This window comes from Leiobunum rupestre, chromosome 3 (genome assembly GCF_980474605.1).
Source record: "Leiobunum rupestre chromosome 3, qqLeiRupe1.1.hap1, whole genome shotgun sequence".
In the NCBI taxonomy this organism is placed as follows: Eukaryota; Metazoa; Arthropoda; class Arachnida; order Opiliones; family Sclerosomatidae; genus Leiobunum; species Leiobunum rupestre.
In genome coordinates, this window is record NC_143386.1 from 65,019,731 (window position 1) to 65,091,819 (window position 72,089).

General features: G+C 37.8%; 7 protein-coding genes across 9 annotated transcripts in view; 2 read left to right on the top strand and 5 right to left on the bottom strand.

Annotated features, from left to right (window-relative positions):
* Positions 1–1,187, bottom strand: part of LOC149954285 (leukocyte elastase inhibitor-like) — a 6,099-nt gene extending 4,912 nt beyond the window's left edge. The window contains exon 1 of one of the 2 annotated variants that reach the window (XM_090169035.1): positions 962–1,187. The gene's annotated coding sequence lies outside the window, so the exon portion shown is untranslated. The other variant, XM_090169034.1, reaches the window with a different exon arrangement.
* A 17,715-nt stretch (positions 1,188–18,902) lies between these two features.
* On the bottom strand, positions 18,903–21,206 carry LOC149954286 (uncharacterized). Its single transcript, XM_090169871.1, has one exon. It carries the CDS (start codon positions 21,204–21,206, stop codon positions 18,903–18,905), a length of 2,304 nt encoding a protein of 767 aa, XP_090025997.1.
* A 111-nt stretch (positions 21,207–21,317) lies between these two features.
* Positions 21,318–24,341, bottom strand: LOC149954287 (uncharacterized). Its single transcript, XM_090169872.1, has one exon. The coding sequence runs from the start codon at positions 24,339–24,341 to the stop codon at positions 21,318–21,320; it is 3,024 nt and encodes a 1,007-aa protein (XP_090025998.1).
* A 2,850-nt stretch (positions 24,342–27,191) lies between these two features.
* On the bottom strand, positions 27,192–29,495 carry LOC149954288 (uncharacterized). Its single transcript, XM_090169873.1, has one exon. The coding sequence runs from the start codon at positions 29,493–29,495 to the stop codon at positions 27,192–27,194; it is 2,304 nt and encodes a 767-aa protein (XP_090025999.1).
* A 111-nt stretch (positions 29,496–29,606) lies between these two features.
* LOC149954289 (uncharacterized) lies at positions 29,607–32,666 on the bottom strand. The gene has a single exon (XM_090169874.1). It carries the CDS (start codon positions 32,664–32,666, stop codon positions 29,607–29,609), a length of 3,060 nt encoding a protein of 1,019 aa, XP_090026000.1.
* A 16,276-nt stretch (positions 32,667–48,942) lies between these two features.
* LOC149954290 (uncharacterized) lies at positions 48,943–50,483 on the top strand. The gene is made up of 2 exons (XM_090169875.1): positions 48,943–50,364; positions 50,424–50,483. The coding sequence occupies exons 1-2, from the start codon at positions 48,943–48,945 to the stop codon at positions 50,481–50,483; spliced, it is 1,482 nt and encodes a 493-aa protein (XP_090026001.1).
* Positions 50,484–52,799: 2,316 nt separating this feature from the next.
* Positions 52,800–67,329, top strand: LOC149954291 (ras-related protein ced-10-like). Of its 2 annotated transcripts, none has more exons than XM_090169036.1 (6): positions 52,800–52,943; positions 64,423–64,599; positions 65,524–65,638; positions 65,715–65,832; positions 66,145–66,290; positions 66,639–67,328. In XM_090169036.1, the coding sequence occupies exons 2-6, from the start codon at positions 64,436–64,438 to the stop codon at positions 66,711–66,713; spliced, it is 618 nt and encodes a 205-aa protein (XP_090025162.1). In that variant the 5' UTR covers positions 52,800–52,943; positions 64,423–64,435; the 3' UTR covers positions 66,714–67,328. The 2 variants fall into 2 exon arrangements, with proteins under 2 accessions (XP_090025162.1, XP_090025163.1); XM_090169037.1 differs by lacking the exon at positions 52,800–52,943 and adding an exon at positions 53,262–53,383 and having other exon boundaries at positions 66,639–67,329.
* The last annotated feature ends 4,760 nt before the right edge of the window (positions 67,330–72,089 follow it).

Consider the following 72,089-nt stretch of genomic DNA (forward strand, 5'->3'; position numbering starts at 1 on the left):
AAAGAAACTGTGTTAGAATTTCAATAAGATATTTCTTTTCGCGTTCCAACGCGTTTTGTCTAAACATTTGTTTTTAAAGAAAGCGACGTAATAAGTTAAAAATAGTACGATTTCAATTATTGACCTATTTTCTACGTTTTTCCCTTTTTTATCCGATGATTCATGACTTACAAATCTAGCATAGTGGCACCAACAATGTGGGCTAGTAATTGTATACTTTTCCACCACAAAAGGTTGGTTATGCACCCTTGCTTCCAACAAAAAAAAACGTACAAAGCGAAAAAAACTTTTAAATTTCTTTGTTGTATATATTAATACGAAGTTTGTATTCATTGTACTTTTAGGTACAAAAGAAGTTTTTCTAGGAATATTGTGTTGATTAATTTTAAAGGAAAATGAATCACAATGTCATGATTCGATTTAGGGGTTAAACTCTAAATTATTTTCAATTAATTTAATTTTAATTTACGTTTAGTAACTGTAAACGCGTTTTAGACCTAAATTTATCGCATTGTGAAAAATGAACGCGCACAATACGCCTGTTTGTTTAAATAATTATATAATATATAATAAAATATTGTTATAGAATAAAACCTTCATTTTGAAATTTGTCAGAAATTATCTTGAGCGTATATCATAAAACAGCTGTACTAACCTTAAACGCAATATTTAATTAACTTACCCAAAACAAAAATATAATTTTCAAGAAATCGATAAACTAAACTAGTCTAAATTCAATTTAAAAAAATATCCACAAAATTTATTTAACTTACCTTAAAACAGGACACAAATTTACAAATTACGTTTTGCAATATATTTTTTTAAACTTAAGAAGCAAAGCTGCGATAAACTAAACATTTAAACTACGGAAAAATTAACCTTAAAAATATCCCCATTGTTTAGCAACACTGAAACCGGTTTACATTTGGCGTAGCCGCGAAGGAAAAAATATTCAACATACCTTTAAAAGTAACGTCGAGATTTGAAATATTTCAAATTCGTAGACACACGAGGTTACAAAATACACGTTGATGAAATTCGGTGGTATCAAGTAGTGGAGGCACGGATTAGAGTTGGAACCGCTCCCCTGCGTAACAACCACGGATCTGTCAGTCTAGCAAAGTGACGCTTCGCTTTTGGTGGACCCACGAGTCCCCCTATATCAACGCGTCTCTCACTTGATGCACCAATGGATTTTCCTTCAAAAACGGAAAACCTCTAAAAGAACGACCCTATCCCCCCCCCCCTTCGTTGGCGCAAACGGGTAAAATTTGGGAATCCCCAAAAATACGTTTCATTCAATCCTGATAGTATCTCCAATTCTTCATTCATGAAAGTGACGCGTATCCCAGAGTTTGATCTTAAATCCGTTAGAGGGAGCTCTTGGCGCGGGATTTTTATCGTTAAACGATCTTTGTTTTATAGCGTCGCCGCCAGAGGGTGTCGATTAACATTTCTCGATGACGTCGCCGTGACGTTTCCTTTAATCCGAGGACTAAATACCCACCACTAGATGTGACGCTTAAATCTGCAACGCTAAAAGATTTCAGATAGACCATGAACCCAATTGAAGTTAAAATTCTACGGAAAACCTTCCTGTGACATATTTATTATTACGGTTTATTTCGAATATTTAAAATGGGGGATTTAAAAAGAAAAGTGCCTTGACTTAATTTATTTGCTTGCACGGAATTATTTTAGTTGGGGTTAATTACGTCACAGAGGTTAATGAGATTTTAAGGCGTGGCTGTTATCAGAAGTATATAACATTTATTTCACTAGAGAAGTAACCATTCTAAGACGTAAAAATTATTGCGTGTACCTTAGCAAGCTCGCGACAGTTTTCAGTTATCGTGAGTTTCCTGTCAATTTATAAATAGCGGATGTGTACCCCGCATCAAAATTTACGGCGTGTATTACTTCATGTAACGATGTATAATGTAAAAATTACATTGTGTTGTGATGTTATTTATAAAAGATGAACCTGAACGTTAAAATACTGTTAGCTTTGTGTTTCAACCGCCACCTAGTGGAATAAGCTTGAAATTTACCTTGAACGCCATCTAGTGGAATAAGCTTGAAATTTACCTTGAACGCCATCTAGTGGAATAAGCTTGAAATTTACCTTGAACGCCATCTAGTGGAATAAGCTTGAAATTTACCTTGAACGCCATCTAGTGGAATAAGCTTGAAATTTACTTTGAACGCCGCCTAGTGGAATAAGCTTGAAATTTACCTTGAACGCCGCCTAGTGAAATAAGCTTGAAATTTACCTTGAACGCCATCTAGTGGAATAAGCTTGAAATTTACCTTGAATGCTGCCTAGTGGAATAAGCTTGAAATTTACCTTGAACGCCGCCTAGTGGAATAAGCTTGAAATTTACCTTGAACGCCGCCTAGAGGAATAAGCTTGAAATTTACCTTGAATGTCACCTAGAGGAATAAGCTTGAAATTTAAGTTGAATGTCACCTAGAGGAATAATCTTGAAATTTACCTTGAATGTCACCTAGAGGAATAAGCTTGAAATTTACCTTGAATGTCACCTAGAGGAATAAGCTTGAAATTTACCTTGAATGTCACCTAGAGGAATAAGCTTGAAATTTACCTTGAATGTCACCTAGAGGAATAAGCTTGAAATTTACCACCTGTATTTCTTGGTATAACGATGTGAAATGTAAAAATGAAACTCAAAAATATTGTTTACCATATTTTCCTGATGTCACCGTTTTAGAAACTTATACGCGGTTTACAGACGGAAATCTATGGGGGCTGCCATTGCGAGTATGTAGTTTTTACAGGCGCCATCTGGTGGGTGAAATATAAACTATTTGGTAATTTTAAAATGTGTTTTGTCGTTTGAGACCAGAAGAATCGCAACTGTACGAATCGAGGTTGAAAGAGTCATTGGAAAATTAAAAGGTTTCAGAATATTAAAAGGGATTTTGCCACTATCATTTTCAAAGAGTGTCGCCATATTTATTGGAAGTTCACGTTTTGTTCACTAGATGACGCAAGTAAAAAACTACACAATTTTAAAAGTGGGCGGTAACCTCGTAAACCGCGTATAGAATAAAACTATTTATTTTTGATTAAACAGATTTTCAAAAATTAACGTATAACATTAGCAATATAGGGTGAGGCATACTTATTTCGTAAGAAAGATATTATTTTCTTTTGATACGATTTATTTTCTCTTGAAAATCAGTGCGATTTTACGAAGGTACAATTTCAAGCTGGTAACAATAGCAGAATTCGGAGTGGGTCACTTCTCTCGAACTTCTGTCTTTACTAAATCACAATTTAGTTTTGATCTGTATTTCTAGCGAAAGTAAATATGATTTTTTTCCGGATATAGAGGAAAAATTATTCGAACTATAGACTCTTTTAGTTTCAATCTGATAAGATTGTTGGACGTTTTTTCGAAATTGGAAAAACCGCAACACCCCTTCGACAATTTTCCCATTAGATTTCGGGTTTCGGCATCCGTGTTTGAATAAAAAATTGAAATAAATACCGTCAACGGTTGCGAGTTTAGAGGACACCCTTCCCAAATAATTAACGAAGCTCAATTATTTGATATTATATTTTACAAACTACAATGCCTCACAAGTTGCCAGGGAATTTTATTAAATTCTTTTATCATAAGTAACATAATAAACAAGTATGGCAAATAACGAATTCGGTTAATTACAAACTACAATTCCTCACAAGTTGCCAGGGAATTTTATTAAATTCTTTTATCATAAGTAACATAATAAACAAGTATGGCAAATAACGAATTCGGTTAATTACAAACTACAATGCCTCACAAGTTGCCAGGGAATTTTATTAAATTCTTTTATCATAAGTAACATAATAAACAAGTATGGAAAATAACGAATTCGGTTAATTACAAACTACAATGCCTCACAAGTTGCCAGGGAATTTTATTAAATTCTTTTATCATAAGTAACATAATAAACAAGTATGGCAAATAACGAATTCGGTTAATTACAAACTACAATGCCTCACAAGTTGCCAGGGAATTTTATTAAATTCTTTTATCATAAGTAACATAATAAACAAGTATGGCAAATAACGAATTCGGTTAATTACTAACTACAATGCCTCACAAGTTGCCAGGGAATTTTATTAAATTCTTTTATCATAAGTAACATAATAAACAAGTATGGCAAATAACGAATTCGGTTAATTACAAACTACAATGCCTCACAAGTTGCCAGGGAATTTTATTAAATTATTTTACCATAAGTAACATAATAAACAAGTATGGAAAATAACGAATTCGGTTAATTACAAACTACAATGCCACACAAGTTGCCAGGGAATTTTATTAAATTCTTTTATCATAAGTAACATAATAAACAAGTATGGAAAATAACGAATTCGGTTAATTACAAACTACAATGCCTCACAAGTAGCCAGGGAATTTTATTAAATTATTTTATCATAAGTAACATAATAAACAAGTATGGCAAATAACGAATTCGGTTAATTACAAACTACAATGCCTCACAAGTTGCCAGGGAATTTTATTAAATTCTTTTATCATAAGTAACATAATAAACAAGTATGGCAAATAACGAATTCGGTTAATTACAAACTACAATGCCTCACAAGTTGCCAGGGAATTTAATTAAATTATTTATCATAAGTAACATAATAAACAAGTATGGCAAATAACGAATTCGGTTAATTACAAACTACAATGCCTCACAAGTTGCCAGGGAATTTTATTAAATTCTTTTATCATAAGTAACATAATAAACAAGTATGGCAAATAACGAATTCGGTTAATTACAAACTACAATGCCTCACAAGTTGCCAGGGAATTTTATTAAATTCTTTTATCATAAGTAACATAATAAACAAGTATGGCAAATAACGAATTCGGTTAATTACAAACTACAATGCCTCACAAGTTGCCAGGGAATTTTATTAAATTCTTTTATCATAAGTAACATAATAAACAAGTATGGAAAATAACGAATTCGGTTAATTACAAACTACAATGCCTCACAAGTAGCCAGGGAATTTTATTAAATTATTTTATCATAAGTAACATAATAAACAAGTATGGCAAATAACGAATTCGGTTAATTACAAACTACAATGCCTCACAAGTTGCCAGGGAATTTTATTAAATTATTTTACCATAAGTAACATAATAAACAAGTATGGAAAATAACGAATTCGGTTAATTACAAACTACAATGCCACACAAGTTGCCAGGGAATTTTATTAAATTCTTTTATCATAAGTAACATAATAAACAAGTATGGAAAATAACGAATTCGGTTAATTACAAACTACAATGCCTCACAAGTAGCCAGGGAATTTTATTAAATTATTTTATCATAAGTAACATAATAAACAAGTATGGCAAATAACGAATTCGGTTAATTACAAACTACAATGCCTCACAAGTTGCCAGGGAATTTTATTAAATTCTTTTATCATAAGTAACATAATAAACAAGTATGGCAAATAACGAATTCGGTTAATTACAAACTACAATGCCTCACAAGTTGCCAGGGAATTTAATTAAATTATTTATCATAAGTAACATAATAAACAAGTATGGCAAATAACGAATTCGGTTAATTACAAACTACAATGCCTCACAAGTTGCCAGGGAATTTTATTAAATTCTTTTATCATAAGTAACATAATAAACAAGTATGGCAAATAACGAATTCGGTTAATTACAAACTACAATGCCTCACAAGTTGCCAGGGAATTTTATTAAATTCTTTTATCATAAGTAACATAATAAACAAGTATGGCAAATAACGAATTCGGTTAATTACAAACTACAATGCCTCACAAGTTGCCAGGGAATTTTATTAAATTCTTTTATCATAAGTAACATAATAAACAAGTATGGAAAATAACGAATTCGGTTAATTACAAACTACAATGCCTCACAAGTAGCCAGGGAATTTTATTAAATTATTTTATCATAAGTAACATAATAAACAAGTATGGCAAATAACGAATTCGGTTAATTACAAACTACAATGCCTCACAAGTTGCCAGGGAATTTTATTAAATTCTTTTATCATAAGTAACATAATAAACAAGTATGGCAAATAACGAATTCGGTTAATTACAAACTACAATGCCTCACAAGTTGCCAGGGAATTTTATTAAATTCTTTTATCATAAGTAACATAATAAACAAGTATAGCAAATAACGAATTCGGTTAATTACAAACTACAATGCCACACAAGTTGCCAGGGAATTTTATTAAATTCTTTTATCATAAGTAACATAATAAACAAGTATGGCAAATAACGAATTCGGTTAATTACAAACTACAATGCCTCAGAAGTTGCCAGGGAATTTTATTAAATTCTTTTATCATAAGTAACATAATAAACAAGTATGGCAAATAACGAATTCGGTTAATTACAAACTACATTGCCTCACAAGTTGCCAGGGAATTTTATTAAATTATTTTATCATAAGTAACATAATAAACAAGTATAGCAAATAACGAATTCGGTTAATTACAAACTACAATGCCACACAAGTTGCCAGGGAATTTTATTAAATTCTTTTATCATAAGTAACATAATAAACAAGTATGGAAAATAACGAATTCGGTTAATTACAAACTACAATGCCTCACAAGTTGCCAGGGAATTTTATTAAATTCTTTTATTATAAGTAACATAATAAACAAGTATGGCAAATAACGAATTCGGTTAATTACAAACTACAATGCCTCACAAGTTGCCAGGGAATTTTATTAAATTATTTTATCATAAGTAACATAATAAACAAGTATGGCAAATAACGAATTCGGTTAATTACAAACTACAATGCCTCACAAGTTGCCAGGGAATTTTATTAAATTCTTTTATCATAAGTAACATAATAAACAAGTATAGCAAATAACGAATTCGGTTAATTACAAACTACAATGCCACACAAGTTGCCAGGGAATTTTATTAAATTCTTTTATCATAAGTAACATAATAAACAAGTATGGCAAATAACGAATTCGGTTAATTACAAACTACAATGCCTCACAAGTTGCCAGGGAATTTTATTAAATTCTTTTATCATAAGTAACATAATAAACAAGTATAGCAAATAACGAATTCGGTTAATTACAAACTACAATGCCACACAAGTTGCCAGGGAATTTTATTAAATTCTTTTATCATAAGTAACATAATAAACAAGTATGGCAAATAACGAATTCGGTTAATTACAAACTACAATGCCTCACAAGTTGCCAGGGAATTTTATTAAATTCTTTTATCATAAGTAACATAATAAACAAGTATGGCAAATAACGAATTCGGTTAATTACAAACTACATTGCCTCACAAGTTGCCAGGGAATTTTATTAAATTATTTTATCATAAGTAACATAATAAACAAGTATAGCAAATAACGAATTCGGTTAATTACAAACTACAATGCCACACAAGTTGCCAGGGAATTTTATTAAATTATTTTATCATAAGTAACATAATAAACAAGTATGGCAAATAACGAATTCGGTTAATTACAAACTACAATGCCTCACAAGTTGCCAGGGAATTTTATTAAATTCTTTTATTATAAGTAACATAATAAACAAGTATGGCAAATAACGAATTCGGTTAATTACAAACTAAAATGCCCCACAAGTTGCCAGGGAATTTTATTAAATTATTTTATCTTAAGTAACATAATAAACAAGTATGGCAAATAACGAATTCGGTTAATTACAAACTACAATGCCTCACAAGTTGCCAGGGAATTTTATTAAATTATTTTATCTTAAGTAACATAATAAACAAGTATGGCAAATAACGAATTCGGTTAATTACAAACTACAATGCCCCACAAGTTGCCAGGGAATTTTATAAAATTATTTTATCATAAGTAACATAATAAACAAGTATGGCAAATAACGAATTCGGTTAATTACAAACTACAATGCCCCACAAGTTGCCAGGGAATTTTATTAAATTATTTTATCTTAAGTAACATAATAAACAAGTATGGCAAATAACGAATTCGGTTAATTACAAACTACAATGCCTCACAAGTTGCCAGGGAATTTTATTAAATTCTTCTATCATAAGTAACATAATAAACAAGTATGGAAAATAACGAATTCGGTTAATTACAAACTACAATGCCTCACAAGTTGCCAGGGAATTTTATAAAATTCTTTTATCATAAGTAACATAATAAACAAGTATGGCAAATAACGAATTCGGTTATTTACAAACTACAATGCCTCACAAGTTGCCAGGGAATTTTATTAAATTCTTTTATCATAAGTAACATAATAAACAAGTATGGCAAATAACGAATTCGGTTAATTACAAACTACAATTCCTCACAAGTTGCCAGGGAATTTTATCATATTCTTATACCATAAGTAACGTAATAAACAAGTATGGCAAAGAAGGAATTCGGTTAATGATAGTCGATCGTGGAGTGATTGCGAAATAGGAAGTTTCTAAACAGGAAACTCGTCCCTTCCTACTCTTTCCGTTGGCAAAATAGTTGGTTAGTTTGATGGCGAGAAATACAAGCGTACACGCGTTTAGGTTTGAAATTCGAAAAAAACTAACTTCTGTAATGGAGCCAGTGTTTATATTAGTTATTTTTATCAAAAAGGTTTTTGAAACTCAAATTTATACTTTTTCTACGTAAAACAGCATGCCATTTTCAAAAAAAATTAAAAATTTAAATTTTGGCAAAATAATTGGGTAAAATCTTTAAAATTGGATAAAATCGATAAAATAGGGTTAAATAAATTAAATGCAATACGTGATTTTCCCATGCTATTTTACGTAGATAAAGTGTAAACTTGAGTTGTGAAAAACATTTTTGGTTGGCATGGCAAAACGAATGGCCATTGAAACTTTTCCATTTAGGAGCTTTCAAGGTACATGAATGTCTACTTAACCCCAGAGTTTGAAAAAAATTGGGGACAAACACCTCAGGATGCGAGGGGTCGGACATTCATTAAAAAACGTACGGGATTTGCAAATCCAGTGGATTTTTTGAATTTTTCACTGGATTTGTGGATTTTGTATTGGATTTGTGGATTTTTGAAAAATCCAACGGTATTTGTATTTTTTTTATGGATTTGTGGATTTTTCTCTTGGATTTTGTGGATTTGTGGATTTTGGAAAATACAACTGTATTTTTTAAAAATCCTCGAATTGGTATTTTTTGCTGGATTTGTGGATTTTTCTCTTGGCTTTTGTGGATTTTGGGGATTTTTTGAATTTCCCCGCGGATTTTGTGGATTTGTGAAAATCCAAAATTATTTGAGGCATTTTTCGTGGATTTTCGATTTTTCTGTGGATTTGTGGATTTTTCTGTGGATTTGTGGAATTTTTTGCTGGATTTTGTGGATTTGTAGATTTATTCTATGGATTTTGTGGATTTGTGGATTTTTCCAAGTATTTTGTGGATTTGTTAACAAATACAAAATCTTTGCCGGATTTTTCGCGGATTTTGGATTTTTCTGTGGATTTTTCGCTGAGCGTACGGGATTTTTCTGAATGTCCGACCCCCTCGTCAGGATGTCTCCTTGTTGGTCATTCGGCCTAAATATAAATAAATACAATCTTACTTTAATTACTGTCCCTAATTTCAAACATTCAAATTTTCAAGTATTGTGTTTTGTCTCACTAAAGAAAAGTTAGTTTAATACCAAAAGTAGCATAAGACCCAAAAGTGTGTCAGAACGGTATAGTAGCTAATGAGTTGGTCGCATAGTAAAATAGGGAAAAGAAAGGGGTCGGAATATACGTCATCAAAATTGAGGTACTCCAGCGCCGCCGAGTGAGGCGTTTTAGAACGTATGTCTACGGGCGAGTAAATCGAAGAGAGAAAATCGCGCCAGACTTTAGACTAAATATAAAGTTGCTAGTACTATTCCAACAAGTAGGTTATGTAGTCCATAGAGGAACTATGTGTAGTCTATAGTGTGACTTAGGTCTCACTAGAAATTTTAATAGGCGCGAAGGTACAGCTGACACACTTTTGGGTTTTATGCTACTTTTGTTCATACTAAAGAAAATTCCCAAAAATGTCACAGGAACAAATATATAAATATGTTATTTTCTAAATTCACTCCATCTAATCACAAATAAATATAAATATTAGCGCAATCAACATAAATTTGGGAATATTTTCCCCTATTTTCCGAGATATGAAAACGCAAATAAATGTTCACCTCCGTTATCTTTCCCAACCAAAAGATTGTCTGAAAGTTTACGCCACAAATTTGTTTCCGTTCGACTTCGACGTGATATAATTACGAACGGAAGAATTAGTTCAGTCCAACACGAATAAACTTTACCTATTTCCCGCCTTCTAACGTAACTGCAATCTAACCTCGAGCTTGAAAATGCAGTAACGTAGCAGCACCAACCAAATCCATTTCCTCGCGATTTTTCAATAGAAACGTTACAGAGCTCGTGACATTTCCCAAATTCTTAAATTTGAAAAAAGGTTAACCAAGTATTTATTTATACTGAGCGAGAGTGACTAGATGCTCAGACGATTTTTTCGCGTTTCTCCTCCCCTTAATTGTCAATCAAATTGGCCAGGCAGTTCATTGGTTCCCTACAACTGACGTCTTCCAATGCGATTGAACCGCACGCGCGTGGACAGGGCCGGACTTAGAAATCCTGGGCCCATAGGCAGATAAGGAGTCTGGGCCCCCTTTTCACGCGCTGTGCCTGAATTTCCCTGATTCAGCGTAGAAGTCTGAGCTCTACGGTTATATTACTAAATAAAAGCTCTTAACAGTCGTCGACTAAATACGCGATAATTATGCAACATTGAGATTTAAGGCTGCGTCCGTAAACTGCCAGGCAGAATTTTTGGTAATTTTAAAACAAAATCTTCAACTTAGGAATTTCTCCAATATAAATTACGATTGATATGATAGATTTATGACTTAGAATACAGTAATTACGGTCACTGGAGGACCCCTACGCCACGGCCTAGGTTGGCCTAGGCGTAAATACGGCACTGCGCGTGGATTCCCGCAAACATTCTTGGTAACAAATATTTGTTCCATTGCCGGTAAAAAGTGTCGTAACGGAGGAAATATTTATCGCCTGTTGAAACGTTCGAATTCTATTCAAACGATCTCGACGTCTGTCTGCTTCATATATCACGAATAAAGACACACGGATACAAATTATATGAATGGAAAAACGATTTGTTCTCGCTATTTTGTAGGGAAATTATTATTATTATTCGCTAAAAAGAGTGCCATTTTTTTAGCTTTTCCTCGAAATTTCACTATGTTGTTCTTAACTGCAAGACTCAGAATATATTTTAATAATCAGCTAGGCTAATACAAAAGGCACCACCTTAGGCCCAGGTCATCTAACGACTTATATTGCCTTTAAACATGTGGCCGGGTTAAATTGAGTAGGAGGGTGGAGGTAAGCCCTTCATGCCACGCGAGCCAACAGGAAACCGAAAAACTCTGGTTGGGGAAGCCCCTTTAACTAGTGAGGAGAGAAGTTGCAAACTCTACTCGGAAGGAGTTGTTTTGAGTTTTCACCCAGTGACACAAACTGGGATTGAGCCCCGCTACTATTGCGGCGAGGCGAAAGTGCTAACCACTCCGCCACCCCACTTTATGTATCCAAGGATCCTTGATGTATCCCTAGGGAGTTTAAACCCAGAACTCGTATTTTTAATAAAAAAGTAGTATTTTTCCTACAGCAAGTAGTATTTTTCCTAGAATAAATTGTATTTTTCCTACAATAATTAGTATTTTTCCTACAATAATTAGTATTTTTCCTACAATACGTAGTATTTTTCCCACAAAAATTAGTATTATTCCCACAATAATTAGTAGTATTCCTACAATACATAGTTTTTTCGTACAATAATTACTATATTTCCTACAATAATTATTATATTTCCTACAATAATTATTATATTTCCCACAATAATTAGTATTTTTTCTACAATAATTAGTATTTTACCTACAATACGTAGTATTTTTCCTACAATACATAGTATTTCCCAACAATACATAGTATTTTTCCTACAATTATTAGTATTTTCCCACAATAATTAGTATTTTCATACAATACACAGTATTTTTCCTACAATACGTAGTATTTTTCCTACAATACATAGTATTTTCCTTACAATACATAGTATTTTTCCTACAATACATAGTATTTTACCTACAATAAATAGTAAAAATCTTTGTTCCTGAACGAAAATATGAGCAATCAGTGTAAATTTATTTTATCTTTTGTATGTCTGAAAACAGTGGTGTAGCAAGACATTTTGCCACCCGGGGCGGTCCTAGAGTTTGCCACCCATTTCAATATACACCAAATTTCAGTCTCTTTCTCCTCTACCTATTTCCAGAAATCGCTCGTATCATATGGAAAATGTCACCCAAAAAATAGTGGCGCCCCACTGGTTTAAGAGGTTATTCCCCCGATATCTTCGGTTTCCCCTTCCATAAAAACTTGTCGAGGTTGACGGTAATAGTTAGTGTAGGGAGCTGTTGGCTCGCGTGGTAATAAGGGCTTGCCACCACCCTCCTACGCATTGTAACCCGGCCACCTGAATTAATGGCTTTAAAAGTTGCTTGATGACTTAGGCCCAGGGTGGTGCCTTGGGTATTAGCCTAGCAGCCCTAGCTGATTATTATTATTTTAAGATACCCCCAAATTTACGTTAATTGAGATATTATTTATACTTATTTGCGAATACATTTAGGGTAAATTTTTATAGTCATTAAGAAACTTATATTTGTATAAATGTTTGAAAAAAAATTACTGGCAACGTGTATGGTGTTGCAGTTCGGATAGCATGCCTCGTTCAATTTCGAAAAATAAAATAATAATTGACGCCGCGCCTCTGGCTATACCCCTATATTAAAAGGTGGGAACCCACCCTGTAAAATTTTAATTTATATGAAAATGAATTTCCTGTCTTGCGTAGTTTCGTGTTTTCGGTTTAGAAACGTCTGCGACGACTTTTAACAAACTAGCAGTTTCTATTTGGTCTTTCGTATTATTTAAATTTTGTTGGGTGGGTCGCCATTTTTACCCACCTTTTAATATAAAGTGTACGGCCGCCATGCTGGTAATCTTTTTTTCCGATTGGAAAAAGCATGGGTGAAGTCCCTATTACGTTTGGGTAATTATTTGATTATATTATTTGATTCTAAGGCTGTAACCGTTTAGAATATTTTTATTTGGATATTTACTTTACTTTAAGGGGATATAACCTCATGTATTTGATGTGGAAAACCAACGTTTGCAGGTCTGGCCGCTCTTGCCTTTGCCTTTAGAAATGTTTGGCGCCACTGTACAGGCAAATTTGAAAAATTGAAGGGGTCTTCCACAAAGATTTCTTTGCGGGTTATATTCCCTTTAACTATAATCTATAAAATACCATAAATAACTTAATAAGAGTAAGTATGACACTTACTATGGTTTCAATGCTAATTTTCGGACTCTTGTCGAACTTTGACTTGCAATCGAATTGAGTACTAGGATATCGTCTTTGGTAGTTGTTTATTTAGTTTCAGGCATAATTTAGACACTAGGGGGCTTAAGAGCTCGATGTTTGATTAAGAAATATCCGTTTTATTTGTTTTTATCCATAACCGAAAATTATCCGAATAAAATTATTTTTTCATATTAAATCGTTTTATAACCCCGAATAATATCCATAAATAAACAGTTAACCGAAACTTTTATGGATAATTGAAACTTTTGCTGTTAATTTATCTGTTCCGCTGAGCTCTAAGGGGCTTTGTGTTGAATTCAGTAGCGTAGCTGAGAACACAAAGGCCTCCCCGCCAAAATCTCTATGGGGCCCCCCCTTTTCAATTTTTTTATGGTGAGCGGGGCCCTTGACGCTCGGGGCCCCTCCACGCCGCGGGCCCCGCTGACCATCAGCTACCCTACTGGTTTAATTAAACTTTAATTGCGCAATATCTCTGAAAAAACCATTCAGTGATAATTTTTAACTACTTGTCGGCCTTAATGTTAATAGGTTGCTTATGGAATACGTAACCAAAATTAAACTATGTAATAAATTGTAATAAAAAATCTTCAGGAACTTGACTAAATTCTACCATAGATAAATTTATCTATGATGCCACGAATAGCAGTGAAGGCGGAAGTACAAATAAGTAGATTGTACCCCCACCCCCGGAAATCTAGAAAGGTACAATGTATCCTGTACCCCCTATTCCGCCGGCACTGACGAATATGATAATACAATTTACGCCTTTTAAAACCAAAATCCATTTTTTTTAATTTTTTTTAAAGTGAAATTTTACAGTAAAACACGCGAAATACGTTGACGTCAATACCGGGTTTAACCACCAGGTGGCGTTTCTGGCGAAATTAAGTCACGACGTTTTATTAATTTTCAAATAAAAATGTATCATACCCGCGTTAAAGACATTTTTTTTTTGGAAAAATGGGCTTATCATTTTCCGAGAATGGCACCGAGAATCAACATTTCACAATGGTTCTTTCTTTTCACAGTCACCGGAATCAAAGGACTTCAATTCAAATATAGAGAATTTATCTCAAGGGCCGTCAAAATCCAGCCAAACCTCAATACGAATTGAAATAATTCGTTCCCCGCGTGTCGAAGGGAAAGTGTTAGATAGGGGGGTTGATATTATCACGAATCCTTTTCGCAAATATCGCAGCGTAGAGTGGCTAAATTCTTCTCTTGCCCCGGGTTTTTACGTCGTTGTGTACCCGTAGAGCAATACCCCCTCCTTTCGTCGCGTAATTACCCTCAAAACCTCGCCTCGCGGCTACACCCGCTTATACAATATTCATTTGGGGACGTCCCAGCCCTTCATTGCCTGCTTATAATCACAAGACGACGCGAATTAATTGTCTATTCAGAAGTGTATAAATTTACCTCGTCAAGATAAGTGTCCCATCTTCCTATTCGTAGCTTGCTCGTGGGTGAGGTCTGTTTTCGTTGCCATGGTATTATTTTTAGGTGGGCCATGATATTAAAATGTCCATTGTGGTCTCCAGGAATCTATACCTCTACTTGGAATGCTTATCCTGGCGTATCGCGTATGGTAAGATCACTCTGACGGCTTTGGCCCCGCCTACGAGATAAAAAATCCCTACTGCGCGCGCTCCCCTCTCACTTTGTTGTTTGTTAAAGGGAATGTAACCTCAGGTATTTGGTGTGGAACACCAACGCTTGCAGCTCTGGCCGCTCTTGCCTTTGGCTTTAAAAATGTTTGGCGCCACTGTACAGGGACATTTGAAAAATTGAAGGGGTCTTCCGTAAAGATTGCTTTGCAGGTTATATTCCCTTTAAGTTAACTTAGTGACGTCATAAAAACCGTCAGCCACATCGAGACGAAAATCTGCCGCGATAAGCGTTGCAAGTAGAGGTATGGATACCTGTGGTCTCGTATTATACATCTGGTCAGAAGTGCATAAATATTACTCTCGCTCGTGGGTTTTCCATGGTAATGAGTTTAGATCGACTATGAAATTAGGACACCTACATGTCCTGTTATACATCTGGTCAGAAGTGCATAAATACGTCTCGTACAAAGAAACCTCCATCTACATACTCGTAACTCGCTCGTGAGTGTGGCCCGTTTTCGTTGCCATGGTAATGAGTTTAGTTCGACCCTGAAAGTTTGATGCCTATTTTTGGTCTAGTGATTATTTGCATCACGGGAGTGTGCGGGGTTTTGCTACGTGATCTGATGAAACAGGTTTCATCGCAGGCACCAGCAGATTTTCAAAATACGTGATAAATTGTAAGGATAACTACGTAATATCAAAAGTGACATAATTCCCAAAAGTGTGACAATCCCTGTAGTTTCGTATGCTAAAGGTTTAATGAATGCTCGATTCGAGATCGACCACATAAAAGACTATTTATTGTCGCCTTTCTGGATCTTTTTTTAGTCTATGGTGTTATATCGTAGGTAGATGGCGATAGCATCTCCGCTGAACGACGAAAAATCCAAAAATACACTAACTTTGACCAGTGCTACTTAGTTCCTCCGTTCCTCACTACGAGGCGTTATTTGTTGTTTTTAACTTCCTTCCCTCCCCAAGGTATACTTTCCCTTCTCCCCTCCCAACTTGTATTTCGCTCGTAACATTCATTAAGAAATAGGTCCGATTGACACACTTTTGGTAATTATGTCACTTTTGGTAATATTGAGATTCACTAAAACATCAGTATATCCCTACGCAGTGTATTTTTCTGGCATTTGACATAGTTCGTTGAAGTCACATTGCAATTAATCTATTAAAAAGTGCATCGAGTCTGTATCATTTCCTAACCTAGGAGGATACTACTCTCATATAAGAGATGTGTTATGAACTTCTGGGGTACGTCTTGCAATCTTGCTAACTTGACTATTTTCAAAACCGGAAACAAGAACTTTTGATCTCACAAATCTTGCGTCTTTCCCAAGATTGCTTTCGAGGTAGTTTTTAACAAGATTCAAGATGGCGTCGAATGCCAATGAATTATTTGGCGTAGCTCTAAAAGATGATATGACGGGAATAAATTATAATTTTGAGGTTTCCGCCGAAGAATTCCAACGACTTGTAAATGGTAAATATATTGCTAATTGTATTTGTCGTTTTTTTTTAAATTAAAGCAACGTTTCGAACTATTATTTCCAAAAAGGCTTAAAGTTGTATTACTTATTTTACAAATTCAGCTTATCGAAGGAAATTGATAGACAACTTGACACTTTTTTTTAAATTCTTTTAACTAAGAAATTGTCTTGCAAGAACAAAATCTTACGGTAAGATTTAGATCTCGATAACTTGACGCGCCCCAGGTCTTGCTCAAAATCGTTCATTTTTCTCACGCTACCCTTGCGCCATCTTTAAATAAATATAACCAGAAGTATATAACATACATCCTACGAGAGAAGTACGTATCTTAATATCCTGAAAATGAAAAATGTACCTACTTTGGCTACCGCTGATTTTTCAAAAAAAAAACATTAGTAAGTAACCCTACGCAGTGTTATTTTAACATTTTACAACCTTAAGCGAGGTAATAAACTCGGCGAATTTGTGATGCGGTGTATACACACACTCAAAACTTACTGTTGAAAAAACAGCAAATACGGTTTATAATTTACAGCAAGGTGCAGTTGAAGTGGGGTAACAGCAGTTTGTCGTAAATTTTACAGTTTTCTGCTGTATTTTGAAGAAAACAGTAGCGACTGTAAAAATTCATATTCGTACTGTTTCTAAAATGACAGTTATATTAAAATTAACAATATGAAACCGTGGTTGACGTTTTACTTCAAAAATGCATAAAATTTACCACACGTTGCTGTTTTTTCTGCTAGTATATAAAACAACTAATTATTATTTAGTTGTCAAAACATTTTTAAAAATCGCACAAGTTTCATTTTAGTTTTAAATATAATAATATCCGATAAAAACATTTTTATTTACTCTTTTGTATAAGTAGCATCCCACGCAAAATGCTATATTAATTACAACCCTTGTTCATGGTGTGCTTAATAATTTGAAACCAAGTTAATAGTTTACTTTCCTTTGGTTTTCCTTATAATTCTAAAGTACAAAGGCTCGAGCTAAACATTATCAACTAGAATTGTAGTCATTTTAAATTATTTTTTAATGTTATGTTAATGTTATAACAATTTTAATAATTTTTAAATATTTTAGATATTTCTATCCTGAATTGATTAATAAAATATTTGCAAATTTTTAATTAAACCAATATCATAATGGTTTGATCCCTAAAATTTTGATGAAATTTTAAGGTTGTGAATAGGTTCTGTACTAAATACGTTTGATAACTAAAACTACGGCAAACACTGGAATTTTACAAACATTGGATTTTACTGTAAAAACTGCATGCATTTACCCTATTAAATACGTCTGCTATGAAGATTAAATAAACAGCAATACTCTGCAAATATAACTTTATCTTGCTGTATTTTTAAACAGCAGAGTGTCCAGTAAATTTAACAGGAAGCATGACATTAAAAAAACAGTCATAGTTGGTTTTGAAATTAACAGCATTCTGCTGGCATCTATGCTGACCGCAGATTACTGTAAAACCTACAATAATATTTTTCTGTGTGCATCCGCGATTCGGCAGGAAAAAGTGCCCTACAGATTCTGTGTCAGTGTGGTTGCTAGGATTTTGTTTGGGGGGGGGGGGCATTCACCATGGTCCCTGTGCCTCCCTGGCTACGCCTCTGTTCTGTCGAGCCTGTGAAGTTACATGTCTCATTTAAATGGCCTAGATCGATAGTTAAAATGTTGACCTTTTCTGGGAGAGCTAACTAATTACTTGGATTGAAAATTTAATTTTCAACCCGAAGAGTTACACGGACTGAAACATATAGACTCTTCGCACGCACACGCTTATACTACTAAAAATAACTTGACCAATTTTAACTAAACAAAAAAACTTTATTTCTTATTCTCCCTCCGCCAGGGAGTCCTTCTCGCACGAAGGAGCTCTTCTCGCTTTCTATTTTAGACTACTCTTCAAAAATAAAATCACCCCCCTTTATACCCCGAAACATTTCCCAACTTGGGCTTGGACAGTGACGACAAGGGATAAACCCCAGAGCAATGGAAAAGTTTTCAGCCGCCTGACCAAGCCCCGCGCGACATGACGACGCTACAAGATAAAAGATACAATATACATGATACATACTATACAAAAGAGAGATAAAAGATGGACGGGAACAAAATAACCCAATCCTTAACAATTCCAAAAGTCGTATTTACAATAAAAACATGAGAAAAAAATCCCTAACCCGAATCCGACAATTTTTAAACACTTATTAGAATTAAAAACTAACATACAATCAAATTTATACAAAATTTAAGCAAATATTTGACACTCCCGCCAACATTAAAATTCCAGATTACATAATTTTTGAACTGGGCGCCTTATACGGCTGCGATTAGGTAATCTAACCAAACCTGAACGAACAACATTGTCTCTACCCTTCTTTAGAGATTCTACAACTGCAAGTTTCCACATAAGTCGAGGCATTTTTGCCTCCTCAATTAACACAACGTCGTTAATGGCCAACTCTTTCGTTTTGCCATGTACTGGGCGGTGATGGGCTGATCTCAGCTCTAAAAGGTAATTTTTCTGCCATCGCACCCAAAATCGATCTACTAAGGTTTGCCAATATCTTTCTCGTCGCTTTAAATCTTGCCTATGAACGGGCACTAGTTCATCGTCTTTAAAAACTTGCGAAGGAAGGGCGGTTAACCTTTTACCGACCAAAAAGTGTGAAGGAGTCAAAGGAGTCGGTTCCCCCGTATCGGGATAAATGAAACTAATGGGTCGAGAATTGACCATAGCCTCGATTTCTAGAAGTATCGTTTCCAATTCTTCGTACTCTAGACTGGCGTTACCTAACGACCTCCTCAGAGCATCCTTAACACTTTTTATCATTCGTTCCCAGAATCCGCCATGCCAACTGGCACGGTCGGTGATATATCTCCACGAAATTCTAAGTTTACCGAAATAATCTAATATTTCCGGACTACTCGTGTTCTTTAACAGTAAATTTAACTCGTGTTCTGCTAATTTAAAAGTTTTCGCGTTATCGCTGTATATCACTCTCACAACTCCTCGGCGCGCGATAAATCGGCGAAAGCTTAATAAAAAATGTTTTGTGGACAAACTTGAGACTAGCTCGAGATGCACCGCGCGCGTTACGGCGCAGGTGAACAGCGCGACGTAACACTTGCTCCCTTTTCTCGTATACAAGGGGCCTCCGAAGTCTACCCCGCAAATTTCGAACGGCGGCGCTGGATTGATTCTGGAAGCCGGAAGCGGCGCCATTATTGGCGTCGAACCTTTAGCGCGAAATCTTTTGCATCTGGGGCACCCGTGAACTTCTCGTTTAACTAAAGGGCGGATTTTCGGAATCCAGAATTGTTCTCGAATTTCTACGAGAGTTTGATCTACTCCCGCGTGCTTTAAACGAATGTGAATGTCATCAATTATTAACTCGGTTAGTCTATGTTTAGCCGACAAGATCCATGGGTGCTTTTGGTTATAACTAATGTCTGCTTCGCCAATTCTTCCACCTACGCGCATAAGTCCTTCCTCATCGAGGAATGGCGTCAACGTAAACAAACTCGATTGCTTGGGTAGAGCGGTGTTCGTATTTAAACATTTTACTTCCTGCGGAAAACATTCTAATTGCACAATTTTAACCCAATACTTTTCGGCATCTGCTAGTTCTTCCGCGGTTAGGGGGTCGTTTTTTTTACATTTTAATCTAACATTGGTAAAAATTCTTTTAATTCTGGCGGTCATTCGATAAACAAAGTTGGCTGAGCTATATTTTGCTAAATCTAGCACTGGCGTCTTATGCTCTTCCGCTTCGGCTGTCTGTCTTTTAGTTTCAAAGGCCCCCACAATCAAACTAGCTTTGTCTTTTACCGCGCGTAATTCCTCCGCGTATTCAGACTCGTCTACCCCACGTAAATAAGCGTTTGATTCTGAATTTTTACCTTCTATAAACCACTGCGGCCCTTTAAACCATAACGAACTATTTTTTAATTCTTTCAATATTTTTCCCGTAGAAGGCAAATCAGCGGGATTTTCAATTCCTACACAATGACCCCAGCAGGCGGCATCCGTGAGTTTCAATATCTCTAGAACTCTATTTGCTACAAATGGCTTGAATCTTTCGGGCGATTTATCTCCCTTTACCCAATCTAATACTATTGTGGAGTCCGTCCACATTTTGACAGTAGGCGCGGGAACTGGAAAAAGGTCTAGGATACAGGTCATAAGCCTAGCACCCAATAAGGCTCCCATTAACTCTAATCTCGGTAGGGTAAGCGATTGTGTTAATTTGGTTTTAGGTTTTTTCGTTGTTTGTTTATCCAGAGGAGCTACGCGCGTTTTTGACGCCACTAACGCGGTTCTAACCTGTCCATTTGCGTATTTTCTACGTACATAAATTACAGCCGCGTATGCCTTGATTGAGGCATCAACGAAGCCATGTAGATCTAAACTAGACTCTTCTCCCTCTGGCGCATTTTCAAAATAAAATCTGGGAATCTCGAAGTTTTCTAATTCTACAAGCTCAGAGCTCCATCTATCGAATTTTATGGCTAATTCGGTTGGCAATTTCGTATCCCAATCTAATTTCTTCGCTTTATCATCCTCTCCCCATGCCCACATTTCCTGAAATAATATTTTTGCTCTAATTAAAAATGGAGATATTAATCCTAGAGGGTCATATAACCTAGCCACTGCCTGTAAGACCCAACGCTTTGTGTCTTTTTTGGTAATTCAAAATCTCAGAAGTTCTGATACGTTAAATGTTAGAATATCCTTAATCTCATCCCAAGCCATCCCCAAAACTTTCAGTGGAGAATGCCCCGGTATAGAATTCTCGCTTAGTCCTGTTGTTTGGTCTCCCCATTCTTTTCTAATTGTGTCGGAATTACTTCGCCATTTACGCAAGTTCATTCCTCCCCTGGCCATTATGACGGTCGAATCTCTGATTAAGTCGCTCGCTTTCTTAACCTCACTAGCACCTGAAATGTTATCGTCGACGTAAAGATTTTGCAGCAATGATTGACAGGCATCAGGGAATTCCCCTTCAAATTTACGGACATGGTGTTTAACTGTCGCGGACAATAAAAATGGGCTAGATGTTACTCCAAAAACCGCACGTGTGAATCTGAAGACCTTGAAATTTCCTCCTCCCGAATTTTCCACCCACAGAAATCGCAGCGCGTCTCTATCTTCGGGCCTAATCCCTATTTGATGAAATGCTTTTTCCACATCTCCGGCTATTGCAACTTCATACCCTCTAAAACGTACTAAAATTCCAAAAAGCTCGGGGGTCAAGTTTGGCCCCACCTCTAAACAGTCATTCAAAGAAGGACGGTTCGCTGAATGCGAGGACGCGTCATAAACAATTCTTAACTTGGTAGTTAAACTGTCTTCCCTTATTACCGCGCGATGAGGAATATAATAACATGGCCCTTCTATTTCCTCACTCAAATCAACCTCCTCAACAATCCCATTTCTCAATTGCTCCTGAATGACCTCGTTATAACTCTCAAATTTAGTCTGATCCGCTCGTAATTTCCCGATAAGATTTTGAGTGCGTATTTTAGCAACCTCAAAATTATCGCCTAATTTGTCTTTGTTTGTCTTCCACGGGAGGGCTACCTCATAACGTCCCTCTTTAAACTTAATATTGTTCTCAAAATATTCTATTACGCTATCTTGCCCCGGGCCATCTTCCTTGGGGTTATCAGTTACTCCAATGGCCTCGAGATTCCAAAAATATTCTAATTTTTCTGATACTAATTCTTCTTCGGTCCTAACGGCTACGTGCGTCACGGCTATCGAGTTAACCCCGACTGACGAAGAAGCAACTGAAACCGTGCATTGAACGGTCCAACCAAGCATCGTTTCTATAGCTACTAGGGCCCCTTCCAAGCGTTCAATATGGCATTTAACTATTCTCCAAAAATAATCCGCGCCGATTAAAACATCTATCGGGGCGCTCTGGTTTCCGCTATTTGGAACTTCTACTTCCGCTAGCTGGAGATTTCTGAGTCGCATCTCGTTTCTAATGTTTTCTCCTGGCACCGAGAAAACAGCTCCGCAAATCTCTGGAATTTCTAGGGCTATTATTTCTATTTTTTCCCCATTACGCACGTTACTCAAAACTACCCTCACCTTTTTCCTCTGAGATACAATAGGAATGCTACCAAAAGGGTGAATGCTCAAAGACTCTACGCCCACAACCTCCAATCCAAGCTCCCGCGATACCTTTTCCCTGATAAAGCATCTATGGCTTCCGCCATCTAACAAAACTCGCACTCTAAATTTCGACCCTTTTGAATCTTCTACGTTTGCCGCCGCTGTTTGCAATAAAACCACTTCCGAACCGGAATTGTGCGCCATTGTATTTACCGCAACCACACTTTGATTTGACCTTTCACCGCTAATATCTTTTTCCTTCTCTAGCTCTTTGGGGACTAAGTTATCACTAGCATTATTTCTTCTAGCATCTGCCGATTCGCAGCATAATATTTGATGATGTTTACGTTTACAATTTCTACACTGCTGAATTTTACCCTGACATCTATCCGATTTATGATTATTTCTTAAACATAGGAAGCATAATTGCTTTTGCAACGCGATACCTCTCTTTTCATTGACAGTTTTTACGTCGCAATGATAAAATGGATGTTCTAAACTGTTACAAAATATACACGGATAAGTATTACTTCTAGGAACTATCCCCGTATTCAGAGCTGCAGCCGAAGATAAACTTGGTGGTTTCGGAGAGAAATTATTACGATTATTAAATCGATATCTATTTTGAATCTGATTATTACCACTTGCGCTACCAATATTGGATTTTTGCCTTTGCTGCGGCGCACCTCTGTGTACGGCGATGGCCCTCTCGCGACACTGTACTTCCATATTTAAAAATGACAACATTTCGTTAATATCCCATAATTCGCTTTCCTTTTTACCCCTATTAAAGGTTTGCAATAAATCCATGGGGAGAAGCCCGCCGATAATATGGGCTAAAAATTCACCGTAATTTGCCTTTAAACAGGTGTCGTGTAAATTTCTAGGGGCGTCTACCTCATCGGAACTTTTTGTCGCTTGCATTGCCAAAAACTTGTTTAATCTATTACTAATTTGGGTTTCATTGTTACCAAATCGTTTACGTAATATATCAATAGCTACCTCGTAGTTAGATTCCGTTAATGATAAGCCTTCTATGGCCCTTTCGGCCTTCCCTCTTAACAAAGTTTTTAAATACTGGAATTTCTCCTTTTTACTTGAGAACGCTTCGTTGTTGTGAATGGCACTCTCATATTGTCCCCAAAACTCCAGCCACTGATCTTCGTTGCCGTCGTATTTTTTCAGCTCCAGCTTCGGAAGGCGAATCGAAGGCCCGGCGGCCTGATGCTGGACGAATGGTACTCCTGCCTGCGGCGCTGAAAAGTAGGGCTGCTGCGGCGACTGAGCTCTTGGTGTTTTAGCGTCATCCAAATACCGCTGCGCTCGATCTTTCCACTGGACTAATTTTTCGCTCCAGATTTCGATATCTTCCAGTTCTTGGTCGTAGTCGTCATCCGCGATGGTTAAGTTGAGGATTTTCTCGTTGAGGTCCTCCCTTTTCTTCTCTTTTGAGTTCAGTTGAGCTATGCTGTCTAAGAGCTTTAGACTGCTTATCGGTGAATTGCCCAATTCTTCTTCTATCTTTTTGCATTGTGTCGTAACTACTCCACGCTGTGTCCCTCTCTGCTTCACTAGCCTCGCTAAATCTGTCATGATGCTCCGCTACGCGACTGATACGCGTTTTCTTTTACTAAAAATTTCTCTAGGTTTCTTCCCGGGTTTCGGCACCAAAAAATGTTGACCTTTTCTGGGAGAGCTAACTAATTACTTGGATTGAAAATTTAATTTTCAACCCGAAGAGTTACACGGACTGAAACATATAGACTCTTCGCACGCACACGCTTATACTACTAAAAATAACTTGACCAATTTTAACTAAACAAAAAAACTTTATTTCTTATTCTCCCTCCGCCAGGGAGTCCTTCTCGCACGAAGGAGCTCTTCTCGCTTTCTATTTTAGACTACTCTTCAAAAATAAAATCACCCCCCTTTATACCCCGAAACATTTCCCAACTTGGGCTTGGACAGTGACGACAAGGGATAAACCCCAGAGCAATGGAAAAGTTTTCAGCCGCCTGACCAAGCCCCGCGCGACATGACGACGCTACAAGATAAAAGATACAATATACATGATACATACTATACAAAAGAGAGATAAAAGATGGACGGGAACAAAATAACCCAATCCTTAACAATTCCAAAAGTCGTATTTACAATAAAAACTTGAGAAAAAAATCCCTAACCCGAATCCGACAATTTTTAAACACTTATTAGAATTAAAAACTAACATACAATCAAATTTATACAAAATTTAAGCAAATATTTGACACAACTTGACACTTTTTTTTAAATTCTTTTAACTAAGAAATTGTCTTGCAAGAACAAAATCTTACGGTAAGATTTAGATCTCGATAACTTGACGCGCCCCAGGTCTTGCTCAAAATCGTTCATTTTTCTCACGCTACCCTTGCGCCATCTTTAAATAAATATAACCAGAAGTATATAACATACATCCTACGAGAGAAGTACGTATCTTAATATCCTGAAAATGAAAAATGTACCTACTTTGGCTACCGCTGATTTTTCAAAAAAAAAACATTAGTAAGTAACCCTACGCAGTGTTATTTTAACATTTTACAACCTTAAGCGAGGTAATAAACTCGGCGAATTTGTGATGCGGTGTATACACACACTCAAAACTTACTGTTGAAAAAACAGCAAATACGGTTTATAATTTACAGCAAGGTGCAGTTGAAGTGGGGTAACAGCAGTTTGTCGTAAATTTTACAGTTTTCTGCTGTATTTTGAAGAAAACAGTAGCGACTGTAAAAATTCATATTCGTACTGTTTCTAAAATGACAGTTATATTAAAATTAACAATATGAAACCGTGGTTGACGTTTTACTTCAAAAATGCATAAAATGTACCACACGTTGCTGTTTTTTCTGCTAGTATATAAAACAACTAATTATTATTTAGTTGTCAAAACATTTTTAAAAATCGCACAAGTTTCATTTTAGTTTTAAATATAATAATATCCGATAAAAACATTTTTATTTACTCTTTTGTATAAGTAGCATCCCACGCAAAATGCTATATTAATTACAACCCTTGTTCATGGTGTGCTTAATAATTTGAAACCAAGTTAATAGTTTACTTTCCTTTGGTTTTCCTTATAATTCTAAAGTACAAAGGCTCGAGCTAAACATTATCAACTAGAATTGTAGTCATTTTAAATTATTTTTTAATGTTATGTTAATGTTATAACAATTTTAATAATTTTTAAATATTTTAGATATTTCTATCCTGAATTGATTAATAAAATATTTGCAAATTTTTAATTAAACCAATATCATAATGGTTTGATCCCTAAAATTTTGATGAAATTTTAAGGTTGTGAATAGGTTCTGTACTAAATACGTTTGATAACTAAAACTACGGCAAACACTGGAATTTTACAAACATTGGATTTTACTGTAAAAACTGCATGCATTTACCCTATTAAATACGTCTGCTATGAAGATTAAATAAACAGCAATACTCTGCAAATATAACTTTATCTTGCTGTATTTTTAAACAGCAGAGTGTCCAGTAAATTTAACAGGAAGCATGACATTAAAAAAACAGTCATAGTTGGTTTTGAAATTAACAGCATTCTGCTGGCATCTATGCTGACCGCAGATTACTGTAAAACCTACAATAATATTTTTCTGTGTGCATCCGCGATTCGGCAGGAAAAAGTGCCCTACAGATTCTGTGTCAGTGTGGTTGCTAGGATTTTGTTTGGGGGGGGGGGGGCATTCACCATGGTCCCTGTGCCTCCCTGGCTACGCCTCTGTTCTGTCGAGCCTGTGAAGTTACATGTCTCATTTAAATGGCCTAGATCGATAGTTAAAATGTTGACCTTTTCTGGGAGAGCTAACTAATTACTTGGATTGAAAATTTAATTTTCAACCCGAAGAGTTACACGGACTGAAACATATAGACTCTTCGCACGCACACGCTTATACTACTAAAAATAACTTGACCAATTTTAACTAAACAAAAAAACTTTATTTCTTATTCTCCCTCCGCCAGGGAGTCCTTCTCGCACGAAGGAGCTCTTCTCGCTTTCTATTTTAGACTACTCTTCAAAAATAAAATCACCCCCCTTTATACCCCGAAACATTTCCCAACTTGGGCTTGGACAGTGACGACAAGGGATAAACCCCAGAGCAATGGAAAAGTTTTCAGCCGCCTGACCAAGCCCCGCGCGACATGACGACGCTACAAGATAAAAGATACAATATACATGATACATACTATACAAAAGAGAGATAAAAGATGGACGGGAACAAAATAACCCAATCCTTAACAATTCCAAAAGTCGTATTTACAATAAAAACATGAGAAAAAAATCCCTAACCCGAATCCGACAATTTTTAAACACTTATTAGAATTAAAAACTAACATACAATCAAATTTATACAAAATTTAAGCAAATATTTGACACTCCCGCCAACATTAAAATTCCAGATTACATAATTTTTGAACTGGGCGCCTTATACGGCTGCGATTAGGTAATCTAACCAAACCTGAACGAACAACATTGTCTCTACCCTTCTTTAGAGATTCTACAACTGCAAGTTTCCACATAAGTCGAGGCATTTTTGCCTCCTTAATTAACACAACGTCGTTAATGGCCAACTCTTTCGTTTTGCCATGTACTGGGCGGTGATGGGCTGATCTCAGCTCTAAAAGGTAATTTTTCTGCCATCGCACCCAAAATCGATCTACTAAGGTTTGCCAATATCTTTCTCGTCGCTTTAAATCTTGCCTATGAACGGGCACTAGTTCATCGTCTTTAAAAACTTGCGAAGGAAGGGCGGTTAACCTTTTACCGACCAAAAAGTGTGAAGGAGTCAAAGGAGTCGGTTCCCCCGTATCGGGATAAATGAAACTAATGGGTCGAGAATTGACCATAGCCTCGATTTCTAGAAGTATCGTTTCCAATTCTTCGTACTCTAGACTGGCGTTACCTAACGACCTCCTCAGAGCATCCTTAACACTTTTTATCATTCGTTCCCAGAATCCGCCATGCCAACTGGCACGGTCGGTGATATATCTCCACGAAATTCTAAGTTTACCGAAATAATCTAATATTTCCGGACTACTCGTGTTCTTTAACAGTAAATTTAACTCGTGTTCTGCTAATTTAAAAGTTTTCGCGTTATCGCTGTATATCACTCTCACAACTCCTCGGCGCGCGATAAATCGGCGAAAGCTTAATAAAAAATGTTTTGTGGACAAACTTGAGACTAGCTCGAGATGCACCGCGCGCGTTACGGCGCAGGTGAACAGCGCGACGTAACACTTGCTCCCTTTTCTCGTATACAAGGGGCCTCCGAAGTCTACCCCGCAAATTTCGAACGGCGGCGCTGGATTGATTCTGGAAGCCGGAAGCGGCGCCATTATTGGCGTCGAACCTTTAGCGCGAAATCTTTTGCATCTGGGGCACCCGTGAACTTCTCGTTTAACTAAAGGGCGGATTTTCGGAATCCAGAATTGTTCTCGAATTTCTACGAGAGTTTGATCTACTCCCGCGTGCTTTAAACGAATGTGAATGTCATCAATTATTAACTCGGTTAGTCTATGTTTAGCCGACAAGATCCATGGGTGCTTTTGGTTATAACTAATGTCTGCTTCGCCAATTCTTCCACCTACGCGCATAAGTCCTTCCTCATCGAGGAATGGCGTCAACGTAAACAAACTCGATTGCTTGGGTAGAGCGGTGTTCGTATTTAAACATTTTACTTCCTGCGGAAAACATTCTAATTGCACAATTTTAACCCAATACTTTTCGGCATCTGCTAGTTCTTCCGCGGTTAGGGGGTCGTTTTTTTTACATTTTAATCTAACATTGGTAAAAATTCTTTTAATTCTGGCGGTCATTCGATAAACAAAGTTGGCTGAGCTATATTTTGCTAAATCTAGCACTGGCGTCTTATGCTCTTCCGCTTCGGCTGTCTGTCTTTTAGTTTCAAAGGCCCCCACAATCAAACTAGCTTTGTCTTTTACCGCGCGTAATTCCTCCGCGTATTCAGACTCGTCTACCCCACGTAAATAAGCGTTTGATTCTGAATTTTTACCTTCTATAAACCACTGCGGCCCTTTAAACCATAACGAACTATTTTTTAATTCTTTCAATATTTTTCCCGTAGAAGGCAAATCAGCGGGATTTTCAATTCCTACACAATGACCCCAGCAGGCGGCATCCGTGAGTTTCAATATCTCTAGAACTCTATTTGCTACAAATGGCTTGAATCTTTCGGGCGATTTATCTCCCTTTACCCAATCTAATACTATTGTGGAGTCCGTCCACATTTTGACAGTAGGCGCGGGAACTGGAAAAAGGTCTAGGATACAGGTCATAAGCCTAGCACCCAATAAGGCTCCCATTAACTCTAATCTCGGTAGGGTAAGCGATTGTGTTAATTTGGTTTTAGGTTTTTTCGTTGTTTGTTTATCCAGAGGAGCTACGCGCGTTTTTGACGCCACTAACGCGGTTCTAACCTGTCCATTTGCGTATTTTCTACGTACATAAATTACAGCCGCGTATGCCTTGATTGAGGCATCAACGAAGCCATGTAGATCTAAACTAGACTCTTCTCCCTCTGGCGCATTTTCAAAATAAAATCTGGGAATCTCGAAGTTTTCTAATTCTACAAGCTCAGAGCTCCATCTATCGAATTTTATGGCTAATTCGGTTGGCAATTTCGTATCCCAATCTAATTTCTTCGCTTTATCATCCTCTCCCCATGCCCACATTTCCTGAAATAATATTTTTGCTCTAATTAAAAATGGAGATATTAATCCTAGAGGGTCATATAACCTAGCCACTGCCTGTAAGACCCAACGCTTTGTGTCTTTTTTGGTAATTCAAAATCTCAGAAGTTCTGATACGTTAAATGTTAGAATATCCTTAATCTCATCCCAAGCCATCCCCAAAACTTTCAGTGGAGAATGCCCCGGTATAGAATTCTCGCTTAGTCCTGTTGTTTGGTCTCCCCATTCTTTTCTAATTGTGTCGGAATTACTTCGCCATTTACGCAAGTTCATTCCTCCCCTGGCCATTATGACGGTCGAATCTCTGATTAAGTCGCTCGCTTTCTTAACCTCACTAGCACCTGAAATGTTATCGTCGACGTAAAGATTTTGCAGCAATGATTGACAGGCATCAGGGAATTCCCCTTCAAATTTACGGACATGGTGTTTAACTGTCGCGGACAATAAAAATGGGCTAGATGTTACTCCAAAAACCGCACGTGTGAATCTGAAGACCTTGAAATTTCCTCCTCCCGAATTTTCCACCCACAGAAATCGCAGCGCGTCTCTATCTTCGGGCCTAATCCCTATTTGATGAAATGCTTTTTCCACATCTCCGGCTATTGCAACTTCATACCCTCTAAAACGTACTAAAATTCCAAAAAGCTCGGGGGTCAAGTTTGGCCCCACCTCTAAACAGTCATTCAAAGAAGGACGGTTCGCTGAATGCGAGGACGCGTCATAAACAATTCTTAACTTGGTAGTTAAACTGTCTTCCCTTATTACCGCGCGATGAGGAATATAATAACATGGCCCTTCTATTTCCTCACTCAAATCAACCTCCTCAACAATCCCATTTCTCAATTGCTCCTGAATGACCTCGTTATAACTCTCAAATTTAGTCTGATCCGCTCGTAATTTCCCGATAAGATTTTGAGTGCGTATTTTAGCAACCTCAAAATTATCGCCTAATTTGTCTTTGTTTGTCTTCCACGGGAGGGCTACCTCATAACGTCCCTCTTTAAACTTAATATTGTTCTCAAAATATTCTATTACGCTATCTTGCCCCGGGCCATCTTCCTTGGGGTTATCAGTTACTCCAATGGCCTCGAGATTCCAAAAATATTCTAATTTTTCTGATACTAATTCTTCTTCGGTCCTAACGGCTACGTGCGTCACGGCTATCGAGTTAACCCCGACTGACGAAGAAGCAACTGAAACCGTGCATTGAACGGTCCAACCAAGCATCGTTTCTATAGCTACTAGGGCCCCTTCCAAGCGTTCAATATGGCATTTAACTATTCTCCAAAAATAATCCGCGCCGATTAAAACATCTATCGGGGCGCTCTGGTTTCCGCTATTTGGAACTTCTACTTCCGCTAGCTGGAGATTTCTGAGTCGCATCTCGTTTCTAATGTTTTCTCCTGGCACCGAGAAAACAGCTCCGCAAATCTCTGGAATTTCTAGGGCTATTATTTCTATTTTTTCCCCATTACGCACGTTACTCAAAACTACCCTCACCTTTTTCCTCTGAGATACAATAGGAATGCTACCAAAAGGGTGAATGCTCAAAGACTCTACGCCCACAACCTCCAATCCAAGCTCCCGCGATACCTTTTCCCTGATAAAGCATCTATGGCTTCCGCCATCTAACAAAACTCGCACTCTAAATTTCGACCCTTTTGAATCTTCTACGTTTGCCGCCGCTGTTTGCAATAAAACCACTTCCGAACCGGAATTGTGCGCCATTGTATTTACCGCAACCACACTTTGATTTGACCTTTCACCGCTAATATCTTTTTCCTTCTCTAGCTCTTTGGGGACTAAGTTATCACTAGCATTATTTCTTCTAGCATCTGCCGATTCGCAGCATAATATTTGATGATGTTTACGTTTACAATTTCTACACTGCTGAATTTTACCCTGACATCTATCCGATTTATGATTATTTCTTAAACATAGGAAGCATAATTGCTTTTGCAACGCGATACCTCTCTTTTCATTGACAGTTTTTACGTCGCAATGATAAAATGGATGTTCTAAACTGTTACAAAATATACACGGATAAGTATTACTTCTAGGAACTATCCCCGTATTCAGAGCTGCAGCCGAAGATAAACTTGGTGGTTTCGGAGAGAAATTATTACGATTATTAAATCGATATCTATTTTGAATCTGATTATTACCACTTGCGCTACCAATATTGGATTTTTGCCTTTGCTGCGGCGCACCTCTGTGTACGGCGATGGCCCTCTCGCGACACTGTACTTCCATATTTAAAAATGACAACATTTCGTTAATATCCCATAATTCGCTTTCCTTTTTACCCCTATTAAAGGTTTGCAATAAATCCATGGGGAGAAGCCCGCCGATAATATGGGCTAAAAATTCACCGTAATTTGCCTTTAAACGACCCATGGACTCGAGACTACGCACCTCTATTTGACAGGTGTCGTGTAAATTTCTAGGGGCGTCTACCTCATCGGAACTTTTTATCGCTTGCATTGCCAAAAACTTGTTTAATCTATTACTAATTTGGGTTTCATTGTTACCAAATCGTTTACGTAATATATCAATAGCTACCTCGTAGTTAGATTCCGTTAATGATAAGCCTTCTATGGCCCTTTCGGCCTTCCCTCTTAACAAAGTTTTTAAATACTGGAATTTCTCCTTTTTACTTGAGAACGCTTCGTTGTTGTGAATGGCACTCTCATATTGTCCCCAAAACTCCAGCCACTGATCTTCGTTGCCGTCGTATTTTTTCAGCTCCAGCTTCGGAAGGCGAATCGAAGGCCCGGCGGCCTGATGCTGGACGAATGGTACTCCTGCCTGCGGCGCTGAAAAGTAGGGCTGCTGCGGCGACTGAGCTCTTGGTGTTTTAGCGTCATCCAAATACCGCTGCGCTCGATCTTTCCACTGGACTAATTTTTCGCTCCAGATTTCGATATCTTCCAGTTCTTGGTCGTAGTCGTCATCCGCGATGGTTAAGTTGAGGATTTTCTCGTTGAGGTCCTCCCTTTTCTTCTCTTTTGAGTTCAGTTGAGCTATGCTGTCTAAGAGCTTTAGACTGCTTATCGGTGAATTGCCCAATTCTTCTTCTATCTTTTTGCATTGCGTCGTAACTACTCCACGCTGTGTCCCTCTCTGCTTCACTAGCCTCGCTAAATCTGTCATGATGCTCCGCTACGCGACTGATACGCGTTTTCTTTTACTAAAAATTTCTCTAGGTTTCTTCCCGGGTTTCGGCACCAAAAAATGTTGACCTTTTCTGGGAGAGCTAACTAATTACTTGGATTGAAAATTTAATTTTCAACCCGAAGAGTTACACGGACTGAAACATATAGACTCTTCGCACGCACACGCTTATACTACTAAAAATAACTTGACCAATTTTAACTAAACAAAAAAACTTTATTTCTTATTCTCCCTCCGCCAGGGAGTCCTTCTCGCACGAAGGAGCTCTTCTCGCTTTCTATTTTAGACTACTCTTCAAAAATAAAATCACCCCCCTTTATACCCCGAAACATTTCCCAACTTGGGCTTGGACAGTGACGACAAGGGATAAACCCCAGAGCAATGGAAAAGTTTTCAGCCGCCTGACCAAGCCCCGCGCGACATGACGACGCTACAAGATAAAAGATACAATATACATGATACATACTATACAAAAGAGAGATAAAAGATGGACGGGAACAAAATAACCCAATCCTTAACAATTCCAAAAGTCGTATTTACAATAAAAACTTGAGAAAAAAATCCCTAACCCGAATCCGACAATTTTTAAACACTTATTAGAATTAAAAACTAACATACAATCAAATTTATACAAAATTTAAGCAAATATTTGACACAACTTGACACTTTTTTTTAAATTCTTTTAACTAAGAAATTGTCTTGCAAGAACAAAATCTTACGGTAAGATTTAGATCTCGATAACTTGACGCGCCCCAGGTCTTGCTCAAAATCGTTCATTTTTCTCACGCTACCCTTGCGCCATCTTTAAATAAATATAACCAGAAGTATATAACATACATCCTACGAGAGAAGTACGTATCTTAATATCCTGAAAATGAAAAATGTACCTACTTTGGCTACCGCTGATTTTTCAAAAAAAAAACATTAGTAAGTAACCCTACGCAGTGTTATTTTAACATTTTACAACCTTAAGCGAGGTAATAAACTCGGCGAATTTGTGATGCGGTGTATACACACACTCAAAACTTACTGTTGAAAAAACAGCAAATACGGTTTATAATTTACAGCAAGGTGCAGTTGAAGTGGGGTAACAGCAGTTTGTCGTAAATTTTACAGTTTTCTGCTGTATTTTGAAGAAAACAGTAGCGACTGTAAAAATTCATATTCGTACTGTTTCTAAAATGACAGTTATATTAAAATTAACAATATGAAACCGTGGTTGACGTTTTACTTCAAAAATGCATAAAATGTACCACACGTTGCTGTTTTTTCTGCTAGTATATAAAACAACTAATTATTATTTAGTTGTCAAAACATTTTTAAAAATCGCACAAGTTTCATTTTAGTTTTAAATATAATAATATCCGATAAAAACATTTTTATTTACTCTTTTGTATAAGTAGCATCCCACGCAAAATGCTATATTAATTACAACCCTTGTTCATGGTGTGCTTAATAATTTGAAACCAAGTTAATAGTTTACTTTCCTTTGGTTTTCCTTATAATTCTAAAGTACAAAGGCTCGAGCTAAACATTATCAACTAGAATTGTAGTCATTTTAAATTATTTTTTAATGTTATGTTAATGTTATAACAATTTTAATAATTTTTAAATATTTTAGATATTTCTATCCTGAATTGATTAATAAAATATTTGCAAATTTTTAATTAAACCAATATCATAATGGTTTGATCCCTAAAATTTTGATGAAATTTTAAGGTTGTGAATAGGTTCTGTACTAAATACGTTTGATAACTAAAACTACGGCAAACACTGGAATTTTACAAACATTGGATTTTACTGTAAAAACTGCATGCATTTACCCTATTAAATACGTCTGCTATGAAGATTAAATAAACAGCAATACTCTGCAAATATAACTTTATCTTGCTGTATTTTTAAACAGCAGAGTGTCCAGTAAATTTAACAGGAAGCATGACATTAAAAAAACAGTCATAGTTGGTTTTGAAATTAACAGCATTCTGCTGGCATCTATGCTGACCGCAGATTACTGTAAAACCTACAATAATATTTTTCTGTGTGCATCCGCGATTCGGCAGGAAAAAGTGCCCTACAGATTCTGTGTCAGTGTGGTTGCTAGGATTTTGTTTGGGGGGGGGGGGCATTCACCATGGTCCCTGTGCCTCCCTGGCTACGCCTCTGTTCTGTCGAGCCTGTGAAGTTACATGTCTCATTTAAATGGCCTAGATCGATAGTTATTTCGTAAGATGAATATTATAAATTTCTAATAAAACTAATTTTTTTAGTTTCCAATTAACTAAATTAATAATTAAAGTTAGTATTGTGAAGCCTGGAAATTGTTAGCTTATGTTTAAACCATGTACGAGAGTCAAATTGTAAAATAATCATTTTATTATGATAATATGTATTTACCAACTTTGCACTCCGGATTGAGTCCGGAACCAAAAAAAAATAACGTCCAGCAGTGTCCCGATGGCCCTTCATATAGCGGGCCCCTCGGATGACGCTTCCGGTCTCCAACCTAATTGGCTGCCGAAAAAAAGCCCGCCAAGAATTCTTTGCGGACTCACTGTGGTGCAATATTAGTATCGTCACTGGTAACTTTACCCCGCTCTTAACCCTTCGGGTCAGAGGTCACTGCTTTCGGAGAAGGAAATATACAAACAAGAGAAAACAATATGAAGAAAAGTGACATACAATATGGGTATATATATATATATATATATATATATAGATATAGATATATATATATATAAACATTTTGTTTTTTTAGTTTTACCAGCCACAAAACTTATCAAGGCGGGTCTTGAACGCTGAGGCTGAGGATTTAACTTTCACAATTGTCGGGAGCTGATTCCAATCATTTACAACCCGTTGAGTGAAAAACACACGGCGTTGCGCGCTATAAGACCCATAACAAAACGAGGGGCCGCAGATGAGGCTTAAGTGGGCCCTCTGGACGGAACATCCTGTTTGTGACGTTTTGAGCCATTGAAATATACAGGCGGAAGTAAGGAAACGGATGTTCCGTTCAAATGCTGAGTTGCCAGGTAAAAATGGTAATTTTCGGCCCTCCAACTTTCCTCATGGGTCTAGGCTAGGCTAATACCCAAGGCACCACGTGATCGAGCCAACAGCTCCCTACACTAACTATTGCCGTTAACCTTAACAAGTTTTTATAGAAGGGGAAACCGAAGAGCTCGGGGAAAAACCCCTTAAAACAGTGGGGAGAGTGCTTGCAAATTCAGCGCAGAAGGAGTTGTTCCCAGTGCCACAAGCTGGGTTCGAACCCGGCTCCTCTTGCTGCGAGGCGAAAGTGCTAACCACTCCGCCACCCCACAATTATGGGGGCTTTGCGCCCAGACCATTTTAAAAAAACTCGTTATATTGGACATTGTAGAGACCATGAATAATTTTGAACGTCTCAAAGAATGCAAATGCGGGCTTTCCAGTATAACTTAGGTAATATGTTCCAAAAAGAATGATATTAAAATTAATTGTCCTACTGGCGACTGTAGAAGTGTTCTACACGACGACACTACTTTTCGATTGCTCATGTCTTACCCTTAATTCAAGTATTTGCCTCTTCCGGTGGTGAGAAAACTAAGAATTACTACCCAAATTTTAGCGTTGCTCTCCACCCCCTAAATCAAATTTACAATCCTTGGTAGTGAAAATAACTTATGTTCCAATTTTCGCTGATAATTATACTATATATTATGTTACTTATGGTATAAAAACTACAGCCGTATTTACACTTCCTATTTCTCATCAAAAACAAAAGTAAATATGAGTAATCGGATTTTGCCGTCTGTACAGTCATAGTCCTCTGCGTTAAAGTCTGCTCAGTTGGTGAGGCCCGCTAATAGTTTCATTTAGAGTAAAGGGGTTTAATATATTTCGTATCCATTTTTTCTTTTTGGAAATATTTTTACTCCGTCTATGTTACACCAATCCGAACTATTCGCGAGTACAAAATTGGAGTAAAAGTACGTCAACGGGGTACCCTAGCTACCCTACTTCGAAATCTCAGAACAGACGAAAAGTCTTCATATATGGAATGCAGTATAGTGGTGTATAGTGGTGTGATCTACACCAGGGCCCGTGGCCCAAAGGGGAGCCCGGGCTCGAGTCGATACACTGTTTTTATTTGTATTGTATTGTATTTCATTTTATTTCATTTTATTGATCGTATATCTGTTATTCTTAAGTGTATATTTTGTAGTATTAATCTTATTATTTTATAGTCTTATTATTTTGTAGTATTAGAAATTCTACGGCTAGTATTCTATAAAAAATACGCATATTCTATTTTTCCGCCATATAGTAATGTTCAAACACCATTGTCCATATAGTAATGTCGTGTACCCTGCTTCACTAGCAAAAGCGATAAATACCTAGAAAATTATTCTATAACAAATCCCTTTTAAATCAAGAATTAAATGGTTTCACGAGTGCCGTACATTTGTCATCGTCAAAACATTTTTTAAAATAAGTTTGCCAAAAAAATTAAATTTAAAACAAAATAGGAAAACCAAAAATGAAGGACAATATTTTTAGAAAACTAAACTAATTACAATGTGTAAAGTTAAACCAAAAATAAGTACATTCTAAAACAATTTGGCGCCCTTTTCCAATTTCAAGGGGGGTACATTGTACCCCTGTACCCCCCGTTTTTACGCCACTGTACAAGTATATTATCGTTTGGCACTAATTCGTAGCTGACCTTTTAGTTCTCACGCTATTCCAACGACTCAAAATTATTTTCCTCAGAAGCAAGTACCCATTTCACATCACACTGCCCGCTCCCAAACCAACCAAATACGCCACGCAGTCGTCCGATTTGTCCAGTTCGATGGTGTAGATGTATTCAATCCGAACATCTTCGAATCTCGGACAATCAACCAGGACATGCCGTTCGAGCGAGCCTCTACATTGACCAGTGGCGTAGGCAGAAATTCGTCAAGGGGGGGGGGTCGAGGTATGTGAATGTTAAGAGAGGTCGAGAAGGGGGCGGAAATTTAGTACAGTCAAAGCATGGAGGAAGAGAGAGGAGGATTTATGAATGACCTTTTTGCCCCGAAAGGGGATCAGCACCCGTCGGTTTTCGTGTCATCTCACGCGTTCCCTATTTGGCGCCCTCTTTTAGTGTTTAGGCGTACTCGGTGTAATTTCACAACGGGCACAATTTCAACAAAAATAGAGGGTGCCAACTAGAGTTGACGGGTGCTGATCCCCTTTTTTGTCAGCCCCCACTCTCCTACCCTGTGGGAGTTGGCATCAAGCTCCCGGGGTAAAAAGGTTATTCATAAAGCCTCCTCTCTCTTCCTCCATGGTCAAAGGTAGGACCAAGTTGGGGTCTGGACCCGGAAACCACCCCCTTGCCTACGCCACTGACCTTGACATACTGACCTTTCTGCTATACAAGGAGAGACTACGGTGTTTGTCGATCTCTTGACGCCACTTCGCGTTGGAGTTTTCACGTACCGCTTTGCACAATCAGCCACCGTCTTCACCTCTCCACGGGAGTGACCGTAACCGTTAGCCCGATGCACGCGGTCGGAAGACTCGTTGCCCGTATAGATATCGGTTTACTTTGTTCTTGGTATGATCCGGAGCCATACGAATGAGTCGACTAGGTAGGACAACAAAAGTTGACCAAGCCATCTTGCCCTCTATCGCCGCCATCGCAGTCATGACATTCCCCCCCCCCCCCCGCGGTTTACCCACGGATAATTGCTATTGTTCAAGTTTTCTCTTTGTTCCTTGAAGCAAAGGACATCGTTCGCGTACGTATAGACTAGGTACAGCGACTGCCTTCCAGATAGTACGGGTTGTAGGAATGTGAACCTCACGACACTTAATTTTATCATTCTTAATTTATTAAAATAGTTTTCATTTTTCTATATTCTTAGCGTCACCATTGATTTCTTAAAATATCTGTCGGAACCAGGCCCGGACTGGCCATAGGGCAGATCGGGCAAATGCCCGATGGGCCGGTGTGGTCAAAGGGCCGTGAGGCCATCTAGCCAGCATGACAATGTAGTGTTTTTGTGGGAAGTAGGGGCCGACGTTTCTAAAATGCCCGGGCTGGTTTTAGGTCCCAGTCCGGACCTGGTCGGAACTTCAATTTAGCTTTACGTATATTTTCCTACCATCTTGATTTTTAAGTTTACCTTCGCGGAGAAAGCATTCTCATTATCCCCTAGCAATTTTACTTAAAGACCTTTTATGTTTGCTATCCCCGTTAGGCTGTCTTATTCTTACAAAATTATTTTCTTGTCCGCGAAAGTTTTACTACCCCAACATGTGATCGAATGGCTCTACTCTACATACGGTGTTTTATGCGCGGTACACATCTTGCCCTATTGCGAGCCACCGAACCCCTCTCTCTCTCTCTTTCTTTTTTTGGCCACCGAACTTTGGAGCCCCTTTAAAACCAAACCCGGGCCTCCACCATATTCGTAGTGGGGGATACTCGACTTTGCGTTTTAACTACGAATAAAAGAACTACGCAGTGGCGTCGCTAGGGTGTTTTAGGCGGCGCTTGAGCCACCTGTAAAATTTCTCAAGCGCCACCTAAAATTTCCGAAATGCGCCTCCTAAAATTCAGAATTCTTACAATTTACTTGGCAAAATGTTTCTTCGAACTTAAAAATGGGCATCAAAAATTTCATTTTTTCCTAGCCGGCTTCAATGTTTAAACTTTACAAACCTTTTTGGGAGCCCCCCCCCCCCACCCTCCCCCATATCACTCAATGGGATGGCCCGGACCAGTGCTTACGGCTTAAGCGCCACCAGTTTGGAAATCCTGGTGACGCCACTGGTTCAACTACGTTCTAATCTTTAAAGAAAAAGAAATAATGTTATTTAGCATTAGAAGTCGTACATCAAAATCTGACCTCTCCTCGAAGGAGAGGCGTTACAAGAGGCATTTGTTACTACGCCGAGAAAGGGTTTTCCCCGGCGCAGGGATATTACTTAGTGATTCACGGGTGACATCTTACAATATATAGATGTGAGGGGGGGAACACGCTACCGTCAAGCAGGGCAGGAGTTACTCATTACAAAGGTTGAGACAAAGAGTTCTGGTCGAGTATCAGGCAGAGTTAGTAGAAGTTTAAATTAAAAGATTTTAAAAAGCGAAAGAGATTCCGAGGCTCGCGTACATCCGCCAACATTTCGGTACGAACGGAAGTCAGCTGGAGCCAGCCCATATCCGAAGTCGACAGTCCATATCCGGAGTCGACAGTCCATCTGACACCGACCCAGCGATTGAGTGAACAGACTGTATTCGTCTTTGATGAGCCAAAGCCCAAAAAGGCGTTAAATTAATTTAAAGAGAGAGAGCCCGCGTGTTTTCCGCGAAACGAATTTTATTTGAATGCCCAGTTTATTTTAGTGTCATGCATTATTTAAGTGCTTTTGTTTTTATTCAAGTGTATTTGTTACCATTGGTTTTTACACACAATCCTTAGGGATTTGTGTGTATTACGATCACCTACTGTGTAGCCGCCGCCGCCGCCACCGCCGCCGTACACACGATTGCTCGCGGTACGTTAGTGGTACAAAGGCGATTGATATCTCAATCGATAGGCACTATTATAGCCTCGACGGGATTTTCGTAATTTTGGGATCGGAGCCCGAGAAGTTGGGCAAATGCCCAATTTCCTATTTTTTGTGGTTTCGCTTTGTGTGGTTGATATTTTATTTAAAATTAAGTCCGATAACGTTAAAAAAAATATTTTTGGTAAGGTTAGGATTCAGCGGATATACAACTTCAGTTATATCAGTAAATATTAAATTTAAGTATAGTTTCCTGGTTAATTTACGGGACCCCAATTTTCGCGGTTTTATATTTTCGCCTAAAAGTCTACATAACGTTCTTTAATTTAAGTCCGATTTTCATGAGAGTTATATTTTTGAATAGCTGTGGTTTCCCTTAAACCTAGATTTGCAATTACGTTGCTTAATTTTAATTCTAAGTGAGGTTTTTTGGACAGCGTATGCGGACCCCCGCAACTTCCGACATGGTAAATCCGCGTGTCTATAGAGTTCTAAACGCCAGTTTCCCTCTCGCATTTTTCAAGGCCGTTCGCGCCGAGCTTTCAACGTGTTCCCAGAAGTAACAATAAGTGTGACCCCCAACGTTTTACGCACGTTTAAAGCCCTTTTTACGCACGTCGTACGACCGGAAGTAGGTAAGTAAGATTTGATCAAAAATCACCAGTTTTGTTACTTCTAGGCCTATTCCAGCTTAGGTTGCAGCCGCGTTGGAAAAAGTTAATTTTAAGTGAGTTAATTAGCCATTTCGCGTCATACCTGAATTCTTTACGCGCTGAAGCTATATTCGCATTCCATTGAAAGCCTGCCTGCAATAACAATAACGTATGAACAGGCGCGTAAAAAATAAGTGTGACCCTAAATATTTGTTATGCCCAGAAGTTAAGCATAAGTGTGCCACTAAATATTTTTTTGACCAGCTGCCGTACACACGATTGCTCGCGGTACGTTAGTGGTACAAAGGCGATTGATATCTCAATCGGTAGGCACTATTATAGCCTCGACGGGATTTTCGTAATTTTTGGGGCCGGAGCCCGAGAAGTGGGGCATTTGCCCCCTTTAGTGTTTTTGGTCGATTGTCATATTTGAATTTCGTGCCAATTGATACAGGTGCCATCTAACTCGTTCGCGTTTCGCTACCTTATTTCCAAAACCAGGTAACTCGAAAAACTTCGTGTTCGCGTTTCGCCACCTTATTTCCAAAACCAGGTAACTCGAAAAACTTCGTGTTCGCGTTTCGCCACCTTATTTCCAAAACCAGGTAACTCGAAAAACTTGGACCTTATTTCCAAAACCAGTTAACTCGAAACGCTTGGTTTTTATAAAAATTAATTTAAATTAACGTGTTCGCGTTTCGCCACCTTATTTCCAAAACCAGGTAACTCGAAAAACTTGGTTTTTATAAAAAATAAATTTAAATGAACGTGTTCGCGTTGCGCCACCTTATTTCCAAAACCAGGTAACTCGAAAAACTTGGACCTTATTTCCAAAACCAGGTAACTCGAAAAACTTGGTTTTTATAAAAAATAATTTAAATGAACGTGTTCGCGTTTCTCCACCTTATTTCCAAAACCAGTTAACTCGAAACGCTTGGTTTTTATACAAATTAATTTAAATGAACGTGTTCGCGTTTCGCCACCTTATTTCCGAAACCAGGTAACTCGGAAAACTTGGTTTTTATAAAAATTAATTTAAATTAACGTGTTCGCGTTTCTCCACCTTATTTCCAAAACCAGTTAACTCGAAACGCTTGGTTTTTATACAAATTAATTTAAATGAACGTGTTCGCGTTCCGCCACCTTATTTCCAAAACCAGGTAACTCGAATAATTCTTTTCCGATAACATTCCTCTTGGGTTTATTAAGTTAATACATCAGTGGGATTGTGTGTACTCAAATGTCCGTGACATCTTGTTATATTACTTGGTAACCCCCCTAGATATTCTTATATCTGGAATAGTATTGAGCGGCACTACTACGCGTATACTAGACGGTTTTTGAGAATTTTTAGATAGAGCCTGGACAAGCATTGCGAGATAGCGATTGGTCTGTGGGAAAGTGTTGTTCCGAGCGGTACATTTGTACTTTTTTAATACGTTTTTAGTACGAAAATCAGTTTTAAATTTTTTTAATCGTATTTAGTACGTTTGGAAAATCTATGGTACGAAAATACGTTTTAAATTTTTTTAATCGTATTTAGTACGTTTGGAAAAATCTATGGTACGAAAATACGTTTTGATAGTTTTTAGCACATATTTAGTACGTTTGAACTTTTTGTTTTGTCTTATAAATAGTATGTGGTCTAATTTCACCACCAAAGCAGCTGGCTTTCACCAAGGACAGTAGATACAGGGACGAGAAAGCAGGAAAAAAATTTCGATTTTAAACGTCTTCATATTCACGGGGAGTTAGATGTAAACAAACCGCGGCCATTGTTAAGACGTGGTTCACCATGGACAGTATTATTGTAGTTAGTTCTTACCATTTTGATGTTAAATTAAAAATAAAACTACGAGCGTAAATAGAAAATGCCCATTTGTTTTGAACACTTAAGCCTCGCCAAGAACCGCTAAAGGGAGGAGTCAAAACTCGCCGTTGCTTGTGTTGAAGAAACGTACAATACAAATACAAGATTTACTATGATGGATATTTACAATAAGATATCATAATAATACAAAGGGGGTCATCGTAACCGTAGACTGACTAACTCCATTAAGTCTCTTGGAAATCTTATTCCAATCGAAATCGGAAACGTCAGAGAGTTAAAACCAAGCCGGGTAAAAAGTCCTCGCGCGTTCTTCAACTAGCCACAGTAGTCCTCTAAACTCGGGTAGTTCATGATAACGTGGAAGATATCCTCCACAGAATTCCCGCACAAAGGGCGTTTCGCATGATGACTTAGGCCTAAGGTGGTGCCTTGGGTATTAGCCTAGCTGATTATTATTCACTCTTTTATCAGTGCCCCGGTTCTGGATTGAAAGTAGAGGTGGCTCGCTTTATCGTGATTATTGAAGGGCTCGATGTTTGGCGCACTTTTCACCTTGTACCACGACAGACTACAATGGGAAGACACTTCATTAGTCCCGAACTCAATTGCACGCTGAAGTGCCCTAATATCAACCGCGTGATTCCAATCGCCCGAGAGACCACTGAATCCACTGATCCATACTTAAAATCCAGGTTAGTCGTTGGAAGAACACGTCATCTTCCCTTCGACTTTATAAAGTTCCCTCCGACCGCCAATCTTGGGCTTGATCTAGTAGCGGCAGTGTATCACTCGTAATAAACAGGACCTCATTACATTAGGTTAGAGCTGAAAGCGCCATCGACTTCCAGAGGGTGCTGGTAGCTTTGTAAGTGTTATACGAGTGAGCTCCTTTAGGCAGGGCCGGACTTAGAGATCCTGGGCCCATAGGCAGATAAGGAGTCTGGGCCCCCTTTTCACGCGCTGCATTTACTCTTATCCCTGGAAATAGGCTGTGCCTGAATTTCCCTGATTCAGCGTAGAAGTCTGAGCTCTATGGTTATATTACTAAATAAAAGCTCTTAACAATCGTCGACTAAATATGTGATAATTATGCAACATTGCGATTTAAGGCTGCGTCCGTAAACTGCCAGGCACAAATTTTGGTAATTTTAAAACAAAATCTTCTACCTACGAATTTCTCCAATATAAATTACGATTGATATTATAGATTTATGACTTCGAATACTGTAATTACGGTCACTGGAGGGCCCCTAGGCCACGGCCTAGGTTGGCCTAGGCGGAAATACGGCACTGCCTTTAGGTTCCACAGCTCCCATCAAAGTGGTGGAGCGTTGCCAGGTCCCAAAACTGAAATTACAGTATCGAAGCCGAAAAATTATCGAATTTTCTAGAAAATTATAGTACACAAGTACGGCCAACTTTGATTACTCGCTATAGCGTGGTAGCACTTTATCATATAGATGGCTGTTACTAACATATTTCATTTTCGTTAGGCTACAACACGCTTGATTAGTCAAGTCGGCTGTATTTTCGAGTACAAACCAAAGACTCCAAGGAGTATAATATTTCAATTCTTAGCCTACTAGGAGTAACATAAGAAACTGGAAACGCCGTTCTTATGTTAAATTATCGCACAAATATCGGAAATATAGTAAAATTATAGTACAATTATCGCAATTGAAATTATAGTACGGTAAAATTAGAATCGTAAAATTATCGAAATGTACTTTAATTATAGTACGGTTGGCAACGCTGCCTGGTGGCTTTGCGACGAAGTTTCTGTTCATGGGCACCGAAATAGTAGTCGTCGGAAGACAAGGAAATACCCAGATACAGTGCTCGCTAGTGGAACAGAGTTTAATTGAATGCTGAACTTTGGGAGAATAAGGCTTCAGCTAGTAGCATGTCCGCCATTTTGTGCGGATTTTTTCTATAGGAAAAACCATTAGTAATTACGTCGCCTAAAGCGGGACTGAAATTGCTCTATAGTGTTCGCTGGGAAAATACTGCATTTATTCGCTCCAAACAATAGTCCGAACTCCGTGGCGTAGTTACTACAGATCTCTAGAAGATCCTGAAGTTCGGTGGTGCGTAGCTAATTTGTAAAGCTATATACGACTTTACGTGGTAATTTTACAGTTATATAAAACTAGCTGAGGGTGTGTTTCGAGGCACCCTTTACGAACCACCGCAGTAAGACCGCCTCCCCCTTTTTCCCATGCGAGAATTACCGTGGCACCCTTTACCGCATAGTCGAAGCACCGCAGTAAGGCCCCCGACCCTTTTTTTCCACGCGATAATTTCCGTGGTACCCTTTAACCCATAGTCGACCCCCCCCCAGTAAGACCTCCCCCCCTTTTTCCCAGGGGATAATTTCCATGGTACTCTTTTACCCATAGTAGAACCACCCCAGTAAGGCCCTTCCGCCCCTTTACCCCATGTGATAATTACCGTGGTACCCCCACCCCATTTTCCCATGTGATAGCTACCGTGGTACCCCCTCCCCCATTTTCCCATGTGATAATTACCTTGGTACTCCCTCCCCCCTTTTCCCATGTGGTAACTACCGTCATCAGGGCCGGCGTTAGGGGGGTAAGCGGGGCAAAAGTACCCCGGGCCCGGGCCTCCGAAAGGGTGCCTAACTAAAATTTTCTGACTATTTCCAAAAAACCAAATTTTGGAGTAAAAATTACCTGGGGCCCGAAAATCCTAGCGCCGGCCCTGACCGTCGTACCCCTTCCCCCTTTTCCCATGTGATAACTACCGTGGTACCCCTTCCCCCTTTTCCCATCAGATAATACCCGCGGTACCCCCTCCCTCTTTGTCCCATGCGATAATGACCGTGGTACCCCCTCCCCCCTTTCCCATGTGATAGTTACCGTGGTACTCCCCTCTCCTTTTCCCATGCGAGAATTTCCATGGTACCCTTTTCCCCGCAAAAATAACTCAAAAACTCGAAGGTGTCCCAAACCCCTCTGTACTCCTTGAAACCCCCTGTGTCCAATGGCTGATTTACTCTCATGACGAACAAATAAAAATACGCTCGTCCTTGAGTCCCGATTTACAGTGCGAAATTCCAAAAACAAACCCAATGACAAAAATATACTCAATGACCTAGTATTAAGGCGAAGCGCACCCTTCCATAAACTGCAACCTTGTACCTCTTCGTGGTGGAAGGGAGTAACAGGTGGAGGGGTAACCCTTCATGCTGGCCAACTAAGGCTCTGCTTCTTCCTTAAGTTAAGGTGTAAGGTATCGTGCTGAGGGCTGAATGGTACCGGGGAAGCGAAAATACGGTATCTCTAACGATCCCCTCGGGGAACCAGGCGAAACCCCGTTGTAATTAGCCTTCCACCCGGGAGGAGGACGACCGGGTGGTGACCTTTTACTTTCCTCCATACTCGTGGGATCATTTATGAACTCAAAACAAAAACAAAACCAAAAAAATGAGTAAGGGTCTACTTCCAGTAGTACCCGGCTTGAAGAAAAGAACGAGCAAGGGTCTGCTTCCAGCAGCACCCAGCCTGATGGAGGGTCTGGGTTATCTTCGGATGTTACCCGACTCTCAAAAACGTCGATACGCAATGCACGCCGCAAGGCTGCAAGGATCGCTAAGAAGGAGGTTCAGTCATCCTCGGGTGACAAAGTAACCCCTTCACTTAAGAGGCTCAGGTCGGAGGACTCCAATCCTTCGCCTGGTTCTTCTCAATCTGCGGCCAAAAAGGCTAAGGAGCGTCCAACTCCTATGTCCTATAGTGACGCAGTAGGGTTGCCTAAGATGGCCATTGTAAAAGATGGCTTTCCGAACAACCTCATCACAGAGGAGGAGATGGGCGCCGTCCAGTGTGGGATTCTGGAGAAAGTTGATGGGACACCTTCGGGTGAACCTCTTCCTCTCATCAGGAATTTCCAGCTGGTCGGAGGTGCCATCACATATCTCTGTGGGGATGCCCCAACCGGGGAGTGGTTAAGGAAGGCCTTTGACCAGAATGACTGTGTTTTGGAGGGAACGAAACTTTTAGTAATAAAGGCTAATGAACTACCGAAACCGGTCAAGGTCGCCTTCAGGACTAAGGATGTCTGGACGAAGAATCCAGAAGTCCTTCTTAAGAGGCTGCACCTCTATAACAACAAGCTCATTACGAGCCGTTGGAAAGTGGTCACCTCTGTCAGTTACAAGAACTTCGTTCGGTGGATTTTCCAGATGGATGAAGATTCTGTCGCAGTTTTAAAGGAGGCAGGATTTACTGCCTACACAGGGGAGGATAGGGGGACTTTTAAAGTCCTTAAAAATCCTAACACCACAGCGCAGCCTGAAGCGGTGGCAGAGGACTCTGCTACTGAGATGTTGGACTTTGATCTGGCAGGAGAACTGGGTGATATCACCCTGGGGTCCATGTCGGACATTTCCGACATCACGGTGGTAGAGAACACCTCCACCGGCGCAGAAGGGTCTGTCCAACCCACAGGCGCAATAGGTGAAGATGCGAGTGGTTCAGCTGGTGATGGAGGTAGGGTCAGTCCTGTACCCACCCCCTTAGCCGGCGAGTAGCCAAGCACCAGCAACTGTGGTTGAACATGAAGGTGATACAGATTAATCTGCATCACTGTAAGGCAGCCTCTGCAGTTCTCTGTCGCAGGTTTGTTGTGGAGGGCTTAGACGTGGCCCTCATACAGGAGCCTTGGATCCATAATGGAAGGATCCTAGGGCTCAAAAATGCAGGTACTGTTTATTATGACTACAAATCTGCTAATCCTAGAGCATGTATTTTGATACGAAAGGGTATTCACGCTCTTCCTCTTTCATTATACCAATCTAGGGAGACTGCCACCATAAAAATCTTCTCTTCATCAGCTGATGGAGTAGACGAATTAATCATGGCGTCTGGCTATTTTCCCTATGATGCCTTGTCCCCTCCATCACAGGAGGTTGCCAATCTGGTGAACCACTGTGAGAGACTGGGCAAGAAGCTTGTCATTGGGTGCGATGCCAATGCTCACCACGTTGCATGGGGCAGCAGTGACTGCAACCAACGCGGTGATGACTTAATGGAATATCTGGTTAGTACTAAACTTCATATCCTTAATAAACACAATATACCAACTTTTGTTACAAGTAACAGGAGTGAGGTTATTGACTTAACTCTGTGCACTGAAAATGTATTACACTCTGTGACACAATGGCATGTGTCTAATGAACCATCACTTTCGGATCATAGGCAAATATGTTTTTCTGTTTTGGTCCAACCTGCCCAGGTAGTTACCGAAATACGCAATCCTAGATCAACTAATTGGCCTAGGTATAGGGAAGACCTTGATCTTCACTTACAGGGATGTGGCTCTAGGCTCTCCTCGGTGCTGGAGCTCGAAATGGCTGTTGATCACATGCAACAGTCCATAGTCGACTCCTACCACCAAAACTGTCCAGCAAAATCTACCAACCAGCCAAGGTTAGTTCCTTGGTGGAACAATGAGATTGGTAGACTTCGCAAAACTACTCGTAAGCTTTTTAATAGAGCTAAGAGGTCGGGTGATTGGTCAGCCTATAAGCAGACCCTCACTTCCTATTATAAGGCCATCCGGGAAGCCAAACAGGCTTCCTGGAGGGATTTTTGTGAGAGTATCTCTGATATTCCCACTACAGCCAAACTAATGAAAATTATGGCCCATGACAATACAAGACATCTGGATACTATTAAGTTGAAGGATGGTAGTTACTCCAGTTCTGGAAAGGAAACACTGACACATACGTTGGAGGTTCACTTTCCAGACTCTAAATTCACTGACAAAGACGACTCTTATGATCTTCCTCTTCGGTTCAAAAGAACTAAAAAGGTAGATTGGGATGTGGCAAAACAAGTTGTCACTCACTCCAAGCTCATGTGGGCTATTAAGTCATTTAAGCCCTACAAGGCCTCTGGTCCGGATGGGATATCACCCATCTTGTTGCAGGAGGGAATAGATATTCTCTCTCCTGTGTTATGCAGAATCTACAGGTCCTGTATTGCTCTATGTTAACTGATCGGGTCGCGACGGCTTCCCTGCTTGGAGAATCGCTAAGGGTCACCACCTACCGGGGGTTGTTCTTTCACCCCTGCTGTGGTGCCTGGTTGTGGACGAACTCTTGGTGAGACTAAACAGGGATGGCTGTCGCGGCTTTGGTTATGCTGACGATGTCGCAGTGATAATTACTGGGAAGTTCCCAGGAACCATTTCGACTATGATGAGAAAAGCTCTCATCTCTGTGGAATGCTGGTGTAGGAATGTTGGCCTCACCGTCAATCCTGACAAGACAAGATTGATTCCTTTCACTCGAAGGAAGGTGCAGGACTTGTTCAATGATATTTCTTTCTTTGGGACCATCCTGGTCAAATCGACTGAGGTAAAATACCTCGGTGTTATTTTCGACAGTAGACTAACATGGAAGCCACATCTTGACCTCAGTATCAGGAAGGCAAAAATGTTATTCTGGAGAGTAAGGGGTACCATAAGCAAGTCTTGGGGTCTTAGCCCAAAGGTTGTGTATTGGATCTATACCATGATAATCAGGCCTATGCTGACGTATGCAGCAGTGGTTTGGTGGCCGAGGGTAGTGCTTAAGTCAGTTCAGTCTGAACTACGCACTGTGCAAAGGCTGGCCTGTGTCAGCATTACAGGAGCTATGAGAACGGCCCCAAGCGTTTCTCTGGAAGTGTTCCTGAATATTCTACCGCTTCATCTTTATATAGAGGAAGTTGCAATTATGAGTGCCCATCGGTTACTGCATAATGGTTGGTGGAGGCCTGCTAATTGGGAATTCAGCCACACCAAATTGTTTCGGCAATATTCTAGTCACTTACCGATCTTATTGATGGGTTCTGACAACATGGCTACAAAGATACACTTTGAAAAGCAGTTTAGTGTTTACTTTCCAAGTCGCTTAGACTGGTCTGGCGACACGGTGTTTGGAACCAAGGGCGAAATTGTTTGGTTCACGGATGGCTCCAAGACTCACTCAGGGGTGGGTGCTGGAGTTTACTGTCAGACTAAGAAGTTTGGCTTCTCTGAGAGCCTTGGCGTTTTTGCTACGGTTTTTCAGGCTGAGATTGCAGCCATCTGCTTCTGTGTAGACTTATGTCTTAAAAAGAAGTATCGGGACAAGACTATTCAGATTTTCTCGGACAGTCAGGCTCTTAATCAGTTTAGTATTACTTCTAAGCTCGTTCTTAGCTGTTTGGATCTCCTTTTGGAACTGGGCACCCATAATAGGGTTCAACTATATTGGGTGCCCGGTCATAAGGGGCATCATGGCAATGAGATGGCCGACACTCTGGCCAAGGAGGGTGCGGAGGCAAGGTTCTTAGGTGCTGAACCTGCTATTCCAATACCCAATGGCCTGGTTCGCAGCCATGTGCATGGCGCTATGACTGAGAGGCAGGTCAGGCTTTGGCTTGAGACGGAGGGTCAGAGGCAGGCCAAGGAATTTATCCCTGGGCCTTCTATGAATGGAGCAACTGAGTTGCTTTCGCTCTCTAAGAGTAGTATAAGGGTGGTTACGGGCCTACTTTTAGGTCACTGCCAGCTTAATAGACATCTGCATCTGATTGGTATCAGTGAGAGTCCTTTGTGCAGGGCATGCCTTGCAGAGGAGGAAACTTCCTCTCATGTCCTTTGTGTCTGTGATTCTTACGCGGCTCAAAGGTTTGAGTACCTTGGTATGCATAGGTTGGAAACGAGCGATCTTTCCAACATCCCGGCGAAGCAAATCCTGCGCTTCGTTTCTAAGACTGGGCTTTTCCATGTTTAATTGGCTGGGGCTGCACAATGGACCTCTGGTCGAAGTGCTAGGTTGGGTCTAACCCAACCACCCAACTTTACTTATAATAATAATAAGGCGAAGCGCAACAACCACGGGTTATACACCGAGAAATTACCTTCGGCGTTATCACGTTAGACCCGATTTCTGAAATATACTCAATGACCTAGTATTCGGTGTGTACCTCCGTGTACCTGCGGCGATGCTACGTTAGAGTCGCGAATGGAAGTCAGAAAAAAATGCGACGAAAGGGGCTTAGAGTTTTATTATGTAAATATCGAAAAGGATGTCGGCCCGATGCCGTTAGGCAGTCGGCCTAGCGCATTTTGGTAGTTGGTTTAGGGTCAAACCGACCAGTTTACCCCTTGGACATTTCGACTCTAAAAAGTGTAATTCGCCGACTGTCGGCCGACCTTGCCGTTTGAGGGTATTCGACGTCGGGTGATTGGGAGCAACGTAAAAAATATTCAAAAATTTATGAAGGCCAACAGTGGAATTTAGGCATCCTGATTTTATGAACACTTTGATTATGAACAATCGAAAAGTAGCGTCGAGTGGAACACTTCTACAGTCGCCAGTAGGACAATTAATTTTTATATCATTCTTTTGGGAGCATAGTACAAATTATGTATTAACTTATTTACCGGTTTAAACCTATAAATTTTATTAATTTAAATAATTGTAAACTTGAAAAATTAGTTTGAATTTAGAACATGAGAGGAAGTACAAATAAATACATTCTTGGTAAAAATATAAAAATTATTAATAAATAATTATTGTTACATATTTAACCATAAGTCTATAATATTTTTCCATAAGTTTGTCCCATTGGGGAATATTTTACTGAAAGCTAGTAACGGAGTGACGTCATCACAATAGGAAAATCTCCCCCTAGCGAGGCGCTATCAAAGGCTATACGTGTGACGCGAAAGCAAGCGGACGCAAAACGGCGACGAAACCCGTAATGCAGTCTGTCTTCTGAATAGCTCTCAGCAAAAGTGACATATTTACCAAAAGTGTGACAATCCCTGTACTTTCGTATGCTAAAGGTTTAATGAATGTTAGACTCGAGATCGACCACATAAAAGACTATTTATTGTCGCCTTTCTGGATCTTTTTTTAGTCTATGGTATTATATCGTAGGTAGATGGCGAAAGCATCTCCACAGAACGACGAAAAATACAAAAATACCCTAGGTTTGACAAGTGCTACTTAGTTCCTCCGATCCTCACTACGAGGCGTTATTTGTTGGTTTTAACTTCCTTCCCTCCCCAAGGCATACTTTCCCTTCTCCCCTCCCAACTTGTATTTCGCTCGTAACATTCGTTCTGAAATAGGTCCGATTGACACACTTTTGCTCTCAGTAAATCTTTTGCATGTGAAAAATAGGAAGTGTCACACTTATGTCACAATATTATACACTTATGATTTAACTTATTAAATCTAAATAAATCTCATATTCAATTTGAAAAAAACATTTCGCGGTTGATTTCCGCGAATAAAACGCATTTTTGTGATTGCGAAATATCTGAGCACCAACGATCTATCATTATCCACGTTTACATCAAATCTTTTGTACAGCCCAGAAATTATATTCCCTGAAACGAATACCTCGTGTTCAAAAACCCGTAGCTTCAATAAAATCTTTCTTCAATTTCGAAATGTACCAAATTCCGTTTATATCTTTTATAAGAATGATAAGCGATTGTTTGGCACGTCGAAAGAAACAAAACGAAACCGTTCCAGTACGTGAACGCGTATTTGGGTCTTTAGCATCTTGTTTAATAACACCCCCAATTAATAATAAAACCAACTCTACTAATTCCCCGCCCTTATCACCACTGAAAAGTAGCGTTAGTTTCACGTATCATTAAAATTCAAGGCCAACAACGGAAACGTAATAAAATCGAGTGGCTGCTCAAAGCGCCAAACCATAATAACCAATAAACGTATAGTAGTAACTAGTAACGGAATTGAACCCGAAAAAGGCCCCCACGTGGAGACATATACCGAAAATAGATAAATATGCAAAAAATAATCCACTCAACGCAACCCCCCCCCCCCTCTCTCTCTCTCCGGCGGTTGGGGTATGGCGGGAAATTAAACACGTATTTTAAAAAGACACTCTATTGAGAGGGGAGATGTACCGAAGTCTGAATTACATTATGCGAAACTGGAGATGGAATAATATATAAAATAACAAGTATAAAAAAGCTAATAAAAAACCTAGTTCTTTTATACGACCCCTACTGCGACGAATCGAGCAAGCGTCGTCTGGTATAATTCGCCACCCCCCCGTCCATTAGGCGGCGGGCGGATGATTTCACGATGATTCTCTCACTCACTTTTCGCGCTTACATCGGTTTCGCGTTTGTTCAGCCCGGTTTTGCCATCATGGATCTAGATGACAACCAGCTGCAGTGAAAAAGGTAAAAATTTCGTTTAGTTTTTGTTGAAAAACGCGCGTTAAACGTCCCTAATGAGACCCTTTTCTACTATATTACTTAAGAGGTTTTGTTTCAAAAAACCATAAGCGTTAAGCCTTAGCGTAAGTTCGTGAGTCATCCTTGAAGCGAGCGGCGTAAGGCCTAAAAACCACCGGGAGATCTTATTGTTACGGCGCAGGATGGGGAACGGGAGACTTACACAATTTTTACACAATCGATATATAGACGAGGCTTAGCATTCAGCAGAGGAAAACGGCATTGTACTTTTCTTTTCGCGTTCGCCGTCTGGACCAACGCCCCGCGGTGATATGATATATACGTTGTTAAGTGGTATTTTTTTAAGAGACGGGTTCCTGTCAAGGGCTACATTTTATGTAACACCGGCAATTTTAACGTAATTATACGCGGAACTGTTTTATATAGTGAGTATAAATTGTTACGCTAATTTGAACATATTTTTTTTCCGTTCGGCAAGGGGGACGCTATAACATATATATAGCACCTGTTACGTTGCTTTCTCCCGGAAATTAATTTTCTGATTGCGTAATGACATACCTGGTTTGAAATAACGGCTTCGCGTGGTTAAAGCTATTATAGAAAGAAACAGTGTACGGGTAATCGTTGTACAGTCTACCTGACAGTTGGTAGCACCTCGACATTAAGTTGCGTTCTCTATAGGTAAGGTTTTAATGCATGGTCACCGAGAGCCAGACTTAAAATTAATTTTTAACTAGATGAGTTTATTAATTTACTTTTTATTAACATAACCTATTGCAAATCTATAATTAGCTAATTTCAATAATGTAAAGGCATTTTTAAATACCAAAAGAGCAGCCAACTTCAATTCTTTTGATACGCGCTTCTATTTTATCGCAGTTGGCCAAGATGGTACGTTTAGTTTTGCGCGAGACTAATTTTAAGAATGCGCTGCCTTCTTCAGTGCTAATTTTGTAAACCCATAGATGACGGTAATGTTATTGAAACTGGCGAATTGTTTCTTATTAATGTGTGTCATTTGCCTATTTTCCCCGTGTTAAATTTCGAAATAAAACCCCTTCTAGAACGAATACGCATTTTTGGTGGACTTCATACTTAAGCCATTAGGCCTAATAGCCGCTCTTCGGCTCGTCGTCATGGTGCATGCAGGGAGGCGTGCCAAGGCGTAGGACTGGCGCGTGATCATTTGTTGTTTAAGTTGCTGATGTTTTCCGGTGTGACGTCATTTCTACTAACTTATGAAATATAACTATAAACTTCTGGTATTTTTAAATTAAAAAAAAATACCATAGTGATAAAGAGCATCGAACTTTTACATTTTTGAAAGTAGGTTTCGCTTCATAGATTCCGAAAATAAACCATTGAAATAGTAATTTTTTTCGGGTTATTTTCGAAAAAAATCGGTTTCAAAGAGTGTTCCAGTTTTAATTCAAAGGCCTTCGTATTTTTCCATTTTTCTGAACGACCACTTGGAATAAATTCGGTTTATTTTGAATAAATCCGAATAAATCTTTTAGTAAAATACCAAAATATTTTTCTTTACCAGTAGCATACGCTGTAGAGGAAATGTTGTTCGTTCAACTTAACAACGTTTTAAAGTGCGTGTCTAATTTGTTAAGAGGAAAAAGTTGGTCAGGGAAAAAATAGTGTTGCAATTGAGCAGGGGAGGCATATCTTGGTGTGGGCGACATCGGAACAACAACTACCCTTCTGACGCGCACAAAGGATCTGACCACTTTTGAAGTGTCTGTCACCGGCTACCCACCACTTGTAAACTAGAAATCCCACAACACTTAGCCCTAAATACGGTTCTTTTAATAGGTTATTACGTAATTGATATAAGGGATGTTAAGCCTTGCTGAAAAAAATTCGTAAGGAAAACTTGTAAATGTGGTCTAATTTCTTCACATTTTATTCGAAATGTATTTTAAATAAACTTAATAGACGCTTCAATAAAACATCTGCAAGGAAATCGCAAAGAAGTAATAATACCAAGTACCAGGACCTAAGAATTACTGTTTATAATTCTTAGGCTGAGAAATAAGGAATTTTTTTAAACTGGACCTGTGGCCAGTAGAGGCTAGGTAGTTTAATTAAAAAACTGACCACTTTTAACCTTCAAAATCAGGCTATCATAATTTATGGTCAAATTATCTATTCTTGACAATATGTGCTAGAAGCAAAGAACAAACAATTTTAGGGATTAATATAGTATTTTTTTAATGAACTAAAATCTTGAAGGGGATAAACTTTGAATTAAGTGGTCACCAGGGCCACTAACACCACAAGCATTTAATTTTTAAACTGGACCAACTAATTTTTAAACTGGCGATTGGCCTTTGATAGTGGCTTGTTTCTCACACTGGTTTATGTAATGCTTGTTTATATAATCGATTTTTTTCACTTGTACGGTATGTGCAACAAGCGTTCCCTTTTAACCAGGTAGCTTTTTTATATATTAAGGCTTGGCAAAAACACGACGTTCTGTTTACAGGTGAAAAGTTTCCATTATTTCAAGAAGCAATAACTTGCGGGTATTGGCTCTGATATATTACTTCTTGGAGATTTCTTTGAATATGTTTTATTGAAGCGCCTTTTAGGTCATGTTGTTAAATGCCCAAATCATCTGCTTAGCCGACTAAAATGTAATACATAGTTTGCATCCCTACGTCATCAATGACGCAGTTCCAAGTATAGATATATGCACCAAGAATGTATAGGTAATTTCAGCAAGAATGAACCGTACAATTCCACCATTTTGATTTCTTAGTAAACGCTAGGGTCAACAGTTTCAATCGTCTACGGATTTTAATTATTTTCAAATGATTAAGAATTTAGTTTCACGTTAAAATTGGTTAACTGCGTTGTTAAAACTTTGTGAAACTTCTTTTCGTAGATATGCCTGTCATTTCCTATTTTATTTAAATAATTCTGGTTTTTTTAGAACCCATAACAATATTAATTTAAAAAAAAACAATATAATTTTCGTACTTTTGTAGTTGCTTCGATGAGATAACCAACAAAATGGCACCTATTTAGTAGCTACGCGCGAAATGGTTCGAATTTTTGATCCCCCCGGTTTCCATGGAGACCATTGGCCCCTCCTTAGCTGCAAACTATGTATAGTTAATGAACTTCTAGCGTTGGCCACTATGTGGCTCAATTAAGTGTTTCAACTTAATGTTCAGTACAAGTCTGTAATTTTGTTAAATACGAACTTCAGCTAGTCGGATTTATTACTGATAGCTATGAATGTGTAGAGTGACGTAAAAATAGACGTCATACCAAACAGATAAGCTTCCCTAGCGAGAAACATTCGCAACTAACCAAAACATTTTTAATTCCACCAAAAATGTGTGGTCATTATAACACTTATGTAAAACACAATGATAAACTTATGGCGGAAAATAGAGTATTGGTTTTCTAGTTGAAAGTCTTCAAACATTCCTTCACTATCATTTTAGTAATTTTACTGATAATTTATTAAAATTTGTTACCCGGAAGTTATTACAGGGAAAATTTAAATATTTAAAAGTAAAAAAACACATTTTTTTAATCTTGATATACTAATTTAATTTCAGATAAATTACTTTCGAAATAATTAATGTTGACGCAAACACAAAGGTTCAAAAATTACCGCGTAAAAACGTGCGAACTGTTTTGTGATAAACCTTTTTTTTTCTTATCTCGATAGCCGATAACGTGAAATTCAACGCATAACTCGGTGTCGGGCCTCGCGCTAAGTAGTTACCTGAGTCAACGCTATTTTATTCGCAGGTAGAAGTTTGTACGATGTAACGGTAGAGCCGTAAGAATTTGATATGCATCTTTTTTCTTTTGAATTAAAATTTCCCCAAAGTAATATATTAGTGGCTCTGAAATAACCGGTTTTCATTATTCATTTTCTCCCGATTCAACCGCCACGAAATTATTCTTCGTTCTGATCTAATGAAATAATCATTAATTTAATGGTAAGATTAAGTCATTTATTACTTTTTAATGATCAATGAACTTAGAAACGCATTGGCATCCTGATGCGAACGAGTTTTGCAGACAAAGTAATTTAATTCATAATATTTACGGTAATTAGCTAAAAGAATTTGTGGTTCATTGGGAGAAAAAATAAGTGTGGTGTAAATTTTGGGAGAGTTTACGAAAATTGGTTTCTTTATAAAATTAGGAAGTGATGTTGCTGGGGAACAATCTGCAGTATAATTATTATTGTTTAGTGTGTCATGAGGTTTAAACTGAGCATTAGAGGTCGGGGATGGTTAATCATTATCCATGATTAAATTGATTTTTTCGGGGGAAAAATGTAAACAAAGAAATTTACCGGTTAATATTTCGGAAAATTATTAAAAAACATGTATTATTCGTAAAATTTGAGCTTTTTATCGAAAAAAACTTCGTTTTTCCGATTAATTTTACAAATTTATCAAAAAATTAATCGGATAATACAGAAATATAAATTACTTGCAAAACGTTTTACGAATAATTTTGAGAGCTTTATCTATTGAATAAAAGTAAACCATCCCCGACCTCTACTGAGCATATGAATTAAAGGCTTCAAAAGTCGCTTGATGACTTAGGCCTAAGGTGGTGCCTTGGGTATTAGCCTAGCTGATTATTATTAGCCTAGCTATCTAAGCAGGGCTTGTCTTTAAGGGGAGGTAACAAATGGAAATAATTAACTATCGGCGGCACATTAACATTGGGATAATTACTTTAAATAGGTTTTTAATTTTACATTACAAATTAGGTTATTGAAAAACACTTTGATTAGATTTTATAAATATTTTCAATTGGTTTTTAGATAACTGTATTTTTTTCAGATACACATTAGGAGAACGCAACCCGTCAAAAGTCGTTGATTTGCTTGCGTACAGTTTTCATTGGCTAGACGCTTAAGCGCCCGAGGGGTAAGACACTCTGCGAACTCGGTGTACACTGCCGTACCTTTGACAGTGCTAAATGGAACTCACGAACTCTTGAAAATATGTACCTTTAACAGTGCTAAATGCACGAACTCTGTGTACAGATTATCTGAGACTGTCTTACCCGTCGTTAGCGGGGAAAATTCGGAAATTGTCTTCCCCCCCTTTCCGTAAAACATTCGGCGTAAAGGCTCGTCCAATGAAATTTGTACACAACACTACTTGAGCCGTTTAAAAGGTTACCTGCGTTCTCCTTGTGTTCGTTGCTCCTAGAGTAAACCATTTAGGTCGATCCCAAATAAATGAAACTTCGACGCAAAACTGTAAATTTAACTACAGGTATACGAATATTTTGATTCTATGTCTATCTATTAATTGAAATAACGACATTGTTTATAACGTAATCTTTAACATTTATACTTTTAAAAGTCATGGTTTTGTATAACATTAAAAATAACTCAAAGAGACACGATAGCTATGAAGTATCGTGTCTCTTCTGAGTTTTTTTTTAATATTATCAGGGACCCCAGAGGTCCTATAATTCCTATAAAATCCTATATTTTCAAAAATGTCCTATAACATCCTATATTTTTAGCAAAAGTCCTATAAAATTCTATAATTTTGATATTTTACCCATTTCAAATCCAGCGACTCAGTTAAATTGCTAGATTTACCTATAGGATAAATTCCTATACAAAGTCATTCTAGTCTATATTTTTGTTATTGTTAACATGGTTAGCTACTATAGTGAGTTGCAGGCTAAGAAAGACAAAATATATAGTACAGTCGGCGCAAGGATACCTCAGACCATTTCCGGCCAGTCGACCGCGCGTAATTTAAATTTGACCACTTTACAGTCAATTTCAAATTTCGTGAGTTTCATCCGTTTTTCGCGCCATCTAGGAACCGAAATTGGAATCTATTTTTTAATTTCATGTTGTCATGAGTTTAATTACTGAATGCAGCTAAATAAGGTTCGATAATTGAAGCTCCAAATATTTTAAATAGCCCAAGAGGTTACTATAAAAAGCATGATAAAGGTTTATTGTTAACAAGTAAAGAGAAAAATATAAATTTAAACGTCTATAGCTCATTAAGACAACGTGACCCCCAAGAAAGCGTGGTAACTATTTTAAAAGAAACTGCCGATTTAACTGGTAAGACGTAGAAATAAATTTACAAAAATAAATAATTATACATACTATTTTATATTTAAGAATGATAGGAATGCCTTATCTTTTAAATTTGCTCGCCACCACATTTATGAAATTAAAAAATAAAGATTCCAATTTCGGTCTCTAGATGGCGCTAAAAGACGACAAAAAGAGCAAAATTCGAATTTGACCGTAAAATGGCCAAAATTCAAATTTCGCGCGGTGGAATGACCGGAAACGATCTGAGGCATCCTTGCGCCGATTGTACTATATATTTTGTCTTTCTTAGCCTGCAACTCACTATAGTATATTTTTGTGATAAAATGGTTAAATAGTTCCTATTTTTTAAGTGAAAATCAAAGATTTATTTCTCTAAATATAGATTTTTAAATGCATAAAGTTAGTAAATTAAATAGCATAGTACTTATAAAATCCTATAATTTTGTAAAAATAGTCCTATAAAGTCTTATATTTTCAGAAAAATAATCCTATTTTGCCTATAAAAAAATTGAAGTTTGAGTGGGGGCCCTGTGTATAACGTTTTAAAAAAACCCATCGAATTCATTATATAACTTTGTGGCAAAGTAGTACCATGACTTTTAAAGACATACTCTTATTATAAGATTTTGTAAATTGATGGTTTCAAGTTAGTTTCATAAGCACTACCACAACAGATAATTGCAAGTTCTCTCCCCACTGGTTAAAGGGGTTTCCCCCCGAGTTTTTCGGTTTCCCCTTCCCATAAAAACTTGTCGAGGTTAACGGTAATAGTTAGTGTAGGGAGCTATTGGCTCGCGTGGCATGAAGTGCTGGCCACCACCCTCTTACGCATTGTAGCCCGGCCACCTGTTTAAAGGTATAATAAGTCGCTAGATGACTTGGGGCCTAAGGTGGTGCCAGTGGCGGCTTAAGAAGGCTGGGTCCCCGGGGCGGTGGCAGTGTTTTGTGACACCCCCCAGGTCCGTGCAGAAGTTTTCACGGGTCCGTTTTCCTCCAGTTTAATCGTTCTGATTTCCACCCCCCCCCTGGTACCCGGGGCGGACCGCCCCCCCGCCCCCCCTTAGGCCGCCACTGGGTGGTGCCTTGGGTATTAGCCTAGCTGATAATTATTATTATTATAAACTGAGCGAAGAGTTGCAAAATTAAGTACATTCTGTAACTGGTATATTTTAAACATAGACAATCTACAGGTATTCATACCTCTACTTGGAATGCTTATCGCGGCAGATTTTCGTCTCGATCTGGCTGACGGTTTTTTGACGTCACTATGTTAACTAAATAAACAACAACGTCAGAGGGGAGCGCGCGCAGAGGGGATTTTTCCCTCGTAGGCGGGGCCAAAGCCGTCGGAGTGATTTTACCATACGCGATACGCCAGGATAAGCATTCCAAGTAGAGGTATGGATTCCTGCAATCTTAGATTATATAAATACCCAAGTATTTAGCGAACTCTATTTTCTCAATAGAATGACATGCACAATTGTTTATGTCGGTACAAACTATTTTATAAATTTTTACGTCACTAACAATTGGCAGGCCACTATTTGTTATTAGTAGTCTTCTTGGCCAAAATATTCGTTCATAATCGAAACTAAAACTTCGTTTCTGGCGATACTTTTTAAATATTCGAAACCGGAACTAAATTTACAACTTCCCATTTTAAAGCGAGACTGCAGTTCTATAGCTGTTTATTGGCTAATAATAATCGACTATGCACAGAGAAAGGAAATTGAAATAATAATTAAAATTAAACAATGATTATGGAAAGAGATTATGTAAGCTTGTGTTTCTGTTTAAAGTCTTTAACATATTTAGAGTTAATCCTTTTATGTATAGTCAGAGAAAATAATTTTTTTTATTCTGGGCATATAATTTATTACTTAAATTTTTAACTCAAATTAATTTTTAGTTAATAAAGAACCGTATGTACAGTTAAATAAATTAACTCAAGTGAAAAAATACCTTAAAAGTAATATAAACTAGTGCTTTATAAAATCTTGGTTTAAACCAAAGAAAAAGGTTATTTTTGAAGGAAGTTTTTTTAACCCTGCCAATAGACCACTTCATTGCTGGATATAGCTATATGTTTTCAAGGAGGGATCCGTATGCGGGCCCCAGTTAAACAATATTACAGAATGATAGAAAATATATTAATGGTTATGTCCCTGAAATTATATAGTTATTGGAAAAGTATTAAAAAAGTTACGCAACTTTTTCCACAACCTACATCAAACGGCTCCAAAAATTTCAGAAATCGCGGTTGAACCTACGTGCAGCGCCAAAAGAATGAAGCGGCAAAAATTTTAGAAAAGGCGGCGTGTAAGGCATTTTAAAAACACCATAAACTTCAATCTACGAATATAACTCGGTTAAAAAGCCAAAGAGAATGTCGTAACAGACCGAAAAACGGTAAAACCGGGGAAAATAATATTTCGGTCACGAGATGGCGCTGCAAGTAGGCTCAACCAAGCGGTACTGAGATTCTCGAGTTGGGGGGGGGGATAAAACACGAAATTTGGTTGCTAATAATAAATCAAATACTGGAAATAGTAACATGAAATTTTTTGTATAACCGTTTTCGGACGTCCTCTATTCATTTAAATGGTTTTTAACCAATTTTAGGGTGGTGGCAATTGCCCTTTAAGTGTTAAGCGTCGTCCGCAACGCGAAAGGAATATTAGGCGTCTGAAACTCTGGATAATAGACATGCTGTAATAGTGGACGATTGCAGGCCTGATACTGAGTAAATTTTCTTACTTAAAAGTCACTTTTCCCAAAATTAGTTACTATTTATCACTTTTTTCGAATTTTTAGATTTCCTTAACATTGAAGTGATTGAACGTTAGACAAAGTCTGTCTTACAACACTTTTTTTACAAATATAAAACAAAATCAAACTCCGTTCGCTTTTAATTTTTATTTAATTAGCTAATAAGCTTTTGAAAAAAGCTATTCAAAGAAAATAGATTTAAAAAACTATAGATGCATTCACATAATGCCTACAGGGAAATATGCAAAAAGGGGCGAAATCCACCAGAGGTACCTTCCTATTTAATAATGTTTGAGTTAGATGGCGACACTATAAAGTTTATGAAAAAAAAACTTTTTTAAAAAGTCATGAATTTATTATTAAATTATAGTACTTTAAATTCTTATTAAAAATTTTTATAATTTAAATTAACAATTTTAACAGAAGTTAACACTCCGCCATAGATGACACTATAATACGATTTTTTTAAACTATCCAATCAGGAAAGATAATTTTGTATTTTAAATCTCGACAAAACCGTTCTCCACTATAAACTGAAAACTTTCAACCAATCTAAATTATGACGCCATGCTGCTATCACAGCGCCATCTACTAACAAATAACGCCATCACCACGTTACCTCGGATTAATATTACCCCTTTAAAAGTCGTATTTGCCCCTTAAAAATTGTAAATCGATCTATTCTAAAAAAAATGATATCTTATTATAGTTTGTACTCCCTGCCCTAAGTTCGTGTGGGTGTGTTTTTTTGATTTTGTACTATTGTTCATATTTGTTAATAAACAATCAAACATACACTTATTATGGTTATATAGTTACTATTTTAGTTGTGTAACTAGTCCAAAAACGCAATAAAACATTTTTTTCCCCCATTTTTTGGTAGATTTTCAGTCACTTTATTTAGTAACTTTTCGGTTATTTTTTCAAATTTTTAGTCACTAAACTCACTAATTTCTACTGTGTAAGTGAGTATCAGGCCTGCGATTGTTTCGTAGAGCAAGGCTTTAAACATAATAATTTCGATAAGGGCACACGACAACGAAATATCTGTTTGTAAATCAGCTAAGCCAAATAACCCGCGTCATTACTAATGATATTAAAGTGTAGCCAATATTTTCTATAGATAAAATTCCAACGTTTAGTTGAGAAACAAACTTCTAAACTAGAAATTTCCAGACCCGATTTGCAATTATCGTGAGATGTTAGAACTCCCTAATCATTGGTTATTACTTTTATAATCGCCTTTCTAAGATTATCATTAACTAAGATTATCTTTGTAATACCATAAGTGGACAATAGACATAAGTATGGCACAGAACGAATTCGGTTTATGATAGTCTGTCGTGGAGTAATTTCGAAATAGGAAGTTTCCGAACAGGAAACTCGTCCCTTCCTAGTTCCTACTCTTTCCTTTGGCAAAATAGTTGGTTAGTTTGATGGCGAGAAATACGAGCGTACACGCGTTTAGGTTTGAAATTCGAAAAAAACAACTTCTGTAATGGAGCCAGTGTTTATATTAGTTATTTTTATCTTCCGATTCAATAATTCATCATTATTTTCCAAAAGTAAGCGTTATTTACATCTTTGAAAGCATTTAAGTTTTCAATAGGCCTTGGCTGGTCCGTCTAAAAGGCTGCCGGCGGACCGTCGGCGATTTTCCGGGCTTCCTCCAAATACTAGGAGCAGTTCGCGGAGAGTTGACGGTCTGGCGTCGGTACGTAATGGTTTACGTTGTCATTTTCAAAACAGACTATCATTAAAAAATTTGCATTGGGTGAATAGGATGTGTTGTACTTATGTTTATTATCCACTTATGGTAATACTAATTACTTTTCTATTGTCACGTGAAGTCTAAAGACTTGTCAGGTATTTTTTGTTGGTTTTAACCAAGGTTAGTAAATTTTAGGCTATAAAAGGTTGCCTCGATACGCTGTGGTTGCTAAGGGCTAAGGTTGGTAACTTCGTTGCTAACGAACATCGTGACGTCACTGAGATGAGATCCAATCGAAAATCAATGGGATCTCATCTGGGTGACGTCGGCAACAGACGAATTTTGGAGGCAATCCAAAAATTCTTTCAAACCGTTTCTCGATCGAGACCCCGTTGGGTTATAACGACTTGTTTAGGACTTTTTAATTGATAAAGGCGCCATCTAACGTGTTCGCGTTTCACTACTTCATTTCCAAAACCAGGAAAATCGAAAAATTCCTCTTCCTTTAAGATGATTGGCAATTGGTTCAAATTTAATTTCAAAATTAAAAATATAGTTAATACATCGGGGGGGATTGTGCGTACTTAAATGTCCGTGACATCTTATTTAGGCTGATTTCGAAATTTTGAAATTGAATTTTCGACAAGATTTTAGGATTTTCAAGTGTATTTCAAGATTTCTAAAATCATTTTTCTCTAGAATGTACGGGATTTGTACGAATGCCAAATTAAATTCCCTAATTTTTCACAGACTTAAGGCCTATTTTTTGACTGTTCGCCGATTTTTCAAGCCGATTTTCTAAAATTATCCATATTTTCAATTTTAAGCCTATTTTCTTAAAATTATCCATCTTTTCACATCCATTTATTTTATCTTTATTGTTTTACTTAAAATAGCTTGGCGTTGAAAATGTCAACGAACAACAATAGCAGCACAACGAATGGGGGAGGTAACAGGGAGGGAAATCGCTCCATCAAAATGGTGGTGGTCGGAGATGGGACGGTCGGGAAATCTTGCTTGCTCATCTCTCACACCACCGGCTGCTTCCCGAAGGGAGAATACATTCCCACAGTGTAAGTTTTAAATAAGTCTACCTACCTCAGACCACTCACGTCCAACGGGACTCGTAACACTAAGAATATTCACTGTGGATACATTTTGGTCCTTTAATGTAAACCGTTAAGGTGCTTCTAATATTATTAAACACAATATTTTTTAATTAATTAATACCTCCAATAAAGCAAGTGTCGGCTCGACGTAAAGTAATTTTTTTCAGCAGATGTCGCTTGCGTCGTAATAAAAACAAGATACTTAAGCTACATTTTGACCCAAAAGGTGGGACATAGAAGTTACCCCTCGCGTTCATAAGCTCGATTGTAAATTTGACAACTTAAATTTTAGTAATTTTTAACAATATATTTTATATGGGGTATATAATTTAGGTTAAAGTCCACTAACACTTGTAAGTAGAGCATAAGTTGTCTGATTATAATAATTATAAATGGTTCTCTGACGACGTCATTGTTTTGCCAATTTGAATTTTAGCTTTCTTTGCTATTAATATATGGCACCACGCTCTCCAATAAAGTTGTTTGGTAGAAGAATCGGAAAGATTCATTGCCATCCCAAATAACCAGGGCCTTATCACAATTAAATATTATTTCAATAAAAACAATAAAAGCTCCTATTCATAATACTTCGTAAAATATTTAGTACTTCAATTAATTATTAATTTAATAAAAACCATTTAAGCTTTTATTAGACAAGTTAAGTGGATTAACCTGTACAATCATAATAATTCGTTAAAGTTACTTAGTTGAAAGAAATAAAATATTTTATTTACTAAACTCTCTCAAAGCTTATAAAAAAATAAAAAATACCCGCTTTTCTAAGAGGAGGCTTTCTCCATGGCAACTTATAATAAAGTTACGAGTCCCGTTTAGTATAAGTGGTCTAATAACTTATCTAGTTAAAAAAAACTTAAATGTTTCATTTAGTTTCGAAAATTACGCCGAGACGATACAGATAGATGGCGTGAAAGTCAACTTGACGTTATGGGACACTGCCGGGCAGGAAGATTACGAAAGGTTACGGCCTTTATGCTATCCAGGGGTAATCTCTTGTTTTCGAAGCATTTTTCCTTTTGATAAATTAATTAAACAATCTTGTAAATTTTTTTCCACAACAGACCAATGTGTTTCTTTTGTGCTTCAGCGTCGACAGCGTAGTTTCTTACAACAATATCGCCTCAAAATGGCAACCGGAAGTTAGGCATCATTGCCCCAGAGCTACATTTGTCTTAGTTGGTAAGTTCGAAAGTGATATTCCTGTTGTTCTTGATAAAAGAAAAATACATAGCAGAGGTAGAGGAGTGCGCTGACCTCTCCATAGAAAGATCCTGGTTAAACCTTCTTATTAGACAGGTTAATCCCAAGGTTCCTAGAAAAAAGCCAGGCTTACAATTGGGTTAAGCCATCCCTCAAAAACGTGTTGGGGAAACTTGGCGTGTTTATTGTCCAAAATAAAGCCACGCCTACACTCCTACAAGTTCCTCCTACTCATTTCTGTCTGTCTGATAATAATGCCAGAATAATTTAAACGTTAATTTTTGATCTTAGGTACGAAAACCGATCTACGAAATAGTCCTGATCTCCCTAATGGCACCAGAATTATCACTAAATCAATGGGCAAAAAAATGGCAAACAACCTTAAACTGGCAAAATACGTCGAATGTTCCGCTAAAACAATGGAAGGGGTCCAAGAAGTAAAAGCATCATAGCACAGACCATTTACATCCAACTGGACTCTTCCTGTTATCATTTTTATAAGTCGAGTGACGCGACATCTGTGGTCAGTTTCTATAAGCTTCTTAAATTTAGTTAAAATATTAAATACCGAATTACTAAAAATAAGAGCTTTGAAGGTTCTTAATAAATTTGTTTATTTAAAATATTAAATATCTAACGAATTATTACTAATAACTATATTTAAAACTGACCTTAAGTTTACATAAGCTGATAAATGATGGCGCCACCAAAATAAGTCCCATTGGGTGTAATTGGTTTAAGAGTAGTCTGTCTGCAATTTTTGATCTTTGTCATTCTTTTTACAGGTATTTGAAGAAGCTATTCGTGCTGTATTAAATCCGAAACAAAACAAATTATCCAGAGAATGTAGGCTTTTATAGAATATTGAATTAATTACGATAGGAGTTTTAAATTAAGCCGCATCAACCATAGATTGTCACGAACTTGCTCAAACGCAATCAATATTAAAACTTCGTTACTTATTTTGGAAAAATGTAATTGTATAATTTTTTAAGTGTTACGAAAGCGCTAATAGACTCAATTATAATTTGTTTTCGCTTTGAAAGAAAAATATTAATTTTTTATGGTTCATATAATTAACTTCATTTTGTTACATATATCATTTCATTAACTAGTACTCTAATTTTTAATTTATTTTGTTTACATGTATTTGGAAAAAAATTAATTTTAACGCATGAAAAAATGTTTTAAAAGGCCTAGATTTACGAAATAAAGGACCAGAAATAATAGTTTAATACGGTATTATAATCAATCAAGTCAAAAAGTCAAGCCCAAAAAAAAGCAATTGCCTAACAGTATTGATATAACGGGCTTAACTGTCTTTTGGATTGTATATAGAAAATTATATATTGTCATAAGAGTGATGTATTTTTAAGATACTTTTTTTAAATATAAATTTATAGTCTTCTACTCAAGATGGGCATTTTATACTTGATAAAAAAAGCTAAAGCCGAATTTTTCGAAATAATAAACTAAGTATATTGTCATGTATTAAAAATTGTATATGAACAAATTTTGTTTTACTTCTTTTAATATAATTAGTTACACCAAGAATTAATACAACGAGCATAACGGAGGTGATTTTCACTGATTTTGTTTAAATTCGGGGGATAAGTAGACTTATGTAACTTGAAATTTTTTTATGGGCTTAGTTTTGCCATGGCAATCAAAAATATTTTTAATAACTTAAAACCATCTTTTCCCTGTGGAAATTAACATTTAAGGTTCTTGTCCCTTTTGAAAATTTTGAAATATTAAAAAATTATACATTTGGTAAATTCAGGGTAATTTGGGTAAATGCCTGTTTTGGGGAAAAAAAAAGCAAATTGTGTAAATACAAGTAAGTTTGGTTATATTACTTAATATGGTAATAAAGGGTAAATGTATGTGTGTCAATCGGACCTATTTTTAATGAATGTTACGAGCGAAATAAAAGTTGGGAGGGGAGGAAGTTAAAACCAACCAATAACGCCTCGTAGTGAGGAACGGAGAAACTAAGTAGCACTGGTCAAAGTGAGGGTATTTTTTGATTTTTCGTCGTTCTGTGGAGATGCTATTGCCATCTACCTACGATATAATACCATAGACTAAAAAAAGATCCAGAAAGGCGACGCCGCGACAATAAATAGACTTTGATGTGGTCGATCTAGAGCATTCATTAAGCCTTTAGCATACGAAAGTACAGGGATTGTCACACTTTTGGTAATTATGTCACTTTTGGTGTACAGTCCCGGACAAAAGTTTCTGGGCACTTTGTTTTTCAAATGTTTCAAAAACCGTTCACAGTAGAAAGTCGAATGATACCTTTTTGGAAGGTTTTAAAAACGTAGAAACTTTCTGCTATTTTAAATTTTTAAATATTGAATAAGTATTCGACCGAGGCCTAATAAACCGACAAGGAATTGTCCGACAAAGCTATAAGATATGATATTAAAATCTGAAATTATCGCACATTTCTTTTTGGTGCTAAATTCATACCTAAATGCGTTGAATTTAGATGATTTTTTTGAAAGCACTAGAGGTGTTTTAATTCAGGGAAAAAAACAAAATGCCTATTGTCGTTATTAACTGAACTTAATATGTTTAAAAATATATTAAAAATATGCGGTAACAGCTAGGAGTAATAAACTCACACTCAGGACCACGCAGCACGTTCGTCCGAAAATGTATATCATTCATTTTTAAGTAGAAGTTACATAAATTAAGTTTTTAAAAAAATCTAAAAATTGTCGTACGTTGAGGTAGAATCATAGAAAACGGATAGCAAACTAGAACGCTTAATCGAATGGCTGACGAAGTCCCAAATAAGATTCCTGGCTAAAACGACAGTAACGCCATCTGCGCTGCCTCTAGAGGCGCGCTCACGCGTAATTTGGATAAAAGTTTTCCCCCATCAAAGGCAGAATATTAATCGCTAATTTCGTCCCAATCCCCCACCTCAAAGAAGAACAACGTTGCCGGCTCTAAGGGAAGCAGGCTCCTGTTTGGAGGATTTCGGGTCGAACCCTCTCATCGAATGCCAAGGTCACGGAAGGTGCAACCTCTTTACTATGGCTCACAGTTTCTGGCTGGCGACCCTCGAGCTAAACGCTCAAAGCGGCGTCTCCAGGTGCCAAGTCTGCACGAGGAGACCCACGGCTCCACCCCGGGGTTCACGCTTAATAAAACACGCTGCGACGATAATTTTTGGCTGTTCTACTAAATGTGTATTTTAATTATTAGTTAATTGTAATAATAATAATAGTAATCTAGCGACCAATGAGGTAGAATAAATAGAGATCCCAACAAATCTGGGATTCGCGGGACACGTTTTATTCGAGTAGGAGAATTAGGCTTAAGTTTCAACTTGGTCCAATCGTGTTGGCGCCATCTGTTTCTATAAGCAGACACTTATGCTAAATATATTAAGGTTTAGTTTTCCAATAACACGATAGATGGCGCCAAAGTTCATTTACTAGAGCTAACTCTCCAACTCAACAAATACTGTCCCGCGAAACGGTAGGTCCTGGAAGGCGGATTTGGATCTCTATTTATTCTACCTCATTGCTAGCGACTTACAATGCCTTTAAACAGGTGGCGGGTGTTACAATCAGTGGCGTAGCTAGCATGGGTGACACTCGGGAGGGATATCACGGTGTGCTACTTACTTGACTCTAGTTGGGGATAAGTTTTTATTTTTTTCATGCCCAAACGGATGGCACCCGAGGCGGGCAACTTCCTCCCCCCTAGCTACGCCACTGGTTACTGTGCGTAGGAGGGTGGTGACTAGCCCTTTATATTTGGTTCTTTGGTTTCCCAGACGTCAGCAAAGGTCAGAAGGATTCTCGTTTTGTCCGTTCAATACTTTTCCATATATAAGAATGTCTAGGGATATGATTATACGTTACAGCAATATTAACGCAGATGTCGGGTTAACAAGTAATATAATATAAAAACCAATTTTAACAATATACACGTGAATAAAAACCAATGGTAACAATATACACGTGAATAAAAACCAAAGCACTTAAATAAAATATGCACGATACTAAAATAAACTGGGCATGCAAATAAAATTCATTTCGCGGGAAACACGCGGGCTTTCTATCTTTGGCTCACCGAAGATAAAAACAGTCGCTGAATCACTGGGTCGGTGTCAGGTGACGTGGACTTTTTTGTCTGGCAGACTGGCAATCAACACAAGTAATGATAAAACCAGAAAATTAAAAGAGACCGGAGGTCTGTATCAAATCTAGACTAGAGGTTTAATGCCAGAGGCACCTGAAAAGTCATCCAATAAAACCATATGTAACATAATTACTCATAAGTGGGCCAGAAAGAACTTTTCCTCAATGAGACCTTGTTGCAAGAATATGACGTAATTGACGTAACTTCCCCGTCGATGACGGTTTTATCGTCACCAAAACTAGTTCTGGCGTTGAGGGAAGGAAGTTAAAACCAGTTTTACGCGACTTTGTCCGTATTTTCTTTGGTGACTGTGAAACAAGGTCTCATTTAAATTTTTAATACAGAGATGTTAAACAGAGGCACACTTATGAGTAATTATGTTACATATGATAAAACATATGAGGAATTAATCGATGCATTAAATACACATTTCCAGCCTTCACCTCATGAAGTTATTGAGAGGGAAAAATTTTACAGACGTAATAGAGAACAAGGTGAGACTATATCTTCCTATGTCGCAGCCTTAAGAAAAATGGCAGAGCTCTGTAATTTCGGTGCAACTCTCGATACAATTTACGGGATCGCTTATTGGGAGGAGTCAACAATGACATTATAAAGAGGAAGCTATTAGCAGTTCTACGACAACTAGATTTTCAAAAAGCTTTAGATATTGCCTTATCAGTGGAAACTGTTGATAGCGAAACTCGTGGAATGAATAATACCACCAATAAACATGATGAACTGAACGTGAATAAGATAGAAAATTCTGGACGCAAACAATTTCAGCGTAAGCAGCCTTCAACACAGCGAAATTATTATTCTTCGCAACGACCATCAAGATCTCATCAAAGAGGAAATAATCAGCCTAATCGCTATCAAAATAATCAATCATCACGATTTCCACAACGTTTTAACTACAATTCTCAAACTCAAAATCGGCAAAGTCAAGGAACAATAACTTCTAATAATCAGCTCACAGCATGCATTCGTTGCAATTAATATCAACACCCTGAATGTTAATGTTTTTATAAAGTTGGTATAGGGTATCATTGCAATACGAAAGGACATTTCTCAAGAGCATGTAGAAGCAAAACTAATAACCCAGTAAATTCAAGAGCGAGAACCAATAGTAGAGGGCGTGGAACCAGACAAGGTTATAATAATATGAACCATATTGATCAAATTGTAGCTCAAACTGATGAAAATGAAACCCAAGTTAAATCAGAAGAGTATGATCAATTTCATGTGAAGGATACCACTAAATCACCACCTCCTATCAAGATTACCCGTAAAGTCAATGATCAAGATTTTCTTTTTGAACTGGACACGGGTCAGCTCACACCTGGGTTTCTGACATTCATCAACAACAGCGTAAGATTGGAAATCACCTTCGAGAAAATCATAATAAGTTAACATCTTTTTCTGGACAACAAGTATTGATTAAGGGTGAAGCTATATCGTTCGGGTACATTATAAAGGAAAAACATTACCTTTGCCATTATTGATATATCATGGTCCTGATCCTGCACCTAATTTATTGGGAAGAAAATGGATTTTCTCAGATTTTAACATTTTATCAACATGGGATAAGACAATCTTTTATATACAATCTCCGCAATCAAGACTTGAAAATATTTTGCAAAAATATAAATAACCATTTAATCCAGGGAATTGAAGTAAAATTACATATTCGAAAAGATATTCCAGTTCCAGGATTTTATTAACCCAGAACACTGGCGTTAAAGATAAGTTGAAAATGAACTTCAAAGATTACAGGATTAACAAATCATTACACCTATACCATACGCGGAATATGCAGCTCCAATAGTGCCAATCCTAAAATGCAAAGGTACAGTGCGAATCTAAGGTGACTATAAGATCACCACGAATAAGATCATTGATACAGAAAAATATCCAATACCGAAAGTAGACGACATTTTCGCGAGACTATACGGTTATAAAGTATTTTCTAGGTTAGATTTAGGAAATGCCTATAATCATCAAGCATTAGATGAAGAATCCCGTAAACATGTGGTGATAAATGCAACTAAGGGCTTGTATCAATACAT

What these genes read in the sequence shown, in the direction of transcription:
- LOC149954291 (XM_090169036.1), top strand. Translation starts at nt 64,436, where the DNA reads ATGTCAACGAACAACAATAGCAGCACAACGAATGGGGGAGGTAACAGG. An exon ending in GGAGAATACATTCCCACAGT is followed by an intron (nt 64,600 to 65,523) that starts GTAAGTTTTAAA and finishes TGTTTCATTTAG; the next exon opens with TTTCGAAAATTACGCCGAGA. An exon ending in GGCCTTTATGCTATCCAGGG is followed by an intron (nt 65,639 to 65,714) that starts GTAATCTCTTGT and finishes TTTCCACAACAG; the next exon opens with ACCAATGTGTTTCTTTTGTG.
- LOC149954286 (XM_090169871.1), bottom strand. Translation starts at nt 21,206, where the DNA reads ATGTGGGCATGGGGAGAGGATGATAAAGCGAAGAAATTAGATTGGGAT.
- LOC149954288 (XM_090169873.1), bottom strand. Translation starts at nt 29,495, where the DNA reads ATGTGGGCATGGGGAGAGGATGATAAAGCGAAGAAATTAGATTGGGAT.
- LOC149954290 (XM_090169875.1), top strand. Translation starts at nt 48,943, where the DNA reads ATGAGAAAAGCTCTCATCTCTGTGGAATGCTGGTGTAGGAATGTTGGC. An exon ending in AGGAGGAAACTTCCTCTCAT is followed by an intron (nt 50,365 to 50,423) that starts GTCCTTTGTGTC and finishes TGGTATGCATAG; the next exon opens with GTTGGAAACGAGCGATCTTT.
- LOC149954287 (XM_090169872.1), bottom strand. Translation starts at nt 24,341, where the DNA reads ATGACAGATTTAGCGAGGCTAGTGAAGCAGAGAGGGACACAGCGTGGA.
- LOC149954289 (XM_090169874.1), bottom strand. Translation starts at nt 32,666, where the DNA reads ATGACAGATTTAGCGAGGCTAGTGAAGCAGAGAGGGACACAGCGTGGA.